Source organism: Phoca vitulina, unplaced genomic scaffold (assembly GCF_004348235.1).
Source record: "Phoca vitulina isolate PV1807 unplaced genomic scaffold, GSC_HSeal_1.0 scaffold10, whole genome shotgun sequence".
Classification (NCBI taxonomy): domain Eukaryota; kingdom Metazoa; phylum Chordata; class Mammalia; order Carnivora; family Phocidae; genus Phoca; species Phoca vitulina.
Window position 1 is genome coordinate 34,002,661 of NW_022589713.1, and position 72,089 is coordinate 34,074,749.

Sequence of the window (72,089 nt, forward strand, 5' to 3'; positions counted from 1 at the left end):
AGGCTGCATCTCCGCTCAGGAGCAACACATCTTTTTGGGGATATGACAATGGTATGTTAATACTCACTTTGCAGGACGGTTCAGTGAGATGATAAATGGAAGCTCCACTTGTTTACTGTGGCCAGGTACTGTGCTATTATCATCTGGTGTCATCAAAATCATAAATACCTTACATTTCCCACATTATTCAAAGCAATAATCTTCAAATGTCAGAAAATGGGGACATTCTTCTTCTCCATTTTCCCAATTTTTTTTTTTTTTCACACTGATATACACTAGCTAGGGCATTTCTCTGTTTCCAGGAGTGGGTGATATATAGGTTTTCTCTCCTCCCCTTTTTCAATCCCAACATTTAATCCCAACATATAATCTACAACCTCCATCCCTGCCCCACCTTCCAAGTCTCAAAAGCATGTCTGCCAGAAACCAAATTAATAAGACACCTGTCCATGGTAGTGAGTGTACATGTTCATCTTGCTATCATTCATTGGTGCCTGCTTTCTCCTAGGCACTCTACTTATATGAGGTGACACGCCTGATTTGGGTTTCATGATTACACTATTTTATCCATGTGAATTAAGCTGCCACAGACTGTCCTATATTTTTAGCTTGTTATTTTAAGCCAGAATGATATTCTAAAAAGTTGATGAAATATGCTAAGAAGAATATTAATCAGTAGTTTAGGAGAGATGATGATTAGTTAATAAAAGAAGACAAAGGAGAGGAGAGGAAATTGATTTCAATCTGAGGTAGACAAGGGATAGAAAAACACATTTTGAACCTTGTGTATGTTCATTTCTGGTTAGAATTTTTAATGTTTTTATAGTGATTATTTTGTTCAGTTTTATTTCCTAGAAGTTAATGGTAGATTGAATGATGTATACGAATCAAGGAAATGGAAAAATGAGTATTGTTTGGACAGTTGATGTGTAAGAAGCTGATTTTTGTTGTTTTAAACTTTGTCTGAAGCATATTTTTACAACTGAATAAGGTACCTGTGGGAATTGATGGAAAATATTTGCAGTGTTTTGTCCTTAGAGCAAAGCCTTTTTATTTGTATAGGAATTAGCATTTATGCTCCTTTGTGTAAGACTTTAGTTTGGACCCATTACCTTAATATTGATCTCAGAATCGGTCATGCTGGAATCTCCAGTAGCTTTCACATTAGGAATATTGGGCTTAATGAGCTTTTAACAAACCAGGCAGCATTTGGAGGTGAGGAAGTATCCCTTGGCCCTTTGAAATTTTCCTCAGAAGTCCTGGGCAGCACTGAGTTCACCCATTTCTTACCACTCAAAGCATTTCCAGCCTGCAATAACATTTTTCATGCTTTGCTTTGAGCTCTAAAGTATAGTGGCCCATGTGTGGACTTTGGAATTAACAAACTTGGCTTCAAATGCTGGTTCTGTCATTTAGTAGCTGTGTGATCCTAAGAGGTTTACTTAACCTCCTTGGGCTTTGGTTTACTCATTTAAAATAAGACGATAATAATGGCAACCTTGGAGCCTTGTTTTATTTAACATATAGTGTTGTATTCATTTCAGGTGTACAATATAGTGATTCAACAATTCCATATCTTAGTGCTCATCATGATAAGTGTACTCTTAATCTCCTTCACCTATTTCACCTATCCCCCACCCACCCACCTCCCCTCTGGTAACCATCTGTTTGTTCTCTATAGTAAAGAGTTTGCTTTTGGTTTGCCTCTTTCTTCCCCTTTGCTCATCTGTTTTGTTTCTTAAATTCCACATATGAGTGAAATTATATGGTATTTTGTCTTTGACTGACTTATTTTGCTTAGCATAATACTCTCTAGCTCCATCCATGTTGTTGCAAATGGCAAGATTTCATTCTTTTTTATGGCTGAGTAGTATATGTGTATATATGCCATGTCTTCTTTATCCATTCATCAATCAATGGATGCTTGGGCTGCTTCTGTGGTTTGGCTATTGTAAATAATGCTGCAAAAACATAGGAGTGCATATATCCCTTTGATTTAGAATTTTTGTGTTCTTTGGGTAAATACTCAGTAGTGCAGTTACTGGATCTTATGGTAGTTCTATTTTTAATTTTTTGAGGAACTTTCCACAGTGGCTGTATCGGCTTGCATTCCCACCAACAGTGCATAAAGGTTCCTATTTTTCCACATCCTCGCCAACACTTGTTTCTTGTGTTTTTGATTTTAACCATTCTGACAGGTATGAGGTGATATCTCATTGTGGTTTTGATTTGCATTTCCCTGATGATGAGTGATGTTGATCATCTATTCATGTGTTATTGGCCATCTGTATGTTTTTGGGGAAAAGTCTGTTAATGTCTTCTGTCCATTTTTAAATTGGATTATTTGGTTTTTGGGTGTTGGGTTGTGTAAGTTCTTTATATATTTTGGATACTAACCCTTTATTGGATATGTCATTTGCAAATATCTTCTCCCATTCAATAGATTGTCTTTTGGTTTTGTTGATTGTTTCCTTTGCTGTGCAGAAGCTTTTTATTTTGATGTAGTCCCAATAGTTTATTTTTGCTTTTGTTTCTCTTGCCTCAGGAAACATGTCTAGAAAGATGTTGTTATGGTTGATATCAGAGAAATTACTCCCTGTGTTCTCTTCTAGGATTTTTATGATTTCAGTTCTCATATTTGGTCCTTAATCCTTTTTGAGTTTGTTTTTGTGTATGGTGTAAGAAAGAATACATTCTTTTGTATGTGGCTGTCCAGTTTTCCCAACACCATTTGTTGAATAGACTGTTTTTTTTCCCTTGCATGTTCTTGACTCCCTTGTTGAGGATTAATTGACCATATAATTGTGGGTTTATTTCTGGGCTTTCTATTCTGTACTATTGATCTATTTTTGTGCCAGTACCATAGTATTTTAATTACTAGAGCTTTGTAGTATAACTTGAAGTCTGTAATTGTGATACTTCCAGGGTTTTTTTTTTTCAAGATTGTTTTGGCTATTTGGGGTCTGTTGTGGTTCCATACAAATTTTAGGATTGTTTATTCCAGTTCTGTGAAAACTGTTCCTTGTATTTTGATAGGGATTGCATTAAACGTGTAGATTGCTTTGGATAATATAGACATTTTAACCATATTTTTCTTCCTATCCATGGGCATGGAATTTCTTTCTATTTCTTTGTGTCATCTTAAATTTTTTTAAATCAGTGTTTTATAGTTTTCAGAGTACAGGTCTTTTACCTATTTGGTTAAGCTTGACGTCTTGTTTTAAAGATTAGAATTAATGGAAGTCAAGCTCCTTGTATGATGCCTGGAGCAGAGTTTGCACGGTAGAAGTCATTAGGATTATCTTTATTTTCTATTTCTCTACAATTTTTTTCAAAAATTTTTCTTTTATTTCAAATTTTTATTTAAATTCTAGTTAGTCAATACATAGTGTAATATTGGTTTCAGGAGTAGAATTTAGTGATTCATTGCTTACATATAACATCTAGTGCTCATCATAACAGGTGCCCTTCTTAATACCCTCCACTCATTTAGCCCATCCCCCATCCTTTTCCCTCCATCAACCCTCAGTTCTCTATCATTAAGAGTCTCTTATGGTTTGTTTTCCTCTCTCTTTTTCCCCCCTTCTCATATGTTCATCTGTTTTGTTTCTTAAATTCTATATATGAGTGAAATCATATGGTATTTGTCTTTCTTTGACTGACTTATTTCGCTTAGCATAATACCCTCTAGTTCCATCCATGTTGTTGCAAATGGCAAGATTCCATTTTTTTGATGGCTGAGTAATATTCCATTGTATATATGTGCCACATCTTCTTTATCCATTCATCAGTTGATGGGCATTTAGGCTCTTTTCATAATTTGATTATTGTTGATAATGCTGCTATAAATGTTGGGGTACATGTACCCCTTCAAATCTATATTTTTGTATCCTTTGGGTAAATACCTAGTAGTGAAATTGCTGGGTTGTAGAGTAGTTCTATTTTTAACTTTTTGTGGAAACTCCATACTGTTTTCCAGAGTGGCTGTACCAGTTTGCATTCCCACCAACAGTGTAAGAGGGTCCCCTTTTCTCTGCATTGTCACCAACATCTGTTGTTTCCTGTGTGGTTAATTTTAGCCATTCTGACAGGTGTGAGGTGGTATTTTCAAAATTTTCTCAATGTTTTTTTCAATGTGTTATGTCTCTAAAAAGAAAAGAAAAACTACTGTAGGGACCAGAATCTGGGTACACATTTGGCACAGAATGAAAATTGTTGAGTTAGGTTGGGTGAGTCCCTTCCACTCACAGGTGATTTCCAACATCCCATCTAATGTCAACTTTTAAGAGTCTGAATTACCCCTATGGTCAAATCATGCTGCTTTGGGGAGTGAAAATGGTGTGTGTATCCCTGTTTATGGATGAGGTCTGTCTGCAGGTGTCTATGTGAGAGAAGGTAGGGCAGCCATGGTCAGGTGGGGTTGTCTTTCAGAACAGTGACTCCTCCTGGACACTGTTCTCTGTTGCTTCTGATTCTGTTCCTGAACATGACCTGAGGAGGCTGTGGGGAGAGGCCAGGAAGGGGTCCTGGGGGCTCTTCTGATTAGTGAACGGGGTTCATGAAGGGAGTAGAATCTTGAACTGAGTGTCTGTTATGAGATGATGGTTTGAAATAAAAAAGAATGAAAACAGCGTTGGTGAAGATGTGGAGAAATAGACTCTTTAATACCCTGCATATAGAAATGTACTTCATGATGGCCTTTTCTGGAGCTCAGCTTTGTATTAATATGTACATCCCTTTCAGCCCAGCATTCCACCTTTAGAAATTTCTCCTAAGTAAGTTTTTAAACAAGTGCAGAAAGATACAAAGATATATGTAAGTACATATCTATGTTTATAGTAATAGAAGAATGGAAACAAACTAAATTTTTAACAAGCATAGATTACTCAATATATTATAGTTGGCTCATTATAGTAGGATACTGGACAACATTTAAATGTTATTGCACATCTGTATTTATTGACATGTAAAGAAATTAATGATATGGTTTTAGCAGTTAACAAATATTTAGCCATGTACTCAGGAAAGTGAAAATAATGCAACATTTAAAAAAATAACTCAACTTTATCTCAACTTTGAGCACCTATCTCACCAAACTTGAGATTCACCAATTTCTTTTTCCTCAAACACTGAAGTGTTTTCTTGGGCATTTCAGATGTAAAGGTGGTAAATTCAGAGCTCCTTTTCTTACCCCTTCCCAGCCCCTTTTTCCCTATGTTAGTATCTACATATTAGATGCTTGGTCAGTGGCAATTTTGTTTCCTTCTCCATCTGTGAACTTGTGAAACTAAGAAACAAGGACACATTGTTTAGGACTGCGTAAGTGGTAAAAATATGAGGAGAAACACAGAAATTCTGAATGGTAGACCCTAGCTGGTAGACCTTATTAGGGGAGGGATGGGAGGGTCATTGAATCAGGGTGGTACACACAGAGTATCATTAACATTATATATTTTTTTAGCTGGCTTTTGGGTACACAAGGGTTCATTTTATTATTAATTTTTACAGAAGCCAGGTTTCAGGGAGTTCAGCAATGGACATGGATGGAGACTGTGATCCTAAATCACTTTTTCAAGAGAAACAAATCAGTAGCCGAGGGGCCCAAGGTCAAGGGAAGGTTGTCTTGTAACAGAGGGGGAATGACTCAACACTGGAAAGAAGCCATTGGAAATAGGGCCTGAAGGTAAGAATGGGCACAAGGTAACTTGGGGAATGGAATCTGGCAGGCTGCTGGAAAAGCCAGCTTTGGAAAGCAGTAGACATTTGTTGTGTGTGGAGATGCTGTCTTTAGTGCTATGGAGGATTTGGAGGAAACCAATGCAAATCCCAAACACAGAAATTCCTAATTTTTATAGTCAAATTTATCAAATTTATCCAATATAATTAGCAGATTTTGTGTCTTATTTAAGAAATCATTCTGTATCTGAAGTTGTAAGTTTATTTTTCTATATTGTCTTTTATATGTTTTATAGTGTTGCTTTTATCACTGAAGTCTTTAATTGAACTAGAATTGATTTTTGTGTACATTGTGAGGCAGTGACCCAATTTCATTTTGTTTATTTGAATTTATTTCCAGCAACATTTATTAAAATAATTCATTCTTTACCCACTGACCTGCACATGTCTATTTGTAGTCTTCCTTCTGTTCCGTTGGTTTATTGGTCCAACCTGTTCCACCAGGGATAAAGGCCATACACATTTTATATTACACTGACTTTAGGTAATACATATTTGCTATTATAAACTCATTAATTTGAACAGTTTAGAAGTAGATGGAAGTGAAATTTTACTGGGTGATTTTGTATGCTTTTTATGCCTCTATTGAGACAAGCATATGGTTTTTCTTCTTTTGTATTATAGCATGGCAAGTTCTGTTGATTTGATTTTCTAATGTTAAACCGATTTTGCATTCTGGGATATATTCAATTTGGTCATTGTAAATTATCTTTCTTGTACACGGTTGAATTAATTATGATATTTCATGTAGGATTTTAGTATCTATTTTGACAATTTTTTCCTTTTTTGGTCCTTATCAGATTTCTGTATCAAGGATACACAAGTCTGAAAAATGGGTTGTGGAGAATTCCCTTTTTCTCCTTTCTCCAGTAGTTTACATAAGATTTCAATGATCTGTTCCTTAAAACGTAAGAATTTGTCTGATATTTTCTTCATAGGAAATTAAAAAAATAGGCTTACTGGGGACCTTCTAGGGTTCCTAGTTCTTACCAAAACTAACCCACCCTCTGTTTAGAGGTCCTATATTTTATGTCTGTTATTTTGGTGGCTCTCACTTATATTTTAACATGCCTATTTAATAAAGTCTAAAGTTTATGCATATTTTTGTCTTCCTGCCTAACAGTACATTGACCATAAAATATTATATTTCTGACCATCCTCTCTTATTTTATGTTACTGTTTTTTGGTATTTTAGTTCTATTCTGACTTTCCTCCCATTACTTATTATTGTTTTTCCCTCCCTCCCTACCTCTCTCTCTTTCTTTCTTTAATTTTTTGTATTTTTTAAAATTTAAATTCAATTAATTAACATGTATTGGTTTCAGAGGTAGAGGTCAGTGATTCACCAGTCTTATATAATACCCAGTGCTCATTACATCACATGCCCTCCTTAATGTCCAGTTACCCCATCCCTCCACCTCCACCCCTCCAGCAACCCTCAGTTTTTTTCCTATGATTAAGAGTCTCTTATGGTTTGTCTCCCTCTCTGGTTTTGTCTTGTTTGATTTTTTCCTCTCGTCCCCTATGATCCTCTGTTTTGTTTCTTAAATCCACATATGAGTGAAATCATATGATAATTGTCTTTCTCTGATTGACTTATTTCGCTTAGCATAATACCCTCTAGTTCTATACATGTCATTGCAAATGGCAAGATTTCATTTTTTTTAATGGCTGCATAATATTCCATTGTGTATATGTACCACATCTTCTTTATCCATTCATCTGTTGATGGACATCTGGGCTCTTTCCATAGTTAGGCTATTGTGGACATTGCTGCTATAAACATTGAGGTGCAGGTGGTACACAAAGATACAACTGTAGTTGTATCTTTGCGGTAAATACCCAGTAGTGCAATTGCTGGGTCATGGGGTAGCTCTATTTTCAACTTTTTGAGGAACCTCCATACCGTTTTCCAGAGTGGCTGCACCAGCTTGCATTCCCACCAACAGTATAGGAGGGTTCTCCTTTCTCTGAATCCTCGCCAACATCTGTCGTTTCCTGACTTGTTAATTTTAGCCATTCTGACTGGTGTGAGGTGGTATCTCATAGAGGTTTTGATTTGTAGTTCCCTGATCCCGAATGATGTTCAGCATTTTATGTGTCTGTTGGCCATTTGGATGTCTTCTTTGGAGAAATGTCTGTTCATGTCTTCCGCCCATTTCTTGATTGGATTATTTGTTCTTTTGGTGTTGTTTTCCATCAGTTCTTTATAGATTTTGGATACTAGCCCTTTATCTGGTAAGTCATTTGCAAATATCTTCTCTCATTCTGTCAGTTGTCTTTTGGTTTTAGTAACTGTTTCCTTTTCTGTGCAAAAGCTTTTTATCTTGATGAAGTCCCAATAGTTCATTTTTGCTTGTTTCCCTTGCCTTTGGAGATGTGTCTAGCAAGAAGTGGCTGCAGCCGAGGTCACAGAGGTTGCTGCCTATGTTCTCCTCCAGGATTTTGATGGGTTCCTGTCTCACATTTAAGTCTTTCATCCATTTTGAGTCTATTTTTGTGTACGGTGTAAGGATATGGTCCAGTTTCATTCTTCTGCATGTGGCTGTCCAATTTTCCCAACACCATTTGTTAAAGAGACTGTATTTTTTCCATTGGGTATTCTTCCCTGCTTTGTCGAAGATTAGTTGACCATAGAGTGGAGGGTCCATTTTTGGGCTCTCTTTTCTGTTCCATTGATCTATGTGTCTGTTTTTGTGCCAGTACCATACTGTCTTGATGATTACAGCTTTGTAATAGAGATTGAAGTCTGGAATTGTGATGCCACCAGTTTTAGTTTTCTTTTTCAACATTCCTTTGGCTATTGGGGGTCTTTTCTCGTTCCATACAAATTTTAGGATTCTTGTTCTAGCTCTGTGAAAAAAGTTGATGGTACTTTGATAGGGATTGCATTGAATGTGTAGATTGTTCTAGGTAACATAGACATTTTAACCATATTTGTTCTTCTAATCCATGAGCATGGAAAGTTTTTCCATTTCTTTGTGTCTTCCTCAATTTCTTTCATGAGTGTTCTATAGTTTTCTGAGTACAGATCCTTTGCCTCTTTGGTTAGGTTTTTTCCTAGGAATCTTCTGGTTCTGGGTACGTTGTAAGTGGGATCAACTTCTTAATTTCTCTTTCTTTTGTCTCATTGTTAGTGTATAGAAATGCAACTGATTTCTGTGCTTTGATTTTATATCCTGCCATGTTGCTGAATTCCTGTATGAGTTCTAGCAATTTTGGGGTAGAGTCTTTTGGATTTTCCACATAGAATATCAAGTCGTCTGCAAAGAGTGAGAGTTTGACTTCTTTGCCGATTCGGATGCCTTTTATTTCTTTTTGTTTTCTGATTGCTGAGGCTAGGACTTCTGTACTATGTTGAACAGCAGTGGTGATAGTGGACATCCCTGCCGTGTCCCTGACCTTAGGGGAAAAGCTCTCAGTTTTTCCCCATTGAGAATGATATTCACTGTGGGCTTTTTGTATATGGCTTTTATGATATTGAGGTATGTTCCCTCTATCCCTACACTGTGAAGTTTTAATCAAGAAGGGATACTGTACATATGTGGGGGCCTGCTGGAAAAGATGGTGGAGGAGTAGGGGACCCTATTCCAACCAGTCCCTGGAATTGAGCTGGATATCTACCAGACCACGCTGAACACCCACGAAATCAGCCTGAGATGTAAGAAGGTAGATCTGGATCTCCACAAACAGAGTTGTGTTCACAGGCAGTTGGTTCCGAGGTATGAAGCAGGGAGCCATGATTCTGCCGGCAGATATTGGAGGATAAACGGAAGTGGGAGGGAGCCTGGCCATGGGGATCCTACACCACTGGTGAGTGATAGCCTCCTGCGCTGTGGACTGGGCACAGACTCGCAGACTGGTAGCAGCAGGGAAAGGACTTTAGGGCAGCCCCCCCCGGACTGAAATCCTGAGTGGTGGGGCCGTGTGTGCGAACTGGGGGTGGCTGGTGGTTTTAGAAGCACAAAGGGCAGAGACGTGCCCAACCTGGAGGCGAGGACTGGGAGCGCTGCAGAGGGGTGCACAACCCAGGATGCTGCAGTTTATAGCAGCACAGAGAGAAACACAGATAGTGTGGCCTGGAGAGCTCACTGAAGAACAGACTGCAATCTCTGCTCTGAGGCAGAGGGTTGGAAACGGTTTCTTCTGCTCTCTCGGAAGAGACGCGGAAAGCCACCAGGGAAAGCCGCCAGAGAACAAAAGCCCCAAAAAACCGGTTTTCACTGAGCCCATCCCCTGCCACAGGGGGCAGGGCAACTCTGCCCAAACAGGGTTGCCTGAGTAACAGTGTGGCAGGCGCCTCCCCCAGAAGACAGGCTGGGAAAACAACAGGCCAGTAACCCCAAGGTCCCTAGAAAACAGGTGCATCTTGCTTGGGTTGTGGTCAATAATTTGGACTCTATACATTCCCACCCCTCAACAGAATGACTAGGAGGATGAACCACCAAAATAGGAAAGACTCAGAGACTATGACTTATGCCACAGATTTACAAATGGATTCAGATATAACCAAGATGTTGGAGATGGAATTCAGGCTAGCAATTGTGAAGACAATAGCTAGAATGGAGAAATCAATTAATGGCAACATAGAGTCTCTAAGGGCAGAAATGAAAGCTGAATTGGCAGAACTTAAAAATGCTATCAATGAGATCCAATCTAATCTAGATAATCTAACAGCTAGGGTAAGCAAGGCAGAAGAATGAATTAGTGACCTGGAAGGCCATTTAATAGATAAAAAGGGAAAAGAGAAGTCCAGAGTAAAACAACTCAGAATCCATGAAAATAGAATCAGAGAAATAAGTGACACCATGAAGCGTTCCAATGTCAGAATAATTGGAATCCCAGAGGGAGTGGAGAGAGAGAGAGGACTAGAAGATGTATTTGAGCAAATCGTAGCTGAGAACTTCCCTAATCTGGGGAATGAAACAAACATTTGAGTCCTAGAGGCAGAGAGGACCCCTCCTAAGATCAAGGAAAACAGGCCAACACCCCAGCATGTAATAGTAAAACTTGCAAATCTTAGAACCAAGGAAACCATCTTAAGGGCAGTTAGGGGGAAGAGATTCCTTACGTACAGAGGGAGGAACATCAGAATAACGTCAGACCTATCCACAGAGACCAGGCAAGCCAGAAGGGCCTGGCAAGACATATTCAGGGTACTAAATGAGAAGAACGTGCAGCCAAGAATACTTTATCTGGCAAGGCTTTCATTTAGAATGGATGGAGAGATGCGGAGCTTCCACGACCGGCAGAAACTGAAAGAATATGTGACCACTAAGCTGGCCGTGCAAGAAATATTAAGGGGGGGTTCTATAAAAGGAGAAAGACCCCAAGAGTGATCTACAACAGAAATTTACAGGGACAATCTATAAAAACAATGTCTTCACAGGCAACATGATGTTAATTAATTCATATCTTTCAATAATCACTCTCAACATGAATGACCTAAACGCTCCCATAAAATGGCACAGGGTTGCAGATTGGATAAAAAGACAGGACCCATCCATATGCTGCCTACAAGAGACTCATTTTGAACCTAAAGATACATCCAGACTGAAAGTGAAGGGATGGAGATCCATCTTCCATGCCAGCGGACCTCAAAAGAAAGCTGGGGTAGCAATTCTTATATCAGACAAATTAGATTTTAAACTACAGTCTGTAATAAGAGACACAGAAGGACACTATATCATTCTTAAAGGGTCTATCCAACAAGAAGATCTAACAATTGTAAGTATCTATGCCCCCAACATGGGAGCAGCCATCTACATAAGCCAACTGTTAACCAAAATAAAGAGTCATATTGATAACAATACATTAATTGTAGGAGACCTCAATACTCCATTCTCAGCAATAGACAGACCGTCTAAGCAGAAAATCAATAAAGAAACAAGAGCTTTGAATGACACACTGGACCAGATGGACCTCACAGATATCTATAGAACATTCCACCCTAAAACAAGAGAATACTCATTCTTCTCAAGGGCACATGGAACTTTCTCCAGAATACACCACATACTGGGTCACAAATCAGGTCTCAACCAAAACCAAAAGATTGAGATTATTCCCTGCATATTCTCAGACCATAATGCTTTAAAACTGGAACTCAATCACAAGAAAATTTTGGCAGAAATTCAAACACCTGGAAGCTAAAGACCACTCTGCTCAAGAATGTTTGGGTCAATCAGGAAATCAAAGAAGAACTTAAACAATTCATGGAAACCAATGAGAATGAAAACACATCAGTCCAAAACCTATGGGATACTGCAAAGGCGGTCCTAAGGGAGAAATACATAGCCATCCAAGCCTCACTCAAAAAAATAGAGAAATCCTGAATTCACCAACTAACTCTACACCTTAAAGAATGAGAGAGAAAGCAACAAATGATGCTTAAGCCATGCATTAGAAGAGAAATAATTAAGATTAGAGCAGAGATCAATGAATTAGAAACCAGAAACACAGTAGATCAGATCAACGAAACTAGAAGCTGGTTCTTTGAAAGATCATTAATAAGATCGATAAACCACTGGCCAGACTTATCCAAAAGAAAAGAGAAAGGACCCAAATTAATAAAATTATGAATGAAAGGGGAGAGATCATGACTAACACCAAGGAAATAGAAACAATTATTAGAAATTATTATCAACAACTATATGCCAATAAACTGAGCAATCTGGATGAAATGGATGCCTTCCTGGAAACCTATAAACACCCAAGACTGAAACAGGAAGAAATTGACAACCTGAATATCAGGCCAATAACCAGTAATGAAATTGAAGCAGTGATCAAAAACCTCCCAAAAAACAAGAGTCCAGGGCCTGATGGATTCCCTGGGGAATTCTACCAAACTTTCAAAGAAGAAATAATACCTATTCTCCTGAAGCTGTTTCAAAAAATAGGAACAGAAGGAAAGCTTCCAGACTCATTCTATGAGGCCAGCATTACCTTAATCCCCAAACCAGGCAAAGACCCCCTCAAAAAGGAGAATTTCAGACCGATAACCCTGATGAATATGGATTCCAAAATCCTCAACAAAATCCTAGCTAATAGGATCCAACAATACATTAAAAGGATCATCCACCACGATCAAGTGGGATTTGTCCCCGGGATGCAAGGGTGGTTCAACATTCACAAAGCAATCAGTGTGATAGAACACATTAATAGGAGAGAGAAGAACCATATGGTCCTCTCAATTGATGCAGAAAAAGCATTTGACAAAATACAGCATCCTTTCCTGATTAAAACTCTTCAGAGTATAGGGATAGAGGGAATATTCCTCAAGTTCATAAAATCCATCTATGAAAAACCCACAGCGAATATCATCCTCAACGGCGAAAGGCTGAGAGCCTTTCCCTTAAGATCAGGAATACATCAAGGATGTTCACTCTCGCCACTGTTGTTCAACATAGTACTTGAAGTCCTAGCAACAGCAATCAGACAACAAAAAGAAATGAAAGGTATTCAAATTGGCAAAGAAGAAGTCAAACTCTCTCTCTTTGCAGATGACATGATACTTTATGTGGAAAACCCAAAAGACTCCACCCCCAAATTACTAGAACTCATACAGCAATTCAATAATGTGGCAGGATACAAAATCAATGCACAGAAATCAGTTGCTTTCTTATACACTAACAATGCAACTATAGAAAGAGAAATTAGAGAAACGATTCCATTTACAATAGCACCAAAAACCATAAGATACCTCGGAATAAACCTAACCAAAGAGGTAAAGGATCTATACTCTAGGAACTACAGAACACTCATGAAAGAAATTGAAGAAGACACAAAAAGATGGAAAAACATTCCATGCTCATGGATCGGAAGAATAAACATTGTTAAAATGTCTGTGTTACCCAGAGCAATCTATACCTTCAATGCCATCCCAATCAAAATTCCAATGACATTTTTCAAAGTGCTGGAACAAACAATGCTAAAATTTGTATGGAATCAGAAAAGACCCCGAATCGCCAAGGAAATGTTGAAAAAGAAAACCAAAGCTGGGGACATCACGTTGCCTGATTTCAAGCTATATTACAAAGCAGTGATCACCAAGACAGCATGGTACTGGCACAAAAACAGACATATAGACCAATGGAACAGAATAGAGAGCCCAGATATGGACCCTCAACTCTATGGTCAAATAATCTTCGACAAAGCAGGAAAGAATATGCAATGAAAAAAAAACAGTCTCTTCAATAAATGGTGCTGGGAAAATTGGACAGCCGCATGCAGAAGAATGAAACTCGACCATTCTCTAACACCATGCCCAAAGATAAACTCAAAATGGATGAAAGACCTCAATCTGAGACAAGAATCCATCAAAATCCTAGAGGAGAACATAGGCAGTAACCTCTTCGACATCAGCCACAGCAACTTCTTTCAAGATACATCTCCAAAGGCTAGTGAAACAAAACCAAAAATGAACTTTTGGGACTTCATCAAGATCAAAACCTTCTGCACAGCAAAGGAAACAGTCAACAAAACAAAGAGGCAACCCACAGAATGGGAGAAGGTATTTGCAAATGACACTACAGATAAAGGGCTGGTATCCAAGATCTATAAAGAACTTCTCAAACTCAACACCCAAAAAACAAATAATCAAGTCAAAAAATGGGCAGAAGACATGAACAGACACTTCTCCGAAGAAGACATACAAATGGCTAACAGACACATGAAAAAATGTTCATCATCATTAGCCATCAGGGAAATTCAAATCAAAACCACATTGAGATACCACCTTACACCACTTAGAATGGCAAAAATTGACAAGGCAAGAAACAACAAATGTTGGAGAGGTTGTGGAGAAAGGGGAACCCTCTTACACTGTTGGTGGGAATGCAAGTTGGTATAGCCACTTTGGAAAACGGTGTGGAGATTCCTCAAAAAATTAAAAATAGAGCTACCCTATGACCCAGCAATTGCACTCATGGGTATTTACCCCAAAGACACAGATGTAGTGAAAAGAAGGGCCATATGCACCCCAGTGTTCATAGCAGCAATGTCTGCAATAGCCAATCTGTGGAAAGAGCTGACATGCCCTTCACAGATGAATGGATAAAGAAGATGTGGTCCATATATACAATGGAATATTACTCAGCCATCAGAAAGGATGAATACCCAACTTTTACATCAATTTGAATGGGACTGGAGGAGATTATGCTAAGTGAAATAAGTCAAGCAGAGAAAGTCAGTTATATGGTTTCACTTATTTGTGGATCATAGGGAATAGCATGGAGGACATTAGGAGAAGGAAGGGAAAAATGAAGGCGGGGGAATCGGAAGGAGAGATGAACCATGAGAGACTATGGACTCTGAGAAACAAACTGAGGGTTTTAGAGGGGAGGGGGGTGGGGGGATGGGTTAGCCCCGTGATGGATATTAAGGAGGGCATGTACTGCATGGAGCAGTGGGGGTTTTACGAAAACAATGAATCATGGATCACTGCATCGAAAACTGGTGATGTATGGTGACTAACATAACATAATAAAATAAAAAAAAATAAATAAAATGGCAATAATGACCCCAGAGAAATATACACTTAAATCAGAAGAGACCTGAAACTGGAAAAAAAAATTTAAAAAAGAAAAAAAAGAGAATATAATCAGACAGGTGAACAGAATAGAGCAATACACAGGATTCTGTGTTTTTTCTGTTTTTTAGAAAACTGGATCCCATAATTGTAAAAAAAGAAAAACTTTTATATATGTACAAAAATAAAATGAAATGCAATGAAAGGCCAGAATGTAACTGTAAAAATGAAAATTAAAAGACAAGAAAAAACAAAAGAGAAAAAGACAACAACAACAAAAAAGGAAGGCATATAAACAGACAGCTGAACAGAACAGAGCAATACACTATTTCCTGCGTGTATTTTGGTCAGTTCGTGAAACTACATCTCAAAATTGTAAAGAAAGAAAAACATATATACAAAAAACATTAAATACATTGAAAGGAAAATGTAACTGTAAAATGAAAATTAAAAAAGACTTTAACAAAAAAAAAGCAAAACAAAAAACAAAAGGAAGAAAAAAAACAAAAAAGAGAATATGATCATACAGATTAATAGAACAGAGCCATATCCTAGATTTGGGGTGTATTTTGGTCTGTTAGAAGAAACTGCATCCCAAAATTGTAAAGAAAGAAAAACATATATATATACAAAAATAAAATTAAATACAATGAAGGGATAGAATGTAACTGTAAAAATGAAAATTAAAAATGATTTTAAAAAAGTTGATTAAGTACGTTGGTTGAAATGGAAAGAAAAAAATTAAAAAAAATTAAAGTTGAAAGACTAAATCATGAGGAAAAAGCCATGAATTCTGTATACTGTATTCTGCTAGCACTGGAGTTCTGCCGTTCTCATTGATCGGTAAACTTGGTCTTGGCTGGCTGTTCTTGCTGATCTTCTGGGCGAGGGGCCTGTTGCGTTGATTCTCAAGTGTATTTGCCTCAGGCGGATTTTCACTGCCTTTGCCAGGGGCCAGGCTATGTAATTTGCTCTGGTTTGCTCTGTGTGGCTTTTGTTCCCTGAGACTTTCTGTGCAGCTTTAGAGCATGAGAATGAAAATGGCGGCCTCCCAATCTCCAGCCCAGGAGCCAAAAGCTCGCCCCACCCCACCCTGCTCCTCAGTGCGCCCTCAGGGAAAAAACAGTCCATTACTCCTGTCTCCCCAGTCTCCGGCCGCACTCCTGCTCACCCAGCCTGTGACTGAGCGTTTCTATCTCAGGCATACAAACTGTTTGGAGTCTCGAAACCCCGGAGGAGGGGGTCTCGTGGGTTCTGCCGCTTGTTGGGCTCCTGCTCAGAGAGCAGTCACCCGACTGTGCAGCAGTTCATGGTTTATGCAGCCCCGAGATGAGAGCCCACTCCTGGACTTGCTGTTTGTAGCCGGCTTCCCTGCTCGGATACCTGGGAGCTCTGCCACACTCAGGCACCCCCAGTCTTCCTGTGACCCCAGAGGTCCTGAGACCACCCCGTCCCACCTAGAGTTCTGCCTCCGCTTAGCAACCTGAGCATATTTCAGGCCAGGTGGTGCCTCACCAGAGCGGATTTCTAGAAGTTCTGATTCTGTGCTCCGCTGCTCTATCACTTAATGGTAGCCGGCTTACAGAGGCTCCCCTGCAGGTTATCTTCCCATATATTGCTTTGGATTCATTTCTCTGTACCTCCTACCTTGCAGAAGGTGGTCGCTTTTCTATTTGTAGAGTTGCAGCTATTCTTTTCTTAGATCTCCATTTGAGTTGGCAGGAGTTCAGAATGATTTGATAGCTACCTAGCTGAATTCCTGGGACCAGATGAAACAAAGGTCTCCTACTCCTCCACCATCTTGGACTCCTCAACCACTTACTGTTGTTTTAAACAGTTAATATTTGTTTAGATTTCCTCATATATTTACTAATATCTTTGACCACTACCTTTCTGGAATCTCAGATCTTTCATCTGGGTTATTTTCCTTTATTCCTGAAGTACATCCTTTAGAATTTACTTTATCAGAAGTCTATTGGTGATAAATTCATTCCATTTTTGACTTTAATTCTTTCAAGAAACTGACTTTAATTATTCCTTATTCTTGAAAAAAGTTTCTTTGGGCATACACATCTAAGATGACAGTTTATTTTCTTTATGCACATTAAAGATATTGCTTCACTGTCTTTTGACTTTCATTTTTGCTTCTGTGAATTCAGCTATAATTGTCATTTCTATGCAGATGATCCTGTTTCTCCCTTTTTATGATTTTCTCTTTTTCTTTTGTGTTCTGAAGATCACAGATTCGTTTCAGGGAGAATTTCTTAAGGAAACCACCTTGATATGAAGATGGCTATTTTCCACCAATTCCAGAAAATTCTCAGCCATGGTTTCCTTGAAGAGTACCTCTTCCCCATTTTCTCTATTGTTTCCTCCTGAATTCCAATTGGACACAACTTGGACCCTCTTACATTATTCTCTATGCCTTCAAACTTCTATTTTACATTTCTGCTTCTTTGTCTCTCTGGGATACATTCTGGCTCATATTTTCAAAGTTGTCTTTTCTCTTACACACATAGAACATTATTATTTTTCATTTTGTACTGTACAGTTCCAGTATCTGAAGTCTTTGTGGGATTGATTATATAGTCTGTTGTTTTCCTGGCTCTCACACAGAGTACATTGTTTCTCTGCATTTTGAACTTTTATACTGTGAACTGTTTGTTGTCCTTGGAACTTTATCTATGAGAATTTTCTGAGGCCTGGGATGATGATATTACTCTAATGAGGATTTTTGTTTGCTTCTGCCATTTACCTTGGCATATTTCTAACCCAGGCCTAGCTTTAAATTAAATTCTATACTTGAGGTGTGTGTGTGTGTGTGTGTGTGTGTGTGTATGTGTGTGTGTATGTATTTATCATGTAGTTATCATGAATTTGGGCCACAAACCTATGTGAGAGCTGTTCTGCGGTAGTGAATTTAAAAAATTAAAAAAAAAAAAACAACTTTTTCCTTTCTGGCAGTGCTAAGGATGGAATAGGCAAGTTTACTTTATTCTCTTTGTTTATGTTTCATTTACCCTTACTCTGAAGGGCATAGTTAGACTCTTTAGCTTGGGTGGCCCTAGGATTTTCCTCTCATATCTACGTCCCTATAGCCCTGAGTACCAAAACTTCCTTTCCATTTAGGCCATTGCTTCAGTTCAAATGTTTATCTTTTTCTGGTACTACTATAATAGTGACTTTGTTTCTTGGTCTCCAAGCCTTTCCCCCCTTTTTATTTTTATCCGACCATCAGAGTGATCTTTCTAAAAAATAAAATGGAGAATATGATTTTTAAATAGACAGAGAAGAAACATTTGACATCCAAGGAACTTCTAAATTGTTTGTAGATAGTAGGTGGGGAGTCTCATCTCATCCACAGCAAAATCTCCAGCCATTCTCCCTACCTGTGTATTCTGTACTTAAGCCACACTAGATTATTTATCATTTTCTGAATAATCTTTGGCATTTTCTTGTCTTTACACATACTGTGAACCTATCTAGGATACCTCTGAACCTCATGATTGGGATTAGAGTGAGGCAAGTGAAGTATCTGGGGTGCAGAATATAAGGAGATTCTTGGGTTTAGGTAAGTACTATAATGCTTCTGCCTAGTGAACTGCCTGATGCAATTGTCAGAGCCAAGTTCATATGTTACCTGTTTACCTTCCTAAAAAAGGAATGTAGATTATGTTCAATACCATATCCATGAAGACAGGAACTATGTCTGTTTGGCACCAGTGTTTGGAATAGTCCTTACCACATGGCAGGTGCTCAATAAATATTTGGTGAATGAATGAATGATGAATGAATGAATAGTTCTGAGTTTCTTGATGGTAGAGAATAAGTGATATTCTTCAGTTCCCTTCCATCTCATCATTTATTCATATTAGATCCTTAAAAGATGTTTGTTTGTTAATTGAATAACTGGAAGGGAGTTCTGTTAGTCCTCTCCGGGCCTGGGAAGTTTCTGGATGAAGTTTACTCCTATTGCTCACGTGTTGTCTGCTTACTTACAGCTCCTTTCTCTTGATGCTTTATGGTGGGGTGTGGATGCATTTGGGCTGAGACTATCAAAGCTGGCAGCCCATCAAATCACCAGGAAGATTATTATATACACATGAATTCTTGAGTCCCTTTTACAGAGACTCTGATTCCATTTTTCTGAGGCAAAATCCAGGAATCTGCATTGTTATAAAATCCCTTGGTTGTTCAGATGATCAGTCAAGTTTGGGGACCAAGACACTCTGGCACCAATTACATAATTTTAATTTTCTAGATATTTACATGAATTTTAAAAGAATAATGATTGCCATAATGATTCCAGAATCCTGAACGTTTTAAAAATAGTCGCACATCTGCAAATGTTTCTAAAATATGCCACAGGACATCCTGAAAGCATGGAGTAGGAGGAGAAGATGCAGCCACGAATGTAGTATTTATATGGTTCAGATCTGATCTCCACTTATTTTCCGTCTTCAGGAAGATTCTAATGCCATCCCAGATGATACCATCCTAAATAGATGGACTGGAGAGTTTACCAGTGAAGAAAGCAGAAAGGAGGAAAAAAGTCAAACTTAAAATAATTCCAGTCTCTACAGAAAATCACTTCCTCATCAGAGAATAAATTCCATAAATAATTGAGATAACCAAGACCATATTTTAAATAGCTGAAGGAAAAACACATTCAGTGTAAACCTTAAGCTGTTCCTCAATCCTTCAGTGACGTTTAGATCTGAGAGGTACATTGCAGTCATTTGGAAATAATGGATGTCATGGAGGCGTGATGTTCAAAGACATTAAAAATAATCCACTCCCTTAGAAATAAACACCTAACCTAAGCCATTAGGAATTCTCAGTGAGAGACAGAAATAGCTTCTGTAGTCCCCACTGCTCTCTAATTTCTATTTCTACCATTTCATTATTCATCATTTCTGTGTAGTTCACTTTGTCTATTTATTTAAAATGTGATTCCAGACGACAGGCAACAGTCCCAGTGTTCTCTGTCTTGCACAGCCCTTTCCGCCCTGAGAAACAGAAATTATATAACTTGTTTTCAATTGTGCAGACCGGGGAGGATTCACATGTTCGGTTTGGTGAGCTTCCAGGAAATAATTTTAAAGTGTTTATTTGAAGTTTATCCAGACTTTCTTGATCTAGAAGTTAGAAACCTAGCAGAGAATGGAAAGAAACCAGGCTCTGAAGAGAGGGAACTCTAAGTGTAGGCAGAAGGAGTCTGAGTTGTGACACCTCTTAGTATTCACACTTTGGAAGCAGGAGGCCCTGTTCTAGGGCTTATGTGTTTAAGAAGCAGCATTAATATTAATATCTGCTACCATTTACTATTGTTCATTGTTCTGGTTACTATTGCTGTGTAACAAACTACCCCAATATGTCATGGTATAAACTTTTATTTTGTTCCTGGTTTTGTGGGTCAGGAATTTGGAAAGGGCTCAGCTGGTGGCTCTAGCATAGGTTATAGTCACATGTTCTTTATCTGGAGGTTTTACTGGGCTAGATGTCTGCTGGTTCATGGTTTTTTAGCTGTCCAGGGGGACCTCAGCTGGGGCTGTTACATGGAGCATCTGCATGTGAGTCTCCATCATGGTGAGCTTAGGCTAGTCAGACTTCTTACATGGGACCTAACTTCTCCCAGAGCAAGCACCCCAAGAGAACCAGGCAGAACGTGTATGGTTTTTCCTGACTTAGCCGTGGAGATCTTGTCCACCGAACTCTATTGGTCAAAGCAGTCACAAGTCTACCCAATCTCAGTGGGAGAGGACATGTATTTATTTCAACTCTCAATGGGAGTAGTGGGAAGGACTTTGTGGCCATTAACAAACAAACAACCCATCACACTTACATAATAACAGACATTAAATAAAATATATATTGTAATCCTTACAAAAGCCTTATGAGGTAGGTACTATTATTATTCATGTTTTACAAGTAAGGAAATCTAGGGTTCAGGGAAGTTAAATAATTTGCCCTAGATCACACAGCTAGTAAGTGTTTGAGATGGGATGTGAACCTAAACCTCTGTCTGTCTCCAAATGTCTACTGTCTCTGGTAAGTTGCACAGTGTTTTAAAGTCAAACTTTGCTTCAAATCTCAACCGTTGCAGATGTTCTAGGCAACTGGATAATTCCACCCAGTATGGAATGTTAGCACATGAAGTGCCAATTTAGGTATACTGTCAGTCTCTTTAAAATAAGGAGCATTCATTTGAGGACATGGTCCTTTGCCCTTAGGCAGGGCAGTGTTCTTTGGTGAGGGTTCAGCCCCTTATCTGGAGATGGGATCTGAACTTTATTACTCAGATAGCCCAAGAAAAAATTAGAATCCTGTGTGGTACTGGGGGGAGGGTGGGAGTTATGGTGACTCCTCTGAGTCAGTGTGAGTAAATGTCATACAGATGTGATCATTTTAGGAGGAGGGCCCTACAGCAAAGATGTAAACTGGTCATTGGCCTGTTTAGTGTGAGCTGTGTCAAGTACCATGTGGACAGATGAACAGATATGCCAAGTGGACAGATAGAACCACAGAGGATATTTTTGGGGCTACATGGCTGAGAGCAGATGCTGTTCTGCAGGACCCAGAGATAGGCAGGCCCAGGCAGAGAAGAAAGGAGAGCAGAGCTGGATCCTCAGAGGAGGACAGTGAGTGGACACCAGTGGGAAGGGCCCCACAGAGCATTTGGTTGGGGGAAGAAGCATGGAGGCTGGAGGGCAGAGACCTTGGGGGAGTAACTCTCCTTTCTTCTTCAATTTCTTCTTCCACAAATAATATTTGTAGATAATGTCCTAAGAGATAAGAGATAAGAGTGATGAACTAGCTGGACATTTTTGCCCTCATGAAACTTACAGACTAGATGGGTGAAGCAGAGCCATTAAATTAATAATTAGACAAATAATTACTTAATTACCATAGTAGTAAGTTTTGGCAGAGATTTCTGATTGTCCCCTCCCTATCTACTCTCCTCTTCTTTTTAGTAATGGAGTCTCTTGGAGTAGAAGCAAACATGGGACTATAAACTACATTTCCCAGCCTCCCTTGCAGTTAGGAGTGGCCAAGCAAGAACTGGGAGTCAGTTCATGCTAATAAAAGTGATGGGTGTCACTTCCATGTCTCATCCTTAAAATGAAATTTAGTTACTCTATACCTTTCTTCCCCTCCTCTTCTTGGCCCACTGGCAGGTGAATGGTAACAATCTGAGTAGTACCTTGGACTTAGAGAAGGAAGTTATCCATAAAGGATAGCCTTGCCAGTTTTTCCCCTCTATTATTATGACAGATAAACTTTTATCCTAAGCTAATACAACAGTACTCATATGGCAAAGTATAGTGTGAAACAAAGAGATACCACTACACACTTATTAGAATGGCCCAAATCCAGAACACTGACAACACGAAATGCTGGTGAGAATTTAGTGCAACAGGAATTCTTATTCATTGCTGGTGAGAATGCAAAATGGTACAGCCACTTTGGAAGATAGTTTGGTGGTTTCTTATAAAACTAAATATACTTTTACCATATGATCTAGCAATCATATATTGGTATTTATGCAAAGGAGCTGAAAACGTATGTCCACACACAAACCTGCTTACAGATGTTTATAGCAGCTTTATTCATAATTGCCAAAACTTGGAAGCAACCAAGATGTCCTTCAGTAGGTAAATAGATAAATCATGGCACATTCAGACAATGGAATAGTGTTCGGTGCTAAAAAGAAATGAGCTATCAAACTATGAAAAGACATGGAGGAAACTTAAATGCATATTACTAAGTGAAAGAAGCCAATCTGAAAAGCCTATGATTGAATCATACCTATAGGTATGATTCCACCTATAAGACATTCTGGAAAAGGCAAAACTGTGGAGACAGCAAAAAGATCAGTGGAGGGATAAAAAGATCAGTGGAGGGATAAATAGATGGAGGATTTTTAGGGCAGTGAAATATTTTGTAGGATACTATAATGATAGATGTATATCATTATACATTTGTCCAAATCAAGAGCAGTTATAACACCAAGAATGAACCATAATGTATACTATGGACTCTGGGTGATAATGATGTGTCAATATAGGTTCATCAGTTGTAACAAAGGTACAACTTTGGTGGAGAACATTGATAGTAAAAGAGATGATATATGTGGGGCAGAAGGTATATGGGAAATCCCTCTACCTTCTGTTCAATTTTGCTGTGAACCTAAAACTGCTCTAAAAAATAAAGTTCATTAAAAAAAGTATAGTGTGCTATATAAGCATATAACAAGGAAGGCTGCCTGATTAAGGGTTAGTTAGGATGAGCAGGTTCTGTCCTCTAATAGAAACAAATAAAAAGAGTTGGCAGAATAAGCAGAGCATAGTTTGTAATTATTTCTTTTACTGCTTGCTTTATTTATTTATTTTTTAAATGTTTTATTTATTTATTCATGAGAGTCAGAGAGAGAGAGAGAGAGGCAGAGGCAGAGGGAGAAGCAGGCTCCCCGCCTAGCAGGGAGCCCGATGCGGGACTCGATCCCAGGACCCTGGGATCATGACCTGAGCCGAAGGCAGACGCTTAACCATCTGAGCCACCCAGGCGCCCTTTTACTGCTTGCTTTAAAGACGTCCTCTGGCTAAAGTCCTTTTCTTACAGGCAAAAAATAAATAAATTAATTAATTAAATAAATAAACAAACAAACAAAACAAAAAAACTGGGATTAGGGTTGCCAGATAAAATACAGGATGCCCTGTTAAATTTGAATTTCAGACAAACAGTGAATACCTTTTTAGTATGAATGTTCCATGCAATATTTGGGACCTACCTATACTAAAAATTTTTTCCTTTGTTTATCTGAGTTCAAATTTAACTGGGCATTCTGTATTTTTATTTGCTAAGCCTGGCAACCTCAGCCTAGAGTTAAATCCCTGTGGGGGCTTGAGTAGCTAAACTCTTTCTTCTTAAGATTTATTTGTGTTTATATCCACAATTCCTGGCGTATGGTAGGAGCTCAATAAGTAATTAACTTTTGCCTCTGAGATGAACAATTACAGATCACTAAAGATCATCCAAAATGTGAAATCAATATAGGATCAGATTGTGCTTTCAATGGTTTTAATTTGCCATGATCAAAGATTCTTAGAGCTTTGATTTGTCCACACTTTGAGATTATCTATCAGTTCAGATGATTTTAAAAAATGGATTAAAGTTCCAATATTGCTTATATCATCCAATATTATCCAGGGATGGAGGAAACATTTTACAGATGATGGAAGCTTAATCCTTTTAATGCCTCTAATTTAAATGCATACACTTTTAAAAAATAAAAATCTTAAAAAAATATGCTTCTTGATTTTCTGCCTTCTTAAGCAGAATGAATGAAGCATCAGGCAAATTGGTTGACTTTAGATCAAATTTCATGATTGTTGGGGGAGGTCATCAAGAGGATGTGACCACTGCGTTGACTTGTGAGTTGGATACAGACCATCAGAGGTTCCTTGCTACCCTCCCCCCCCACCATCCTTGGAATGTACATTCTGCCCACCATTCCCACAGTATGAGCTGTTTCAAGGATGCAGCCTTGAGACATTAAGGTGTTATTGAGACCATCTGGATGGTATACATGACTGAATCCAGTTAAGGCCTCAGTATAAACTTTTAAGATTCTGGCAGGTAGGTGTGGAGATTACTTGTCTTGCAGCTGCCCAAGACAAGCCTTGTATATAAGTTTCCTTGCTTGTTAAATCTGCCACCTACCAAACTAGAGTGGCTTGCCTCTTTCTTCTCTCTCCTTGCTTTCTGAACACAGGGGTCAGTTTATGAACCAACAATGATCTTTCTCCTTGCCCAATCTCCTGACATAAACTTTGGTGATTTGGGTATTCTTTTTGGTGACCCTTTTTCACCATGAAGCCTCAACTCTATGTCCTCTATCCCTACTCTCAAGGCCAATCTCATCATCACTTGAAATGGATTCACCCCTAGGATCTAAAACTTGATATTTTTTTCTTAACCATGGCTTTTCACTTCCCTCACTTCTGCTGGCTTTTGTTTGCATCCTCATTGTCACTTCTTCATCTTTGGATCTTTCCTGCTTTATTAGCCCATTATCTTTCCTACCACTGTACTAAGTCAGCCATTTCACTGATGACACAATGCCCAGGCCTGGCTCTCTCCATTGCTGGCTTTGCTGGAAAGAGATATGAGACATACAGATTGGTTGCACCATAGATGGTTACTTTCTGTGCTCAGGGGAGCTTGCTGGTCCAGCAGTCTACCATAGACATCTTCTTGATGTCATGTTGCATTATCCCCAGTGGTTTTTACTGGCTTTTTCTAATTTTTCTAGTCATCATTCAAAACTTTGTCTTGATCTTCTTCTCTCAACCTTCTCCCTCCAGTGCCTATGACTCCTCAGCATCAACTACTACTTCTAAGTAGATGACCCTTACATTTTTTGTTATTGGGCTCAGTATTGTTTCTGAGATGCCAACTCATGTTCACCATCATTTTTCTTTTTTTTACCCCTCAAACCATCTACTTCTCCTTACTTCCCAGTTTGTTAACTGATATGTTGAATGGGCAGCCCTTGTAGAGGCTTATTTTCATCACTTACTGTTCCTTTCAAACCCTTTTGAAGAGGTGGTCCATCTTCTGCCAAGAGGTAAGGGAGGTTGATAAGTCTTCTATGCATTCTTAGATAATAGAAAGCCCTAAGTTACAAAACACAGTTTGGTACAGAAATTATTGTATCTAGTTATGGACACATCAGTTTTCATTCAAGCATTTCTTCCCCAGTGAAGGCCAGCTATAGGTGGGCTATATGCCTTTGGGGTAGGGAGGGGTTATCATCAGCTTCTTCTTTTCTCAGTTATCTCCTCCTTTTCTCACTAGCTGCTGTTCTCAATCCAACAGAATTGAAGGAGACTAAAAAGGAGAAATAAGAGAACAGTTACATTGTTACTTAATAGGCACTGCCATGAGATGACCACATGCTTTCTGTGTGTGTGAGGAGGTGCTGGAAGATGTTTAAATTTGGTTCTTTTTCTTGTGGGCAATTTTGTGGCCTCTTGCAAATCCTGTTCTGGACCTATCTGTTATCTTGTGATGTAAATGGTGCCTTTCCATCAACTGGCAGCTGCTGATCTCCTTTTGTCTTCTGTCTTAATATACATTCTCCAGCCTACTGTTGCTGGGCTCCTTTGGCCTGGAAGCCATCTTCTGGGTCAAGATCCCTTTGATAATGACCCCAGGCTCATGTTCCTGCTGTGGTCCCCAGGATTCATGTGTTTTTTTTTTTTTTTTTTTTTTTTTTTTTATCTGAGTAAGTTCAGTCACTATCCAGCTACAACCCTACTCTTTAGCCACAGGATGATCGAGTTTTCTCAGGCGGAGTCCAAACCCTGTGCCTTGTGTCTTTTACCTGCCAGGAACACATGTCTAACTGAGTGATGCCCTTAAAGCCCTTTTCACTGGGCTTAGGATGAAGGGAAATCACCTCCTATTCCTTCCCTTAGATGTATGTCTGTGTTATTCATAGCTGAGTTTATTCCAAGTAAATCCTCACAAATTCTCAAATTTCCATGCTCTCAAGTCTTTTTTTTTTTTTTTTAAAGATTTTATTTATTTATTTGACAGAGAGAGACACAGCGAGAGAGGGAATACAAGCAGGGGGAATGGGAGAGGGAGAAGCAGGCTTCCCGCGGAGCAGGGAGCCCGATACGGGGCTCGATCCCAGGACCCTGGGATCATGACCCGAGCCGAAGGCAGATGCCCAACGACTGAGCCACCCAGGTGCCCCTCTCAAGTCTTTTATATTCTTGATTTGAATGAGGATCCCCAAGCTTGCAACTGATTCTGAAGTACTTTCTTTGAAAATTTGTATGTAGTCAGGGGCTCAGTTGGTTAAGTGTCCAACTTTTGATCTCAGCTCAGGTCTTGATCTCAGGGTCATGAGTTCAATCCGCCCCCCCAAAATAGGAAATTTGTATGTAGCCAGTCTATCTCACACATCTCCCTTTGGCATCTGATATCTCTTATAGTCAGGGCCTCAGTCAAAACTTGTAATTTAACATTTGGTTTCACATACTTTCCCCTGCCATGCTGGTTTGAAGTCTGAGTCATCTGTGAGTCACCCTTCTTTCTTAACTCCCATATCCTTTTTTTTTTTTTTTTAAGATTTTATTTATTTATTTGACAGAGAGAGACACAGCGAGAGAGGGAACGCAAGCAGGGGGAGTGGGAGAGGGAGAAGCAGGCTTCCCGCAGAGCAGGGAGCCCAATGTGGGGCTCGATCCCAGGACCTTGGGATCATGACCTGAGCCAAAGGCAGACGCTTAACGACTGAGCCACCCAGGCACCCCTTAACTCCCATATCCTACTAGTGAATACATTCTACTGATTTACCTCTCAAACTTTCACTGCCAACACTCCACCCCAGGCTTTCACTGTTTCCTGAACTTTGCTAATGGAGAGGGGGCAGTGTGACCTCATGGGTGTTTGTGCTCTGGATCCAGATTAATTGGGTTTGAATTCTAGTCCTAACATTGTTTGCTGAATAACCTCTGCTAAAGTTACTGAATATCTCTAAGCCTCAGTTTTCTCATCTGAAAAATGGGGATAATAATAACTATTTCATAGGGATGTGTGAGAATTACATGTGATAAAAAATGTAGAGTTCCTTGAACATAAAAAAGGCTCAATAAATGTTAGGGAATGTGATCCTTATTATAATTGTTTTTGAGTTGTTGTCTCCATGTTTAGTCTTACTCCTTTAGTTCATCTCAGACAGTACTATCTGTGGTAGAATATTCGCAAAACTGCAAGCAAAATTCCCATCCCCGTCTCTAGGCTGCCTCTGGACTTGAGTATGTGATTTGCTTTGGTCAGTGAGACAATAGCAAAATGTGCCACAAGCAGAGATTTGAAAAGTGTTTGCTTATCTTTTGCTGCTGGGACCCCTTCTGCTACCATGGGAAAAAGCTTGGCTAGAATGTTGTAGATACATAATTCAGTGGACATGCCAGCACCAACCACCAGAGCTAGACCAATCTAGACTAATTAGCAAATGTAGCTATTTGCAGCCACAGGTGTGAGCCTAAGCCAGAACAGCAGAAGAATTGCCCAACTGAATGCAGCCCAAATTGCTAGCTCACTGAATTTTGAACTAATAAATTATTGCTGTTTTAAGCCACTGTATTTTGGGATGGTTTGTTACACAGCAATAGGTAATTGATATAGTACCATGTTCATTATTTTAAAGAACAGCTCTAATTATCTTGTCTGTCTGCTCAGGTTACCTTTCTGGTTTACATGTGGATAGTCTTAGTTTATATCTGTTGTCCTTGCATTAATAATACCATCTTTAACTCTCAAAATTGCTACTTTGGGTGACAAACTAAACAGCCACCCTACTTCTGCTCAAAATTATTCCTACTGCTTGTTGTTTTATTTATTTTTACAAATTTTTAAAAAGATTTTATTTATTTATTTGTCAGAGAGAGAGACGGAGAGCAAGAGAGAGAGAGCACAAGCAGGGGGAGTGGCAGGCAGAGAGAGAAGCAGGTTCCCCGCTGAGCAAGGAGCCTGATGCAGGACTTGATCCCAGGACCCTGGTATCATGACCTGAGCCACACTTAACTGACTGAGCCACCAGGTGTCCCTTGCCTGTTGTTTTAAATGAACTTTTTCGATTAGTGTTCATGAACCTCTATGAGATGGTTTCAACCTATGTTTCAAAGTCTTCATATTTCAAGCTTTAGACAGATTGGGCTACAGTTGAATCTCCATCATAACCTGTACTTTCTATTCCTGCATCTAGTCCCTTTCTTATATTGTTTCCCATGTTTGCTGTTCTCTTCACCCACCTTAAAGTGCTAGTACATCTTTGAAACTCCTTGCCAAGCATAACTTCCATGACACCATGTTCATTTCCCTCAATGGGATGTTGGATGGCTGACCCAGTCTCCATTCCTAGTTCCCTCTCTCAACCCATCTACAGTGGTGGTGACAATGAACCTCATCTTACAATATTTTGGGCAGTTTATTCTCTCCTTGGGTAGTTTTAATCACCTTGGGTAGCACAATAGCAACTATAGACATTATGTAAATTGTCAGATCCTTGAAGGCAGGGAGTGTATCTTACTCATCTTGTAATCTTCAACAGTGCCTAGTGTAGTGCTAGGGATCTAGGTAATCAATAAATGTTTATTGAGTTGATTGCAATTTTGCTTAAAGACTGAGGCCAACATCGATTGCCATGCTTCTCTATGTAAAGTCTTAGATTGGATGCTGAGATGAGTAGCTGCATACACACTGCTTTTGGGTGATACACTGAAAAGGAAGTGAGGAAGACAGAATTGGGCAGAGGGAGAAGCTGACCTGAACATGGTTGCAGCCAGGCTTCAAGTCAATCCTATGGGAGCACTTGAGCAGAGCTGGCTTTTCAGTTATCTACCATTAAGGCAAGGGGACTTTTTTTTTTAATGTTATGTTAATCACCATACATTACATCATTAGTTTTTGATGTAGTGTTCCACGATTCATTGTTTGTGTATAACACCCAGTGCTCCATTCAGTATGTGCCCTCTTTAATACCCATCACCAGGCTAACCCATCCCCCCACCCCCCTCCCCTCTAGAACCCTCAGTTTGTTTCTCAAGACAAGGGGACTTCTTAAGCCTACTTCTTTGATGGTTTAATTTTAGGAACTCCTTTTAGAGTTCTTTGGTCTTCTTAGGAACAGGCCAATAGTGGCCACTGCCCTCTGAGGTCAGCACACCCAGCTTTAAGATATCTTCTACCCACCATCTTTTCTGCTTCCAGTCTACCGTGTGTTGAAAAATATTTCTCATCTTTTTAGAATTTGTTCTAAATTAAGGGTTGGCAAAGTTTTAATGTAGAGATCTAAGGCATTGTGGGCCATAAGTTTCCGTTGCAGCTACTCAACTCTGCTGGTATAGTGCAACAGCAGCCATAGATAATATGTGAATAAATGAGCATAGCTGTGTTTTCAATAAAACTTTATTTACAAAAACAGGTGGCAGGCTAGATTCGTCCACAGGTTCTAGTTTGCTGACTCCTGGTCTAAATTAAGACTAAGTCAATTCTAAGTGAGAACTTAAAGAGTTTTCCCATACATAAAGTGCAGTGGTTTTAGTGCATGGAGTTTGGGATTAAGTTTTTGGTTTCTCAAAGGGATGAGGGAGTTCCTTCTGGAGTTCTTTGTTAGAATAGTTAAGATTACTGATTAAGTCACTTATCTCTAAAGAAGAAACATAATTCTCTAGTGTGTTTTATATTTTGTGCCTCTATTTTTGTTTGGTGAGAATGTTACATAAAAAACTTTTTTTCTTCATTATTTTAACATTATTTTAAATTCATCTAAAGAGTAGTATTAAAATGTATTTGCAACCTGATTATGAGAAAAAATGATTGTAATTTGTATTCAAGGTTGGTTCTAAACTTCCCTATTTTTTATTTTGTGAAGACTCAAAGTCCTTTATTTGTGAAAAGCAACTTCGTAGTTGGATATTTCTTAGGGAAGGAAAGTCAATTGTTTAGTTCAATAATTCCATGTTTAAAATCCAGTTACTGAAATGAAAGTTGCATTTGCTGAAATGGGAACAAGTGTTTATTTCCCACTGGGCTTCAGTGGTGGGAATGGAAGGAGGAGCATGGAGCTTAAGCAAGCAAATAATCATGGTTGACTATAGATAAGCAGAACCATCATAGAAAAGCACATTCTTGAGTCTTTCCATTATGAGGACAATAAAACTAGTTTTAAAAAATCAATATATAAAAAAATTTTAAAAAATCAATAGCCTATACTAAGAATATGGCCACCTTGAAAGGCCACATAAGCAGAACTCTGAGAGCTTTAGAGTCACTTTCCAAGGTGACTCTGCATTTTATGGCTTTGGAAGATTCTCAGGTTTCAATGTCTACACAGTTTTGAAAAAAATTTCTAGGTCTTTTTAAGTTGTGCAACTTTTATTTGATTGTACAATACCCAACCACTCGCTCTTCCTCTATTATATTGTAAGATATACATCAATTAAAAATTTGTTAAGAAAACTCTAGTAAATCATCAGGTCAAGATTTTGTGGTTCACTTCTTAGTATGTTGAAGGAAGGCATCGAATGGGTTGGATTTCTCAAAAAGGCTGCCTAGAGTAGTGATTCTTAAGCTTTTGGGTCTTAGGAACCCTTTGTGCTCTTAAAAATCGTTAAGAATTTCAAGGAGTTCTTGTTTATGTGGGTTGTATCTGTCAATATGTTCTGTACTTAAAAGTTGAGAAAATTAAAGTATATTTCTTTATTAATCCATTTAAAAATAGCAATAAATAAATCTATTACATGTTAACATAAGTAGCATTTTTAAGGCAAAATAACTTTTTCCAAACAAAAACATTAATGATGAGAATGGCATTATTTTACATATTTTCAGATATCTTCAATATTTTAATGGAAGACAGCTAGATTCTCACTCATATCTGTTTCTGCATACAGTCTGTTGTGATATCACATGTTATGAAATCTGGAAAACTCCACTCTACATTCATGAGAGAATGAAAGTGAAAAAGGCAAGTAATGCATTAATATTATTATGAAAATAGTTGTGACCTTGAGGACCCACCTGAAAGGGTCTTGGAGGCCCTCAGGGCTCCCTGGACCACACTTTAAGATCGATTGGTCTAGAGGGAAATTACTAAAGCCAATGTTGCTTATTCTTTATTGCAGGGATCTTCTTAGGCTCCCACTAAGGAGCCATTTAACCTTATTTTATATACACAGTCTCAACATCCTTGATTATTTTGTTCCTGAATCCCTGGCAGATTAGAGGCTAGAGGATGTGGTGCTCTAGCATCCCAGGACCTGAGAAGTGGTAGAAGACAGCAAGGAAGGAGACAGAAATACTTCAAAAAGAGGCACAAAAATCTAAAAGGCATTAATATATACTCTGTATAAGAAGGAAAAACAATTATGTCAGTTTGGCAAGACTATGGAGAGAAGTAATATTTCTTCCTGAATAACCCTGCAGACTCTTAGTAGATTTCCTGGAATTAAGGTTTCTGGAACTGGGGGCTCCTTCTTCTCTCAGCAGATGGCACTGGATATAAACACAATTTCCTTAAGGCCTCCAGGTGCTGGACAGTTGGTTATTCTAGCATTCCCTCAAGGGTGATATCCAGACTCAGATTGTCCCTGTTGTAAGACTGTTCCATAGTTCCTGTGTAATAAGTAAAGTAGAGAAGGTCTGGAGACCATAGTACAGCCTCAAGCTGTGTTCGCTGTGCTTGGCCTAAGCGGCATCATGGGCTGTTGAGTGAACAGTAAATGGTGTATTTCTTGTCCTTCTGCCTGTGAATTCCAGTTGACACCAAGTGATGTTACTGGTGTTTGCTAGAGAGCTCTGCTCCATAGACTTTCATCTAAAAGGATTAAAACTTGGGGTTGGGGGTAACCAAAGCAGTATTCCATGGACTTTTAACTTAGGTGAAATCCTTCATTTTTCAAGGACCCTGGATAAATGAAACATAATAATATATTCTGTTGCTTAACTAGAGTAGAAAGTCTCAAAAGCTAATTACTTGGACATTTAAACACATTGCAAATATTTGAAGAGTTCTTTTTCCAGTGCTCTCTTCCAGTCCACCAAATAAATTGGTGGTTAGATAATAGGGGTAAAAGGAATAAGAGGTTCTAATACTTATATTTAGTAGTTAAGAAAATATTTTATGCTTTTGAAACATTTTCAAAGTAAATTTTTTTCTCTGGCTTCTAGACAGCTTTTCTGAGTACAAAGTCCCAGCATGAAGTGACTGTGCTTAATAATGTTGCTATGTACCTATTTATTTTTTACTTTTTTAAATTTTATTTTATTATGTTACATTAGTCACCATACAATACATCATTAGTTTTTGATGTAGTGATCCACGATTCATTGCTTTCATATAACACCCAGTGTTCCATGCAGTACGTGCCCTTCTTAATACCCATCACCGGGCTAACCCATCCCCCCACCCCCCTCCCCTTAGAACCCTCAGTTTGTTTCTCAGAGGCCATAGTCTCTCATGATTCATCTCCCCCTCTGATTCCTCCCCACCTTCATTTTTCCCTTCCTACTATCTTTTCTTTTCTTTTTTTTTTTTTAACATATAATGTATTATTTGTTTCAGAGGTACAGGTCTGTGATTCATCAGTCTTACACACTTCACAGCGTTCACCATAGCACATACCCTCCCTGATGTCTATCACCCAGCCACCCCATCCCTCCCACCCCCCCACCACTCCAGCAACCCTAGGTTTGTTCCTGAGATTAAGAATTCCTCATATCAGTGAGATCATATGATACATGTCTTTCTCTGATTGACTTATTTCGCTTAGTATAATACCTTCTAGTTCCATCCACATTGTTGCAAATGGCAAGATTTCATTTTTTGATGGCTGCATAATATTCCATTGTGTGTGTGTGTGTGTGTGTGTGTGTGTGTGTGTGTGTGACATCTTTATCCATTCATCTGTTGGTGGACATCTTGGCTCTTTCCATAGTTTGTTGTAACTTTTTAAAACAATAGAACAATTGCTGGGTCATAGGGTAGCTCTATTTTTAATTTTTTGAGGAACCTTCACATTGTTTTTCAAAGTGACTGTACCAACTTGTATTCCCACCAACAGTGTAAGAGGGTTCCCCTTTCTCAACAACTTCTCCAACATTTGTTGTTTCTTGCCTTGTCAATTTTTGCCATTCTAACTGGTGTAAGATGATATCTCAATGTGGTTTTGATTTGGATTTCCTGATGGCTAATGATGATGAACATTTTTTCATGTGTCTGTTAGCCATTTGTATGTCTTCTTTAGAGTAGTGTCTGTTCATGTCTTCTGCCCATTTTTTGACTTGATATTTGTTTTTTGGGTGTTGAATTTAGAAGTTCTTTATAGGTCTTAGATATTAGCCCTTTGTCTGTAGTGTCATTTGCAAACATCTTCTCCCATTCCTGGGTTGTCTCTTTGTTTTGTTGACTGTTTCCTTTGCTGTGCAGAAACTTTTAATCTTGATGAAGTCCCAAAAGTTCATTTTTGATTTTGTTTCACTAGCCTTTGGAGATGTATCTTGAAAGAAGTTGCTGTGGCTGATGTCGAAGAGGTTACTGCCTATGTTCTCCTCTAGGATTTGATGGATTGCTGTCTCACATTGAGGTCTTTCATCCATTTTGAGTTTATCTTTGTGTATGGTGTAAGAGAATGGTTGAGTTTCATTCTTCTGCATGTGGCTGTCCAATTTTCCCAGCACCATTTATTGAAGAGACTGTCTTTTTTCCATTTCATATTTTTTCCTGCTTTGTCAAAGATTATTAGACCATAGAGTTGAGGGTCCATATCTGGGCTCTCTATTCTGTTCCATTGGTCTATATGTCTGTTTTTGTGCCAGTACCATGCTGTCTTGGTGATCCTTGCTTTGTAATATATCTTGAAATCAGGCAACATGAAACCTCCATTTTGTTTTTCTTTTTCAACATTTCCTTGGCAGTTCAGGGTCTTTTTCCATACAAATTTTAGAATTGTTTGTTCCAGCACTTTGAAAAATGCCGTTGGTATTTTGATCGGGATGGCATAGCAATTGCACTACTGGGTATTTACCCCAAAGATACAGATGTAGTGAAAAGAAGGGCCATATGCACCCCAATGTTCATAGCAGCAATGTCCATAATAGCCAAACTGTAGAAAGAGCCAAGATGCCCTTCAACAGATGAATGGATAAAGAAGATGTGGTCCATATATACAGTGGAATATTACTCAGCCATCAGAAAGGATGAATACCCAACTTTTACATCAACATGGTTGGGACTGGAGGAGATTATGCTAAGTGAAATAAGTCAAGCAGAGGAAGTCAATTATCATATGGTTTCACTTATTTGTAGAACATAAGTAATAGCATGGAGGACATTAGAGAAGGAAGGGAAAAATGAAGGGGGGAAAATCAGAGGGGGAGACGAACCATGAGAGACTATGGACTCTGAGAAACAAACTGAGGGTTTTAGAGGGGAGGGTGGTGGTGGAAGATGGGTTAGTCCAGTGATGGATATTAAGGACGGCATGTATTGCAGGGAGCACTGGGTGTTATATGCAAACAATGAATCATGGAACACTACATTAAAAACTAATGATTTGAATGTCCCTGATGGCTAATGATGATGAACATTTTTTTCATGTGTCTGTTAGCCATTTGTAAATCTTTTTTAGAGAAGATAGTGTCTGTTCTTCTCTCTAGAGAAGTGTCTGTTCATGTCTTCTGCCCATTTTTTGACTTGATATTTGTTTTGTTTTTTGGGTGTTGCGTTTGAGAAGTTCTTTATAGATCTTGGATATTAGCCCTTTGTCTGTAGTGTCATTTGTAAATATCTTCTCCCATTCCTGGGTTGTCTTTGTTTTGTTGACTGTTTCCTTTGCTGTGCAGAAGCTTTTAATCTTGATGAAGTCCCCATACAGTAGTACACCATACAGTAGTATGGTGACTAACATAACATAATAAAAAAATAAAACAATAAAACAGCACTATCAGGTACAAACTTCTAATTATAAGGTAAATATGTACTAGAATGTAATTTACAACATGGTGACTGTAGCTAATACTTCTGTATGATATGTAGGAAAGTTGTTAAGAGAGTAAATCCTAGGAGTTTTCATCACGAGAAATTTTTAATTTTTTTTCTTCTTTCTTTTCCTTTTATTGTACCTATATAAGATGATGGATATTAGCCGTAATCATTTCACAATATATGTAAATAAAACCATCATTTTATATGTCTTAAACTTATATGGTGATGTACATCAATTGTTTCTCCATAACATTGAACAAAAAAGCAATTTAGTAATGCTCAGTTTAAAGAGAATAGAATTAGATATTTTAGTTCTATCTTCTCTTACAAAATCACATGAAAGCAACAGGGAGAATAAGTATAGACAAACTCCATTTTATTGAAATTAGGAGAAGGAAGTTATTTATCCTGCAGATAAGAAAAATTAAAGATGATTTCAGGAGGTCCAAAAATAGATAACAAGAATTTGGTAAGAGTTTTGATATGAAGGAATTTATCAAAAAGATAATTTAAGATAATTTCTATGAATTAAAGAACCTGAGAATCTTCCAAAGCCAAACTTAAGAACAGTCCTTACTGAGGCAAATCACTATAAAATTTCAGAATATTATGGATAGAGAGAAGATCCTGGAATTTTTTAGAGATTAAAAAAAGCAAGTCACATATAAAGAACTGGGAATAAGATTTCAGACATTTCAACCAACAATATAGATACCAGAAGACAGTGGAGGGGGGCCTTCAAAATTCTGAAGGAAATAACTTTCTAGCTAGAATTCTATGCATAGCAAAACTTAGTCAACTATGAGAAGGATAATAAGGTCATTTTCAGACATGCAGAGTATCAAGCATTTTAGTTATTTATTTCTAAAGCAAGGTATACCAAAACAAGACATGGAATCCAGGAAATGTGGGCTTCAATATAGCAGATAAAGAAAGGAATTCCTAGTTTTACAGATAAACAGGTGCCAAGATGATAGCTGTACATTAAACTTAGAGAGCAACCAGTATATTTTGGGGCAGGAGGCTATGGAAGACTTTAGGAGGGAAGTTTTTAGAGAGAAATAAATGGAACTGATAGTTAACCATATTCATCTGGCCATGCAGAAAATAGTATTGAAAGAGGTTTTATAAATTTATTTGGGAGTTTGAGGGAGAATTAATGATAGGTATGTAGAAAATATAAAATGAAAAGTAAGCCAATAAGCCCAAACTGTCTAAGTTGTACATGAAAGGAACTGTGTAGTACAATCATTGGCTCAGTAGAAATCAGTGTTCACATAATCCTCAAAGTAAACAGTGAATGTTGATTTAACTGTATATTTGTTGTTAATATATTGTATGGGAAGAAGGAAAGGAATGAGTTATGTAAGAGATTTGCAAGGTAGGAAAGTTGAAAGAGAGCTAAAAATCTTATCAATCAAAATCAATCAAGTCAATAGATAAGAGCTAAAATGGATAAATTCAGTGATTGCAACATGAGCATATCATTTGTGAAAATTGAGGTAAATAACAGAAGAAATTGCTGGAAGTGTCTAAAGTATTTCTTTAGGGCACAGGATTAAAGGGTGAATGGGGTGGTACAGATGTCTCCTGCTTTAAATTTATTTTTATTTCTTATTTAATACCAATTTCTGGTAACTCTAATATCTGGGTCATCTGTTGGTCTGTTTCTGTTGTCTGTTTTTTTTTTTTTTTTGTTCTCTTGGGTCTGTCTCTTAGCTCACATGGAAATTTTTGATTAGTTGACAGACATTGTGTATGAAAAATTATAGCTGCTTGGGTGATGTTATCTTTTAGAGGTCCAAATTAAATCTGGGGATATTTATTCAAGCTCTTCCACCTTGATAGTTGTGAATTCCAGGTTTTGTAAGATCATTGATATCTCATTTTTCCCACTCTATAAGAAACCTATAACGTTTCTCCTAGGAGAATTTCCTTAATAAGTAACTTGCACCCTAATTTTTGGCTGAGGTTCTGCTTCTGGAAAATAAGACACAAGTAAGACTTAATGTATAAATAAACCCATCTTTTAATTATACTCAGGCCAGAACAGCCCACACATTTCTGTTTTTATCCTGAGGACCATGAAAAACTAATCTTTATTTTATTTTACTTTTATGATTTATTTTATAGCTTCCCATTTATTTCTGGTTGAGCAGAAGTTGGGAAAGAAGTAAAGGAAGAAATGCAGGCTTAGATCAACTGTCAGGTACTTTGGTTTCCTCCTTAGTCTGTTATGAGAAAGCCACAGTTAGGGCTTTCCATCTAGGTGTTTTCATAAAAACATGGACTCTAAAACATTTGAACTTCTTACTCATAATTTCTCAATCTGCTATGTACATCTGGAATTTGCTTTTATATCATGTAATTTTTTCTTCCTCACTTGGGCCCAGCTCATGTGCTAGTGGGATTCCTGTAGGGTGTGGGACTGACTGAGCATGATCTTGGAGGTATACAGGGGATCCTATAAATTCCGGAATATTTTTTCATCTTACCTTTAGAGGCAAAATAATTTCAGTGATTATTTTCCATCTACTTGCATTTTGATCTCAAGAAAGGCAAAATTATTTTCCTGAAGATAGCTTATATTCAACGAAAGGATTTAGTACAGGATATCAATAAAAGAGATTTAAAATAAATTTTGCACAGAAAAATATAGACTAGTTTACTGTGCAAAAATCTTAAATGTAGGTGGGCTTTATAGAGTCAGGACTTCACAGTTTATAGTGACTTCTCATTCATAGCCCTGAGACAAATTATTTTTGTAACCATTTTGCAGATGAGGAAACTTGGTCCAGAGAGTTACCCAGGTACTTGCCTGTGGAAAAGCCGTGCCTGGAGGCAAGGGTTTACTGACATTTAATCCAGCTCTTTTTGCTACTTCATAAGCTAAATGTGGAGGTGGTGTTGTAGATGTAGTGGCTAGAATCTGGGCTTTGAAGTCAGTCTGCATGGCTTTAGATGTCACCACCACTCCATACTAATCATGGGGTCCTGGGAAAATTACTAAAACTCCCCCAGTGCTAATTTCCTAACCTTTAAATTGAGATTTATATAAAATTTATTTGAAAGAGAAAATATAAATACTAGGCAACGTATTTGAAGACTATAAAACGAATTTTTAAAAAAGATTTTATTTATTTATTTGAGAGAGAGCACATGTGCAAGGGGGAGGGGCAAAGGGAGAAGAAGAAGCAGGCTCCCTGCTGAGCAGAGAGCCCAATGTGGGGCTGATCCCAGGACACTGGAATCACGACCTGAGCCGAAGGCAGATGCTTTAACCAACTGAGCCACCCAGGTGTCCCTATAAAAGGAATTTTAAATACAATTAGGGAAATTGGATTATGGTCTGAGTTGATACCAAAGAGTTATAGATAATTTTTAGGTATGATAATCTATTTATGTAAGAAATATTCATATTTTTTAAAATTTAAATTCAATTTAGTTAACATATAGTGTATTATTAGTTTCAGGGGTAGAGTTTAGTGATTCATCAGTTCCATATAACACCCAGTGCTCATTACATCATATGCCCTCCTTAATGCCCATACCCAGTTACCCCATCCCCCTGCCCACCTCCCCTCCAGCAACCCTCAGTTTGTTTCCTAGAGTTAAGAGTCTTTTATGGTTTGTCTCCTTCTCTGATTTCATTTTATTTTTCCTTCCCTTCCCCTATGTTCATCTGTTTTGTTTCTTAAATTCCACATAAGAGTGAAATCATATGGTATTTGTCTTTCTCTGATTGACTTATTTCACTTAGCATAATACCCTTTAGTTCTATCCATGTCATTGCAAATGGCAAGATTTCATTCTTTTTGTTGGCTGAGTAGTATTCCATTGTGTGTGTGTGTGTGTATATATATATATATATATATATATATATATATATATATATATACCACATCTTTATCCATTCTTCAGCCGATGGGAAATGTTCATATTTTTAAAGAAACGTGTATTGTAGAAAATATGTAGCAGTGAAATGATATGATGTATGTGATTTACTTTAAAACACTTCAGCAAAAAAGAAATTAAGCAAATGTGGCAAAACCTTGACAATTACTGAATCTGGGTGATATATTTATGGGAATTTTCTGTATTACTCTCCCTACTTTTATAATGTTTGAACATTTTCATAATGAAAAAGAATCTATGCAAAATTTGGCCACTTTCTCACTCTTTGTACTACTATTATCCTGGTCCAAGCCCTCCTCCTCTCTCTCTTGCAGTGCTCTCCCATCATGTTTCCCTGCTTTTACCCTTAATTTCCGATAGTCTCATGTCAGTACAGCAGCCAGAGCCATCCTTCCAAATGTGATTCAAACCATGACATTCCTCTGCACTAAGGCCTCCAGAGGCTCTCATCTCAGGGTAACACACTATTGAAGTCCTACCTGCTCTTCTCTCTCAGGCCACCAGCACTCTCCCTCACTACTTCTCTGCCCTCACCCCATAGTCCTCTCCTACTCGCTCACTCTGCATTAGTCTCTGGCCTCCTTGTTATTCTTGGGACACATGTAGCACCTCTCACTTCAGGGTCTTTGCTTTTCCTGATACCTTTTGCTGGATTGCTTTTTTGCAGGATGTAGGCATAGCTTCTTTTCTCACCTCCCCTGATCTTTATTCAAGTTGTCCCTTTCTCAATGAGGTCAACCCAGGCTATCATTTTTAAAACTGTATTCTGTCCTCTACTCCTGGGCACACCCCTTCCCCTGCTTTAATTTTCTTTATGGTACTCCCATCATTTGATATACCATATATTTTACTTATTTATTCTTTTGTTGACTGTCTTCCCCCTCAGGAATGGAAAGAGAGATTTTTGTCCATTTTGCTCTTGGCATTATCCTCAGTGCTTAGAACAGTGCCTGACACCTATGAGGTGCTCAGTATTTTAAAAATCTTGTTGATTGAATTTCATTTTATTTATTTATTTAATTATTTATTTGAGAGAGAGAAAGAGAGAGAGAGAAGATAGAGTGTGAGTGAGGGGAGAGGCAGAGGGAGAGAATCTTCAAGCAGATTCCCCACTGAGCACAGAGCCCCACACGGGGCTTGATCCCATGACCCATGAGATCATGACCTGAGCCAAAACCAAGAGTTGGACACTTAATTGACTGAGCCACCGAGGCGCCCCATTATTTATTTATATCATTAATGCAAGGTAGTATTGTATAGGGCAAGAGAAGGGGTCTTTTTTTTTAAAGACTTTTTTTTTTTAAAGTAATCTCTATACCCAACATGGGGTTTGAACTCACAACCCCCAAATCAAGAGTCACATGCTCTACTGATTGAGCCAGCCAGGCACTCCAGGAGAAGGGGTCTTGATCCAGAGTGGCTTGGTTTGAATTTCAGATCTGCTGTTTCCTAGCTAGAAATGTGATCTTGGACAAACCATTTATCCTTTCTGAACCTCAATTTGTTCATCTCTAAAGTGGAGAGGACACTCATTGCTTCTGTTATCCATGATTATTATTAGGATCAAAATGAGAATTTTGGTATTTTTAAGTATTCAAGTGTTAGGAAGTATTAAGTATTCAATTTAAGTACTCAAGTGTTAGCAATCATTACTAACAATAATATAATGATCCTTATCATATATTGAACATATAATATGCTCCAGGCACTGTGCTGATAGTTTAATAGGTAGAGTGTACATATAAAATTTCATTTAATTATCACAATAACCGTGAGCTGAGCTTTTTTTTTTTTTTAATTTTACAGATAAGTAAACAGACTCATGGAATTTAAAAGTGGTTTGTTCAAGATCACTGAGGCAGGTTAGTGTCAGATCAGATATTTTTTTGTAGGGAGACACTAACTTTAAATCTGTGTTATGTGATGTAGATGGGATTATTAAATCCAGGTTGTTACGTCTCTGAAAGACAAGTGTTTCCCCTCTAATCAGCAAGCTGCTACTATTTAATTCTACTTTTACTGAAAAACAATTCAGCAGTCTTAGCATTAAAGTGACAAAGTCTTTTTCTTAGTGCCACAGAACTAGCTCTCAAATATGAATATTTGAAGAAAAGAAGAGGTCTAAAGTGGAATGGTGACAAAGCTTCTTTTTGATAATTCTTCTTAAAGTGTATTTAAACATACCCTAACAGCAAAGACAGAGGGACGTTCAGGGCCACAGCTGCTTCTCCAAAAAGAAATGTTCTCTTCTAGAAAATGTCATGACGGTAATCGTTTTGTGAGAACCAGAGTTCAGTTTTAAGTGTGCACGTGGATTTTGAAGTTTGGAAAATAGCAATGGCTTTGTTCTTGCTGTAGCTGAAGACGGTCATTTATAGAAATCTGGTTCTCACTGCATCTTCACTCTCTCCTATCACATGGATAAGAGTCAGGTTATGAAAGATAATCAGAAATATGAAAGATACTGCTGTACCCAAGGAGGTCTCATGTTTTCCCTGTCAAAATACTCTCTGTTGGAGTACATGTGTGGTTATCTTGCTCAGATAAAGAAAGCAACTCAAAGTCATTCTTCCACCAGGAACAACCTTTTGCTTCATGCCAGATGGGTGGGAAAAAAGTGGATAACAGTGAGAAGAACCAAAGATAGAAATGGCAGCAGTTTGCAGAAATTTAATACAGGTTATTGCTGCCTAACTCAAACTATTTAGGCAAAAGGAGGAATGTATTAAAAGGCAAGCGTGACCTGAGAAAGAGGCCTCAGGGTTAGGCTCAGAAACCAGAACCAGGGCCCTAAGTGCCATAAGGGAATGCATTTCTCTATCTTCCAGATTGACTTTCCCCACATGGCTGGAGACACGGCCAACTAGCCTTGGCTCACCACACCACATCTCACAGCTTCAGCTCCTGAGAGGGATACATTTCTCTTTTCCTCACAGCTTTATTGAGATATAATTGACATATAAGGTTGTATAAGTTTAAGGTGTACAACTTGATGATTTGATACACATACATATTGTGAAATGATTACAATAAATGTAATAAGTAAATAAATAATTACAGCTGTCACCTTATATAGTTACAACTTTTTTGTAGTGAGAACATTTCATTCTTTTAACAACTTTCAAGTATATGATACCGTACTGTTAACTATAGTCTCCATGGTGTACATTAGATCCTCAGAACTTGTTCATCTTATAACTGAAAGTTTGTACCCTTTGACCTATACCTCCTCATTTCTCCCTCCTCCTCACTCGTGGAAGTCACCATTTTGCTCTCTGTTTCTATGAATTTGGCTTTGTTTGTTTTTAGATTCCTCATATAAGTGAGATCATGCAGTATTTGTCTTTCTCTGATTTATTTCACTTAGCATAATGCCTTCAAAATCCATTCATATTGTTGCAAATGTCAGAATTTCCTTTTTTTATGGTTGAATAATAATATTCCATTGTGTGTGTACACACACACACACACCCCACATCTTCTTTATCCATTCAGTTGTTGATGAACCCTTAAGTTGTTTCTATGTCTTGGCTATTGTACATAATGTTGCAGTGAACAGATAGGGTGCAGAGATACCTCTTTGAGATAGTGATTTCATTTCCTTTATATATCTACCTGGAAGTGGGATTGCTGGATCATTTGGTAGTTCTATTTTTAGTTTTTTTTCTTTCCAAATTTTTATTTAAATTCTAGTTAGTTAACATGCAATGTAATATTGGTTTCAGGAGTAGAATTTAGTGATTCATCACTTACATATAACACCCATAACAAATGCTCATCATAACAGGTGCCCTCCTTAATACCCATCACCCATTTAGTCCATATCCCACCCACCTCCCTCCATCAACCTTTAGTTTGTTCTCTATTATTAAGAGTCTCTTATGGTTTGCCTCCCCCTCTTTCCTTCTCTCTTTTTTTCCATCTCTTCCCACATTCATCTGTTTTGTTTCCTAAATTCTACATATGAGTGAAATCATATGGTATTTATCTTTCTCTGGTTGACTTATTTCACTTAGCATTCTACTCTCTAGTTCCATCCACATTGCTGCAAATGGCAAGATTTCATTCTTTTTGATGGCTGAATAATATTCCATTGTATATATATACACCACATCTTCTTTATCCATTCATCTGGACACTTGGGTTCTTTCCATAGTTTGGCTATTGTTGATTATGTTGTTATAAACATTGGGGTGCATATGCCCCTTTCTATTTTTAATTTTTTGAGGAATTTCCATACTCTTGTCTGTAATGGCTACACCAATTTACATTCCCACCAATAGTGTACCAGGATTCTCTTTTTACATATCCTCACTAGCATTTGTTATCTCTTGTCTATTTGAAAATAGCCACTCTAACAGGTGTGATGTGTTATCTTATTGTGGTTTTGATTTGCATTTTTTTGATGGTGAGTGATGTTGAATATCTTACATGTACCTCTTGGCCATTTGTATGCCTTCTTTGAAAAAAAATGTCTATTCAGGTCTTCTGCCCATTTTTAATTGGATTATTTGTTCTTTTGCTATTGAGTTGTTTGAGTTCCTTATATATTTTGGTTATTAACCCCTTATAGATATACGGTTTGCTAATATTTCCTTCCATTCTATGGGTTGTCTTTTCACTTGGTTGATTCTGTTGATTGTTCATACATTGTTTTCTTGATTCTGTTTAGTTTTCCATCTGAGCTCTCTTGTATTTTATTAAGTTTCTTTAAGATGACTATTTTGAATTCTTTGGCAGGTAATTTGTAGATCTACATTTCTTTGGGCTCACTTACTGGAGCTTTATTAGTTTTCTTTGGTGGTGTCGTATTTGGTTCTTTGTGACCCATGTAGCTTTATATCAGTGTCTGTGTGTTCAAAGGAACAAATACCTCTTCCATACTCTACAGACTGGTTCCAACAGGTAGACTTTCTCCTGTCAGTTCTTTGGGCTAATGGGATTACCTCCAGAATAACAGTCTTACTGGGTGGGAGTGGATTTCTAGGCTGTTGGCTGGGTCTGCAGTGGGGTCCGCTGTTGGTGGGCTTGTAACAGGTTGCTTGGCTGGATATGGATCCTCTCTGGTCCCTGGGTGGATGGAGCTGCTTCTGATACCTTGTTTAGTAGAGTGGTGCTGGGATAAGCATCTGCTTCAGGGTCCATAGTTGGGTCCTCTGACAGGCTGCCTATTACCAGGAATATAGCAGGTGTGGCTCCTTCCCCTGGAAAGGCTGCGGCATGGTCACTGCATGGGTTCCTGGGTAGACAGGACTACCCCTGGACAGTGGCTGAGAGGGGCTGGAACTGAGCCCCAGCATTGTTGTGGTTCCACAGCCAAGTTTGAGGTCTGCAGACCTGGCTCTGAAGGCACAGGTGGGTGTCTTCTGCCAGATTCCTGGGTATGCTGGACTGGTCCCTGACCATGACTGGAGGGGCTGGAGCTTAGTAGAGGGCCTTTTCAGGATCTCTGTGGTACAGATGCGAACGCCTCCTGCCTGACCCCTGTGCCAACAGGCTAACTAGTGGACTATAGCTGGGAGGGGTGCCTAAGATAGGCCCCCTTCAGAATCTGCACTCTGACCACGTTTGGCAGGTTAACTTCCAGGAACTCCCAGATCTTGGCTGAGAGGGGCGGGAGGTGGTTTATGGACCACTTCAGAGTCCACAGCCAGAACCAAGATCCATATGTCTGTTAATCAGTGCAATGAAGGGCAAGGGGCTCTTAGATTATGGCTAAGAAGGGCTGCCACCAGTTTACAGACTTTCAGTATCTACAGCCAGGACTGAGGTCTGTATGTCTATTACCCATTGCTTGGGTGGACATGACTCCTACCCGTTCCGTTGACATATCGTAATGGTGACAGACCCAAAGCCAAATGGAGCTGTAGCCAAGGTCTTAGGGGTACAGAGTAGTTTCTGTTTCTGAAGCTGGGACCACCATAGGCGTCAGCAGCCTGATTGCAAGCGTGCCTTCTCAAAACAGCTCTCCTGAGCCTTGGATTGCACAGGTTTCATGATCTCCTACCTGAATCCCAGAGTTTCCAGGAAGGTACTTTTATCCATGGGTAGATGCCAAATTATTGTTGTGAAGGGGGATTACTAGCAAAGGACATCTTATTCAGCCATCTTGCTTATGTCATTCTGAGAGATAGTTTTCTTTCCCCTGGCCCGATTTGAAGACTCCTAGGGCAAAGCCCTTATTGGCCTGTGGAGGTCACATGTCCACCATCAGAACAACTGCTGTGTGCTCTAATTGGTGGCACTAGACCTAGAACTACATGGTTGGAGTTGGGAGAGGGGCAACTTCACCACGGAAAGGGGAGTTACACCCAAACCAGAAAAGGATACTGAGACATCAGTTAGGTGTTCCTTAAAGAGCACGCAGTGCAGCCACATGTGTGGTTTATTGATGCCATAACATATATTGCTATCTTTGGGTAATCAGTTGCTTTCATTTATATAGCCGTTCGTGGTTCCCAGAGACTTCATAATTTAATTCATTTGAACCTGTGTCATTCTCTGAATTAGGTGAGGCAGCCATGAGTCTGGAGTGATTTGTCTAAGGCCATCTGTCAAGGTCCTGGGTTTGAATCTTTCCTGCTAACTTTGATCCATTCACTCAGAGTAAGTGAGCACCAATCCCCCAATGTCATTCTAGGAATCCATTCTGAATTAATACAGAATGCAGTGTTGTTCATTATAGCAAAAAATTACAATCACTTTCAGCGCTCATTAATAGGGGGTGGCTAAGTAATATGTGCTACACCCATTTAATGAAACACCATGCATATGTACTGATATGGAAAGATCTCCAAGATATGTTTTTAAGTGAAAAAGCAAGTTTCAGAACAATGAATAAAGCATGGTCTCATTTATGTAAAAAAAGACAAACTCTCCATGTATATAGAAGTATATTGAAAAGGCCTAGAACAGTACACTTTATGCTATAATGACTTAGAATGGGGTGGGAAGTAAAAAGGGTAAGGAAATTTGGAGGTCTTTCATATTTTACTCTGTATAGTTACGTATTGTCTGAAGTTTTTACAAGGGTGTATCCATATAGAATAAACAGAGTAAAATCCAAAGTCTCCCCTAATAGACCCATTAAGCTGGGATGAAATTTCTCCAGGTCTCTATTTCATTTAAAACTTTGTGCATCTCTTATGGGTTGGATCTAATCTCATTCAGATTAGAGCAAAATTCTTGGTCTATTAAACACATAGATATCTGTAGCAAATGAGGCATAAAAGAAGTTTAAGTAGGGGGGTCTCTGTTCTCAAAGAGTATACAATTGGGAATGCAAAATATAGAATACCAAGTAAATATGAATATACTTGGAGGAGGTCTTAGCACTGGAAGTTCACCTGCCTTCTTTTCCGCTGTGTAAAATGTAGAAGTTGGACTAGATGATCTCTAAGCGGCCTTTAGTTCAGATATTTTAAAATTCTGTGATTTTGTTGTATGCTGTTCAAGATTAGAAAAGAAAAAGTCATGAGGGGCTATGGCTGTATTAGACTCCGAGCCACAGGGACCCAGGATGGAATTCAATATCCTTTTGCGTCACTTGGAGAATACTCCTGTAAATACAGAAGGCACTTGTGTTCTCTTTGAATATAAGATTAAGTAAGGTAGCCGGAAAACTGCATTTTTTTGTATAATCCTCAGTTTAAAAGCAGGAGGTACCAATGGAGAAAGAAAAGGAACAAAAGAAAAGGAACAAAAATCAGCAAACTCTGGAAAGCTCACACATAATCAAGGCAAATGGACTCTTTGCTCACAATAGGACTCTCGATCCTTGGCCAAATAGTTAAACAAACACTTGAAAGAAACTCAGAACCAGTTGCAAGAGAAATGGTAGAGAAGGCTTTTTGCCCACTCAGTTGGGCTAAAAGCTTTTGAATGAGTGCGCAAGGCTTAGAAATGAGAGAAAAGCAAGAGAGGGAGCTGTGTTGGGCAGTAGTTAAAAGCAGAGGCATGGAGTAAACATGTTTTCAACAAGACACTCTTTATTGTTGAAAAGCCACTCCAAGCAAACCCTGCTTTTCACTTCCAAATCGCGGCTGCAGGAAGCTTTACGAAATGAACAGGATCAGCGAATGAACGCACTGAATCACAGCACCCTTCACATAAGGGAATTGTCCACCTGTTCCCTTCTTGCCATGATGTTTTAAGCTGCAAGGGATATGTCAGAAAAAATGAAAATAATGTAACCCTTCCCCATTATGCAGTAGTACACCCTTGGAGAAATATCTCTGGAAGAGGCAGGATAACAAAGGAGTTAAGGTCTGAAACCTGGCAGGCCCATTGTGTACTGTTGGGCATATAACTTAATCTCTGAGCCTCAATTTTCTCATCTGTAAAATGGAGATAATAATGGTAACTGGCTTGTAGAGTTGTCATGAGGATTGAAAATAATTCACCTGAAGTGTTTAGTACCACAACTAGAACATCGTAAATAGTCAGCAGTAGATACTATTCTCATTATTATTTATTATTTTTATTTTGAAGACTGCTTTGGTGTAGAAATACAAGACAAATCTGCTTCAATAGTGGTAGAGAATAACTTTTGGCTACTTCTGTGACTTTGGGAATGTTTAGATGCAGTTAGAAAATCACCCTAGGAAGGACTAACTCAGGCTCTTCCCTGCACCTGCGTCCCCGGCAAGCCCAGCCAGCCTCCAGGCCTCCGTTCATAAAGGCACCATTTCCTTCAGGACCCCTTGGCCAGGAGAGGCTATCCCCTTTTCTTTCATAGCCCTTAGTACCATTATAATTAGGCAGTTACTGGTGTCATTCTTTGTTGAATGCATAATTTTTGAAGAAGTTAAAGACATGACTTTTGTCCAAGTGTACATTGAGTACGTGTAAAAGATCTTTTTAACACAGGAAACCAGCAGGAGGACTGGGCTGGTTCACAGAATGGGGAAAGGCATGCTGAGGCAAGTCTGCTCTATTACAGACAAAATAGGTTCATGCCCTACGGAGCAATAAAACCATAACCTTTGGGGTTATCTTTTTGTACTAGACGACCATCATTTGCATCTCCACCAGACGAAAGTCTTGAGTGTACAAGTTAACATGTAACTACACAGAGGCTCGGCCTGTATCAGTGGTAAATAATAAATTAAAAAAAGGTACATTCTATTAGAGAATAAAATAATCCCTGGAGTTGGGGTAGGGGCTATTGAATAAAACTTTGGTAGGATTGAAAAAGACATTCAGTCATCCTTGTGCTTTATTTCCAAAATTTGGATTATTTTTCTTAACAAATGTCGATCTCCTCCTTTATTTATTTATTTATTTATTTTTTAAAAGGAATCCACTCATTATTTTCAATGGAAAAGCATTTCTCATTAAAACCAAGAACGAGAAAGCCCATTGACATATCACTGTTTAGAAGTTTTGGCCAATGCAATAAGATAAAAAAAGAAAGCCTAAATCAAGCGTCTGGGTTCGGGTGAAGCCTGTCATGTCTTTGTTGCAACCTCTGATTGGCTATACGCTCTGGTGTGTGCCTTCGCCCCCTTACTGGAACCAATTCCCACTGCAGACTTGGTCCTGAACTCACATTTTATATCCTAGATTTTATTTTGGATTTTTGTATTTATGTTCAAAAGTGAGAATGAGTTATTGTTTAGTTTTTTCATGTACCTTTAGGTTGTATCACCCAAACCACATTTACCTCATAAAAAACAAATTGAGTTGCATGCTGTTTTCTATATTTTGGAATACTTTGGGTAACATAAGGGAGTAAGTTGTATTTTGGAAATTTAAGACACTACTTTAGAAACTCCATTAGTACCCTTTGTTTTTTGGGGACATAATTAAAATTTTTTTTTTGTTTATTTGAGAGACAGAGCTCCCCACTGAGCAGGGAGCCCGATGCAGGACTCTATCCCAGGACCCCAGGATCATGACCTGAGCCAAAGGCAGATGCTTAACCGACTGAGCCACCCAGGCGCCCCAGAGACATACATTTTTTAGAACTGTTTCTACTTCCTCTGTGACTAGACTATTGGTCTATTTATGTTTTTTGTTTTGTGACTTCTCACTTTGTTATTTCATACTTCAGCAATCTATAGAGTATTGATAATGATAATTACTAATGCATAGTTTAGAATATCATCCATATTTTAAAATAGTCATTTCTATTCATTGCCAATATCTTTTTTCTCACCCCACATTTTACCATTTTTAATAAATTTGCTTATTCTTCCTTTTTTGGGGGGGAGAACTACGTTTAATTTTATGGTTTTTTTCTTCCTCATTAATCTAGAAAAATAAGTGTTCTTCTATGCACTGCGTTGGGAGCACTCCATCAATGTTAGTATGGAAATATCATTTCAAAATATTCTGTTATATAGGGAATTTTTTTCTTGAGGTAGGAAGTATTGAAGCACTTAACATTTTTATAGGATGTGGAGCTTTAAAATTCTGCATGCATTTAAAAACTCTGGTTCATTGAGATATGATTTATATATAATAAAATTTATCCCTCTAAACCATAAAATGTAATGAGTATTGACAAATATATACAATTGTGTGACAATCACCACAATCAAGATATGAACCATTTCCGAAATTCTAAAAAGTTTCCCCTGCTCCTTTGTAGACAATTCTATATCCTACCCCTTGTTGCTCGGAGCCACTGTTTTCTGTTGCTATAGTTTTCCTTCTTATAGAATGTTTTATAAATGCAATCAAATGGTATTAGTCATTTGTGTCTGGCTTCTTTTGCTCAGAATATTTTTTTGATTCATCCATGTGTTGTGTGTGTCAATAGAATGCTCATTTCTGTTGTCCAGTGGTACTTCATTATGTCATGGATGCTCTACAGTTTGCTTATCTGTTCACCAGTTAGGGAATATTTAGGTTGTTTTCAGCTTTTGGCTATTGCTTCTTTTGGTCTTCATTTATAATATGCATTTTTATGAGATCTTTATATAAAAATAATTTATTCTTTTACCTTTTGCATCTCACCATTGTCCAACTGATGCTGTTGATCAGCTCTGCAATTTCTTGTATTAATTTGTTTCTTATTGATTATTCACGTTCTGACTATTTCATATTGAGAAGCAACATGATGGAGTAGTTGAGTATCAGCTCTGGAGCTAGAGAGACTCAAGTCTGAGCTGCAGCTTCCCTCTTAGTAAATAGCTGGGTTTTCTTGGCAAAGGCCCTCCACTTCGTTAAGTCCCACTTCCCTTGCCTGTAAAATAGGGAGAACTAAAATATCACCTACCTCGTGGAATTAATTCATGTGAAAATTAAATGAGGTAATGTATGTAGAGTGCTCAGCACAGTCCTAGACACTTAGAAAAACTCAATAAATGGTAGTCTTAGCTATTTTTATAGTGGAATAGTTAGCTCTCTAATTTTAATTTATTTATTATTTTTCTTAAATTTATTTTTTATTGTTATATTCAGCTGTTGTTTGGGACATATAAATCCAGTATTGTTGGATTTTTATCCTTTAATTTATCACTTACCATTTTCATTTAATAACTGGCTCCTCTCTCAGAACTTTTTACTATGATACTGGTATTAACTAAGTGCTTTTTGTGATTATGATTATGATTTTCTTTAGGGTTACCATTATGCTTTTGTAACTCTGCTCTTATGATATTCTCACAGGGTTAAGTGTCCTCCAAATCACAGGCCTACAAAGACCACACATACAGTGTAACTGTGAGACATAGACCAAGAGTAAAGCAATCAGTGCTCAGCTGCTTGCCCCGATTCCAAGCACGTCACCTGACTTGCCGCATTGCCTTTGAAAGCAGCATACCCATAGTCCACAGGCTGCATTTGTCACAACCTGCCAATCTCTGTACCTGCCTCGATCTTCCCCTGAGTTTTGTCTGTCAATTAAAAAATTTATTTTAGTTTCGTCTGTTTTTATCTAGCCAACTGTTGAATTTATTATTTCATAAAGCTCACATTTTATGGGGGAGTGTGCTTGTTTGTATTTATTGTTATAATTAACCCATTTGTAGTATAAACAGCTGTCACTAAGTTTAGCTTAACTGTTGTGTCTAGTTTTGCTTCTACTTTATGTTTTCTGCAGTGTATTTTTAAAAAATCTACGTTTTGGGGACATTTTTTAAATTGCTCAAATAATACAAGAACATATTACCATTGTAAAAGCTTCTGTACAAAAAGTTATAAGAAGCCTAGAGCATGAAACATGTGAGAATCTCCATCGTACCTTCCCTCCACCCATTTTCACTCCCTTTCCAAGAGAAAATCACTGTCAACATTTAGAGCGTATCTCTGCTCCTCTTTTCTATACATTTAAAAAATGTTTTTCTGTATTACTATGCCTACATATACAAATATCTTAAAAATAAATTATATATTTTATACTGTTTTATGATATCCTTTTAAAATATACTTGGGGGCACCTGGGTGGCCCATTCAGTTAAGCATCCGACTGTTTCAGCTCAGGTCTTGATCTCAGGGTGGTGAGATCGAGCCCCGTGTTGGGCTTCACACTCAGTTTGGCATCTGCTTCAGTTTCTCTCCCTCTGCCTCTCCCACCCAGTGCGTGATCTCTGTCTCTAAAATAAATAAATAAATCCTAAAAAAAATAAAAAATACTTAAAACTCTGTCTTATGTTGGTATACAGCTCATTATGTTTTAGAAAGTATGCAGAATTTCATAATAGGAATATTTCCAAATTCATTTTGCTTGGCTGGGAATTTCCCATTGTTTCCAGTTTTCTGGTATTACAAATGATGATGCAGTAGACAGCCTTGTGCATGCTTCTTTATGCAGAAAGAGCAGGTACCTACAAGTGGAAATGATTGGCCAAGTGGTATGCACAGTTAAACACAATGATATTGCCAAATTACTCTTCAAGAAGGCTAAACCCATTGATGCAAACACCAATATGTTCTCGAAGAGTACACAATTCCCACACACTCCTAAAATATTTATTTTTAACATTTTTATGATTTTCTAATATGATGGGTAAAAAATGGTATGCCATCATTGCTTTAGTTTGCATTCCCCTAACTATTAGTAGATATCAGTAAACTATTAGTAGATAGACCTTTTACATGTTTACTGGCTATTTGGAGGCCTACAGTATGCATTGCAATATTTTTCAAGTGTAAGCTGTGATGGGAAAGGGCATAGATCATAAGTGTCCAAGTTGATAAAATTTCAACAACTGAACACACCCCTAAAACCATCACCCAGATTAAGAAATAAAATATTACCAGCATCCGGCTTGTGTACACTCCCAGTCAACCTCCCATTCATGCATTGCTTCTTTTGTACTTTACATACATGACATCAAACAGTATGTGCCCCAAAGTGTTTGGCTTCTTTTGCTCAACACTGTTTGAGGGATTCTCACATATCATTGCATGTAGTTGCAGATCATTCTTGTTCATTATAGTCTAGTATACCACAGTATGAATATATCACAATTTACTTATCCATGTTACTGTTGATGGACATTTGTGTTATATCCAGATTTTGGCTATTATGACCAGTGCTGCAGTAAACATTGACACGCAGGTTTTAGGTGAACTTTTTCATTTCTTTTGGGTAACTACTTAGCAGTGAGATTGCTGGATCTAATGGTAGTGTATGTTTAACTTTATAAGGGACCCACAAACTTTTCCAAAGAGGCTTTACTATTTGCATTCCCATCATCAATGTATAAGCTGCATTTGCTCAGCATTTGGTATTGTATTTTTAAATTTTATCTACTCTAACAGGTATGCTGTGGGGGCGCCTGGGCAGCTCAGTCAGTTAAGTGTCTGCTGTCGGCTCAGGTCATGATCCTGGAGTCCTGGGATCAAGCCCTGCGTTGGGCTCCCGCTCAGCGGGGTGTCTGCGTCTCCCTTCCCCTGCCCGTGCTCTCTCAAATGAATAAGTAAAATCTTTAAAAAAAATAAGTATGCTGTGGTATCTTGTGATTTTAATTTGCATTTTTCTAATGCCTAATGATGTCTATTTGTCTTCTGCATATCGATACTCTTGTTAAAGTGTCTTTTAAGTGATTTGCTCATTATTTTTTTCCCACTTTTTTTAAAAAAGATTGTTTTTAAGTAGTCTTTACACCCAACAATGGGGCTCAAACTTATAACCCCAAGATCAAGAGTCACATACTCTACTGACTGAGCCAGGCAGGTGTTCCAGTGATTTGCTCAGCAAAATTGGGTTGTTTGGTTTCTTACGGTTGATTTCTGAGGGTTTTAATATATTCTGGATATAAATCATTTGTTGGACATATGATTTGCAAATATTTTCTCCCAGTGTGAAGCTTGTCTGTTCCTTGCTATTTTAACACTGTTCATGATTTGTTTGCGTATAAGAGTTTTGAATTCTTTTAGACAGATTTGTCAGTCTGTTTTTTTATAGCTCCTATTGTTAATGTATTGCTTAAGGAGGATTATTAAAGTTATACATGTCTTCCTTTCTACTATTGGAAAAGTAATATTAAAAATCCTCAATATGCCTATTAAATTCTACATTTTTCCTACCAAATATCTGCTCCTTTCTCTCAAAAACTGAAACAATTTAATATGTCTTTACTTCTTTTCCTTCTCTCCTCTCCTCACAATCTTTCATGTTCTGAGGTAACTCGACTACTATTATCCTGCATTGTCTTTTAGGTTCATTTTTTGTTCTTGCTTTTCTTTTCCTTTAGGCATGTTGTCTAGACATTTTTTTCCAGAGAGTTCATAGGTTACAAACTTTCTGAGTTCTTGAATATTACAAAATATTTTCTGCTCATTCATTTTTTTTTTAAAGATTTTATTTATTTATTTGACAGAGAGAGACACAACGAGAGAGGGAACACAAGCAGGGGGAGTGGGAGAGGGAGAAGCAGGCTTCCCGAGGAGCAGGGAGCCCGTCGCGGGGCTCGATTCCAGAACCCTGGGATCATGACCTGAGCCGAAGGCAGATGCTTAATGACTGAGCCACCCAGGCGCCCCATTTTCTGCTCATTCTTAAAAGACTAATAATTACAGGTCAAGCATAATTTCAAAATATTGTTCTATTGTTTTTCCACACCCAGGATTACAGTGAGGGATGCAATGCCATCTGATTGATACGTATTTACTTATCTATTTATTTATTTTCTTTGAAAGTTTTGGGATTTTCTTTTTATCTTTGGTTTTCTGAAATGTCACCACAATGTTCTAGGTGTTGGTCTTTAAGTTTTTGTTTTTATTTTTTTTAAATTTCCCTTCTTGACACTTTGTGTGCCCTTTCAAAAAAAACCCATATATTCTTGGAAACGTTATTCTGTTTATTTCTTGAAGTTACTTCTCTTTCTAATTCAGTCTTTTTCTATCAGCAACTTCTGTTAGATGGGTATCGATTTGTGTGTTGCTTCTGAAATCCCCAGTTGTGTAATTTTTGCATATAAAAATGGAACCTAGGTCTCTTAAGCCCATAAAACCTATAGGCAAGAAGGCTATAGGGAATTACCGTGGGTGTGTTTATAAATTAGCTGGGCTAATGGAATAAATAAAAGGAAAGTTTTGATAATTATTTTGACAACATAGACAGTATTAAGGTAGCTGTCTAATACTGGGGCTCTGACACTTGTTAATTAATATAACTACTTAGATTATCCTCCTTAGTAAATTTAATTTTTATAGAAATTGACACCAAAAGACTTTTTTGGAGGATAGGATAGAGTTGATGTGGAAGTCTGTTTAGAGTTCTTAATTTTATGTTTTTCTTTTTTCTTCTCCTCTCCTCTGCTCTCCTCTTCAGTGATTCCTCCTCTCTCTGGTTGTCAATCGTGAATGATGAGATTACAGCACCCCAACATTCTAAAACTTATGAGACTAACCCACAGTACACTCTAGAAGGTGGGTAGTGAACACTATTAAACAGGAACATAATGATTGCATGCAAAAAGGGATGTCGTGAAGGTGACAAGTGCATGGCTGATAGTGATTGGTCAGGGTTCTTCTGCTAGAAAAGCATTCTGATTTTCTTTTCCTGTCTCTTCACTTCTATAGGTTAAGTTCAGAAATGGGGGCGGGAGGCCTGGGCTGTTGTACTAACCTCCAATCTATCCTGCTGGCTTGTCTTCTCTGCTCATGGGCTCTCATCACTATGCTCATCTTGTCCACCTGGTTTACTTCTCATTTTGTGCTGCTTCCCACTTCCAAGCTCCTTGATGGTGAAGCCTGGGCGCTTGCTCTGTAACATGTGTAGGAGAAATGAATAAATAAATGAGAAGAGGAGAGGATTTTTCGGCTAATACCCTACCTCAGGGGTTCTTGGTCTGGGGGACACATTAAAGGCACAACCTGTGGATGTTTTCAATCATACCCAGGTCAGGACTCCAGCCCAGACCAACTGATTCAGGTACTGGGTTGGGCTAGGGCATCTGTAGGTTTGAAATGCTCTTCAGGTGAATCTAATGTGCACATCTGATTGGAAACAGCTGCCCTAGATTAGTGGGTCTCAAATTTGATTTTGCATTATAATCAGCTGGTAGGGGACGTCTGGGTGGCTCAGTTGGTTAAGCAGCCCACCCTTGATTTGGGCTTCAGTCATGATCTCAGGGTCCTGAGCCCCAGATCAGTTTAGGCGCTCAGCAGGGAGTTTGCTTAAGATTCTCTCCCAATGCCTGCACCTTCCCCCCCCAAAAAAATCACCTGGTAGGTTTGTTAAAACACAGATTTTTGGGCCCCATTCCCTGAGTTTCTGATTTAGTAGGCCTGAGGTAGGGCCCAGGAATTAGGTTTCTGACCAGTTCTCAGGTGATGCTGATATTGCTGGTCTGGGGCCCACACTTTGAGAACCATTGCCTAAGATTTTTTAATAGCTATGATGAAAAGTTCTGTATTAACAGTACTCCGTGGTTAGCTGCCCATAAAGTCAAAATACTGATGCCTGGGTCTTACTCTCTAATCACAACTGGAGCTCTATGGGAAGAGCGATGGCATCTTTTGTTTGTAAAATTTCTCCAGGTGATTAAGCACAGTGAGGTTTTAGAAATACTACTCTAGACCTTTGCTACTCAGAGTGTGGTCCTTGGACCAGCACCATCATCACTTGGGAGCTTGTTAGGAATGCAGAATCTCAGTCCTTCCCTTGGAACTACTAAATCTGCATTTTAAAAAGAGATGTGTAGACAGATTACAGTTTGAGAACCACTACTCTAGAGAACTACTGTTCATCTTCGATGCTCATAGAATAATTTGTTTCTTATCTCTGATGCTGGAGTGCAAATTCCCTAAGGGTTGGCTTCTTGCCTAATTCATCCTCAATCCAGAGCACCTAGCATAGTGAGTTTTTTTGTTGTTGTTGTTTTTTTCCATATGGAGCTGCTCAATAAAGACTTTTGAATAAATGAATTTGGGTTGGAATTTAACACCCATTCTCATTTACAAAGTGGATACACTCTTTGTTCTACTGGCTATGCTTTTATCCACCTCTCAGATAAGGATCCTCACACTGTCATATCACTTTAATTGCTCCCCAATTACTTAATACTCACAGTATTAAGAAAAATTTCATGGGCAGGAGTCATTTCAGACATTCCTGAAGTTTCAAGAAAAAGCAATTTGGATGCTTCCACACAGACTCTACACATTGTGACCCAGAGGTTCACTGTGTGGGCCAAGACATTCATTTCTTCTGTTGTCACATAAACTAACATTCTTCTTGGAATTCCCACACCACAGTTATACACACTGAGTGGCTGCTTCCCTTAGAATTTCAGGGGCACTTCTCTGATCACTTTTTCTGATAATGTGTAGAACTTGAAGCAAATTTAAAGATACCCTATCACTTGGCACTGTTCATTCTCCTCATCATGAGATTTTCACATTTAGAAAAATTTTAACCTTCTGGGAAATGGTCACATTGAACAACTTTAAGCATGACCAAATCTTGGGAGGTTTCTTCAAGTACAGTTGGTAGGCAGAATAATTCCCCAGCCTGAAGTCCTAATTAGTCTAGGTCCTAATCCCCACCTGTCTAATCATGTGAATATATTAGTTAACATGGTAAAAGGGTCTTTGCAGATGTGATTAAAGACCTTAAAATGGGGAGATAATCCTGGATTATCCCAGTGAACTGAATGTGATCACATGAGTCTTTAAAAGCGGAGAACCTCCTGGCTACAAAGAACCAGAGAGACATGGTGGTGTAAGGAGAACTTGACCATCCAAGAATGGGGCAAAGGGGCCATGAGCCAAGAAATGCAGGTGGTCTCTAGAAGCTAGAAAAGGCAAGGAAACACCTCCTCTCCTAGAGCCTCCAGAAAGGAATGTAGACCTGTCCACACCTTGATTTTAGCCTGTTGAGACCTGTGTTAGGCTTTTGACCCACAGAACTGTATGGTAACAAATTTGTTGTTTAAGCTACCAAATTCATGGTGACTTGTTACAGCAGGAATAGGAAACTAGTATAGAAAGCAAGACACTTTTTTGTTTCTAGGTATGTTTGGAGGTACAGACAGGTTAAAAGCATCCAATAGTCTGTTTTTTTACATTCTTCTGTATCATCTAAATCTTCCTAGTTATCAGAAAATACTTTTATCTTTTGACCTAAACTCTGTTTCTAAAATTCTTTCCTTCCCCTTCCCTGATGTGAAGTTCAGAGGATCTGGTGTTGGGATGGAAAGGTGATGAATAGGCAAGTAGTATTAGGATTTGAAGAATATAGATGTGGTCCCATGTCCCCAAACACCTACCGCCACCCCAGGTCTCAAATTCCATTATGAGAGACCCATGGCTTGCATCTTCTTCAGTTTTCACGTGTTTCCCCCTATTACAAGCACTTACATCTCCGGAGAAGTAAACCTTTCCATGAGAATATGATTACTTTACCACTACATGTGGGAGAGATACAAGATAGATTATATGGGAAAAGAGAAGAGAGATAAAGGAGCAACCTCACTATCATCACAATTATGTCAAGAGCTCTTTACCTAAAATAGTTAAATTAATTAATTAATTTTTAAAAAAAGATTATTTATTTGAGAGAGAGACAGAGTACACAAGGGGGGTGAGGGGCAGAGGGAGAAGCAGAATCCTTGCTGAGCAGGGAGCCCGATGTGGGGCTCGATCCCGGGACTCCAGGATCATGACCTGAGCCGAAGACAGATGCTTAACTGACTAAGCCATCCAGGCGCCCCAAGAAATTTAAGATACTAAAGGGAACATGTTTTTGTGTGTATTTATTTAGTGCCTACTCTGTGCCATGTGCTTTATTTCAGTGATCTCATTTAATCTTTCAACAACCCTGTGAAGTGTCAGGTGTGGGATTTTGTTTTACCCAAATTACAAGTTGGTAAATTAATCTGTTAATGCTGAAACTGGATTTTCCAGTGAGTATTTGTCTGTTATTTATTTATTTATTTTTTATAAAGATTTTATTTTATTTTATTTATTTGACAGACAGAGAGAGACAGCGAGAGAGGGAACACAAGCAGGGGGAGTGGGAGAGGGAGAAGCAGGCTTCCTGCCAAGCAGGGAGCCCGATGTGGGGCTCGATCCCAGGACCCTGGAACCATGACCTGAGCCAAGTCAGACGCTTAACGACTGAGCCACCCAGGCATCCCTTGTCTGTTATTTATGATGCTGGCAGATGAGATTCCTAAGTGAGAGACAAAGGATTTTATTACTTCTGTTGCAGCAAAGAGCATGAGTGCCAGCATTTTGTGCCAGATCCCTTTGTGGCCCAAGGTCCAACAGGGTAACCCAGTAGGAGCCCACATGGATACTATGCTCACATTTGTTTTGTGCCTAAAAATCTACCACTTTTATAGCAAGTAATGAGTAATCATGCTCTTTGTTCTGGGGGGAGACATTACTTCATCCCTCAAGGTTGCCTGCTGCAAGTACAACCCTGAGAAATTACCTGGATAAAGACCAGTTGGGGCCTTGCATTCTTGGCATACCCTACATGCCAAGTGTGAGCACAAGAGACTCATGGAGAATTGTCTCTCCCAACACAAAATATGTATTATTATTCCCATCTCACAAACAAGAAATCTGAGGTGAAAGAAAGTTGGACAACTTGTCTAAGGATACAAGAAGTAGTGAGGACAAGATTCAAAGTCATATCTATATTTGAAAGGCCATTGTCTTCCCACCATAAGCTGCTGTCCACTGGAAAGGCTATATTAGAAAAATAATTACACCATAATGATATTTTAAAATCATGAATTAATAAGATAACAAAAGCAGGGGCACCTGGGTGGTTGAGTTGGTAGAGCATCTGGCTTTTGGTTTCAGCTCAGGTCATGATCTCATGGGTCATGGGATCAAGCCCAATATATGGCTCCACACTCAGTGGGGAATCTGCTTGAAGGTTCTCTCCCTCTGCCCCCCCTCCCCCGCTTGTGTGCTCTCTCTTTCAAATAAATAAATTTTTACAAAAAGATAACAAAGGCAAACTTAATATTTAAAAAATTACCAGAAGGTAGTGGGATTTCTGCTGGACATGTAAATATATTTATTAATTCATTCTTTTACAAAAGTTACTAAAAACTTTCTATGTATCTTCTCTGTGGTAGGAATGGATGGAGAGCATGAAGAGAAAGCAGGAGATAAATGAGGAAAAAGGAATATTCTGGTAAGTGAAATGCCTCAGTACCACTTCGCACAATACTGCTGCTCCTCATTGCTGAACTCAAAACTTGAGACGGTAGAACTTTGACATCCAGAAAGGTTGCTTTTCCTGAACTCCTAATCACTTTAAATTGAAAGTCACTTCAGTCTTCTTCTGGTGGCCTCTCTGGATCTTTTGTTTCATTGAAGTGTAACCTGGGGAGCATCTGTGGAAATTTATCATTGCATTAAACAAGAAGATACATTTGATTCAGAAACAATTTTCTTTTTAAAGTCCAAATGTTAAAAGACACTTAGAATAAATTTTAATGTGATACATTGAAAGGATTTTTTCAATCTGAATTCAGTACTCATGCAGAAGGACAAACTCATTAAGTTCTCAAAAGTCTCCAAGGAAGATGATGATGTTCGAGTGCTAAATTGCGGCACTTCCATGTTTCTGATAAAAGCTGAGAATGTAAAAAATTTTTGATTCTTTGAATCACTTATCTAAACACATTATTATCATAAACAATTATGATTGTAGATCTTGGTGCAGAGAAATTCTCAGCTTTTGAAAAACCTAGGGAAAATAATAAGTGTGAGCCTCTTCTACCTGCCCCATTCCTGTCTCTTCCATTGATCTCATCTTAGGATTTTATATTCCTTTTGGAATAACTCCTAGAGATCTTTGTCTGGAAATTAAGTCTACATTGAAAGTCAAAAAAAGCAATTAATATGCTTGTGTATCTGTGCATATATAAAAATGTCCAAAAACATGTTTATCTACTCAAATGTGAGCTGTGATCCTTGGGCTGTGGGATCACAGGCCATTGTTTGTATCCTCACCTGAGGTTGGGTTGCCTGCCATGGAAAAGGACTTTTCGCCTTTGCCTCTGGCTTTCCATTTTGCAGTTTGCCTCACGCTGTGTTGTGTTCTTTGTTCTTGCAAAGAGCATGTGCATATGTCTTCCTTAGTGCTGATGGGGGAGCGCTTGGGGGTGAGAGAGGAAGGGAAAAGTGGGCATGTGGAAGTAACTGGGGGTACTAGCCTGGCCAGGAGACTTTCCCTTGTGCCTCTTAGGGTGTTTGAAGGAGTAGGGTTGTTATTCCTTTTGGCCTTTAGGCCTTTCTTTCTGTTAATTCATTTGACAGTTATTTACTGTGTAATCTTATGTGCCAAGCACTTCCTGGGTACTGGGAATCTAGCAATAAACAAAGGAAATTTCCTTCTTCCATGGAATTTACATTCTAGAAGACTATTGAAAAATTAAAAAAATAGAATATGTCCCATCATGAAAAATGATGGGAAGAAAAATAAACTGGGGTGAAGCAGATGGAGAGTGAGGGAAAATGAAGGTGAAGGAGATATTTTCTATCAGTGAAGAGGGAAATCCTCTCCAATGAGGGCTTATTTGAGTAGAGACGCAAAGGAAGCAAGGGAAGGAGCTGCTATTCCAGGCAGAGGGAAGAGCACACAAGGTCCTAAGGTGTATATCCTTTGGCTTTTCAAGAAGCAGAAGATAGGTCAATGTATCAGGGCAGAGTGAGTGTGCTGGGGAGTGTAGAAGAGGACAGAGGGGTATCTGGGCCCCAGGGTGTATGTAGTCTTGCTGGCCACATTGTGGTGACTGTAAATTTTACTTGAGTGACATAGGAAGCCACTGAGCAATTTTCAGTGGGAAAATGACCTGATACGATGTATTTTAGAAGAATCATTGCTATCATGTCTAATATAATTTATTTGAATACAGTAGACAGTGAGTTCCAACACTTAATGGCCTCTTTTTCGTTAAGTGTTGAAGAAATAAATCATTAATATGTTATTTGGTATATTTAAGAATTACAGTCAGTGTTGCAATAGATTAGGAAGTGATGCTTTCTGGAGGAGAAAATAACCAAAGAGAGATTAAGGAAGCCATTTGTCCCTATCTAGCTGATGGACACAGATTTTAGTTCCCATATGCAGGTGTGTGAGAAATGTAACTATTTTCCTGTAAGCATACTCCTAGTATCATCTCCATTATGCTGGGAGTTTCCTCTTATATCTGGGTGTCACATAAGTTAGAGGGTTAGGATACATCATAGCAGTGATGCTCCAAGCGTGGTCTGCAGAGCAGCGATATCAATATCACCTGAGAACTTGTTAGAAATGTAGATTCTTAGTCCCCGTCCCGGACTTGCTGAACCCAAATCTGTATGCTAGCAAGCTCTCTGAGGGAACTCTAATGCACGTTAAGATTTGAGAATAACCTCATCATGGTGTCACATCATGGGTGGGGCACCTGGTCTGTGTTGCCATCAGTCTGTAAGGGCATCACTGAGACCTCTAGTGTTCTGTGTAGATCATGTGGGGCCAGCTTTGTCCCTCATTTCTGACTCCAGGATCTTTCCAATCAAGTTCTTCTTTCTCAGCTAATTTCTGTCCATTCTTAGCTACCCTATCTGCAAGGATTCTACTGCGGCTGTATCACATGGGGCTATGGGAATTTTTTTGGTGTTATTGAAACTCAGGCTACTTAGGGGCCTCTCTCAGCTTCACAAAATTATCTGCCACTTCCTTGTTACTTTGTGGTTTGGGGAACTGGTCCCCATGTGTCCATTTTTGTTAGGGGATTCTGGTGCTTTCATAGCCTTAGCCTAAGAAAGGGAGCCTAAATTCTCTCTGTTCTCAGATTGCCCCAAACTTAACTGAAGTTTCTGTTCCTACAGTGGGCTCCTAGATGCTAGGACAGCTTCAGAATTTCTTCTCAGGACCCATCACCGTCTGAGCTCATTTCACTTGCCATCTCTCCTCAGTAATTGAGACAATGCTTTCTAGGCTCAGGCAGGAAAATTTGCCTTGCTTTAGAAATAACTCTCCTATAGCACAGGCCATCCATCATCAAGGTAGACAAAGACACTTTGGGGAAAGATTGCAAATGGTATCTTCTATCCCCCTCACTGACAAAACCACCATGCTGCTTTAAATAATTAATGAAAAAATATTAAGATTGTGGTGCATCTTCTTTTAAGAAACTTACCTGTGGGGGCACCTGGGTGGCTCAGTTGGTTAAGCGGCCAACTCTGGATTTCAGCTTAGGTCTCCATCTCAGGGTGGTGAGATCAAGCCCCATGTTAGGTTCTCTGCTAAGCGAGGAGTCTGCTTGAGGAGTCTCTCTCTCCCTTTCCTTCTGTCCCTTATCCCCAAAATAAATAAATAAATCTTTAAAAATAAAAAAAGAAATTTACTTATGTATGTGCCAGATGCCTGTCAGGTGGTTCTTAGATACCCCAAATTTGGGAAGCCTGGGACTGTATCCATAATTGTGATAACTCAAGTTCCCACCACTTTTCTCTCACTGACTACTCCCAAATTCTTCATGGGCCCAGTGAACCATGATGCTGACCCTTTTGTTGTGACTGCATCATTTATATAGTAAGTCTGCTTTTTTTAGTCCTCATTAGCTTGCAACAATTAAAGTATATTAGGTATTGTAAACATGAATGCAAATGAATGAATGAAATTCTGGTTTTGAGCTGATCTGGATGATCAAAAATGCTTTATGATAAGTTTAAAAATTAACTTGGGAATGAAGTCAAAAATTCAAAAAAAATTAATAAAAATTTTGTTGACTTCTGAGAAAAAATTTCAGAACCCTCAAGGGATTCTTGGGATCAAGTTAAGAATATACTTTCTTTGAGTCTCTGGGGTCAGTAGTTTTATTTTTATTTGCCACGGAGCCATACTCTTCAGTTTTGTGGTGCTTCATGGTCCTCCTCCCACCCCACTTCTCCTGTCTGTATGAAATATATTTGTGCATTTTTTCAGGGGGAGCGCATGATCTTATTTCTGGAGGGAAAGGAGCCTGTACTTGGATGTGAAATGAAAGGGTTCCTGGGGATGATGAGGCTGATTGCAGTTGAAGTGTTTTTACGACAGGCCGGGTGTCATCAATCCTTATAAATATGTGACTTGTAATCACTGTTTTGGAGGAAAAAGTTACACCAGCTCATTTTTAGTCTTGCCGTAATCTGTGGTAATTTGGAATGGTCAGAATCTAATCATGCCCACTTTTGATAGACTTTCAAAATAAGGCATCTTCTTAGCTCTCAAGCCTCACAAGACACCCACATAGAAGGAGCTTGGAGCTTACAGCAGAACCTCAAAATACAAGCCTCCCTGTTCTATTGTAAGGCACTAGACTGTCCATAGTGTTTTTTTTATTCTCCAGACGCCTTTCCACAGTGGACAATCATGGCTTTTGCTAACACTAAAGCTGAATAAAAGTGTTTTGAAATATAGGCGAGGGATTAATCCCTTGCAAAATATTTTTTAAAGTTCTGTTCTTTTCTAATCTATGAATTGTTGGAGAGGCCTCTCAGACTGTCTCCTGGCTGTGTGTGTGTGTGTGTGTGTGTGTGTGTTTGGCTACATCATTGCTGAAGCCAAGCTGATTAAGACTAATTTTGGTTAAAATAAATTCGTGCCTGGGCAGACAACCAATGTGCAGAGTCTCAACCAGAGGCAATTAAAGTGAGTTTCATGTTATGATGGAGACTTAATAACAACAGCAGTATTTGACATAATTTTGATGAACCAATGGCAACATAATGTTCCCAGTGTGTCAGACTATCCTAGAATTTATTTGCTATATTTTATCTCACTTTAGAGTTGCTCTTTGATTCTGACACATCATTCTCTCTGGTAATGGTTTCAGATCAGCCTGTCTGATTCATGGCAGCACAGAGGAGGTTTTCTCAAGAGCTAGTAGGATGATTGTTGAAAAAAACAGAGAGAGACAGATGGTAGACTTTATTTTACTGGCTCATTTGCTTTTGTGGAGAATGATTATACATTAAAAGTAAGTGGCACCAGAAGTCACATCTAACTGAGGTTCATCTCACATGTTTCCCTGTGGAGAACTTAAAATACAGCATTAGGGACAGCCTAAAAGCTGAACAAGTACGGGGAGCAGACCCCTGAGGACATGATCATGATGTAGGGTGGGGCTGGCACAGATCTGAGAGGTCATTTGCTCTGACATGTCTAGTCTTCTTACTACCTTGTTGTTAGATAAGAGTTTAGTCTTGGCTTAAACACCTTGAGTGGTAGGGAACTCTGTATTTCTACTTGTAGACAGTTTAACTGTGACATAATTCTTTCTTCTTTTGGGCTGATACTGACTTCTGAGTACTGTCATTCATTAATCCTGGCTATGCTCTTTGGAAGCAACACAAAACAAATTGATTTCTTGTTTTACCTGGCAAGTATCTTGGGTCTGAGCTAGAATTATATGTCTTCTACAGGCTAAATGTTCCCAATTCCTTGGATCATTCCCTAGATGAAATGGATTGGGTCCTAGCTCATCAGCCCTCTGAATTAGAGGAACTTGGAAGAGATGGAAATAGTTTAGTTTAAATTTGCTTAACCTACTTACATGGCACAAACATTGAATATTCAGTACCAAGCTGATAAAAATAAAAGAGTCTTGTTAATTTGGTCTTAAAGGATAAAGAAGGAGTAGTGGCAGCAGAAGCCCATCTCCCTGTGCTTGTCGCAGGCAGCACAGCCTTGGATCCTTGGCTGTTCTCACTGCAGACACTCGACAGATACTTGGGAGACTTCTGGTTCTATCCCGGACTTTTAAATAAAGTTAACCCATCCATTTATCACTCTGGACGAGGCTTATAAATGCAGGGACTTCTAGATGAGAGGTTTCCAGAACTCTGATGGAGGTTCAGCCATCTGTCGAGAGGAGGCTTTGCTGGGGACTTTGGGGTGGCTGCGTGGGCACACCAATTCAACCAGAGCCTTTTCTCTCCTTTCGTACGTGTTGGGGTTTCACATTTGATATCTGTTGGTTGGAAACATAGTTCTGCAGCTGAAGATCATTTAGCAACCAGGACGGTTTACATCTTTCTCTCTTTTCTTCCTCTCCTCATCTCTGGGCCACTTTTGATTTCATCTCCCTGATTCTGAGGTGATAGATTATGTGCCTCGCCAGAATTCTGTTACCTGATCATAGAAGGCCCATTTTCACGTAGGGGTGACTCAGGGAAGAGATAATAAAGGAATGATTAAAGCCTGGCAGGATTTATGGGGACCTCAGGTGTAGGGGCTTGAGATAATCATACTCCTCATTTCATGATGGTTAAAATTGTCAGCCTGTCATGGCCTTTCTCCTGTTTTATTTCATTTTTTTCCCCCTCATCTCTTCTACATAGGCACCCAGTCTAATGTGCTTAATATATGTCCTTGGTTATGTATGATCCCATGTAAAACATATGGTCTTTCCTTTATCTGTGTTTGTAGTTTACATACCTAGTCTGATGTTACAGGTCTTGTTTTGTTTCTTAAGTGTTTCTGTATGCAAGTCTAGTCTGGTGTTTCTGACGCTGCAGTGTTTTTCATGATGGGTAATATTTCACCCAATATTATTCTTCTCCTTCCTAGCCTGAACTCAACTCCCTGGTACTGCAAAGTCTGTGATGCTAGGATGAGCATGCTTATAGATCCTTGTGAGTTTGGGGGTGTTCCTGGGAATGGAATCCTGGTTGTGTAGAGTCATCGGCTCTAGGAGAGCTGCCAGGGACCCGGTTATACTCTCATTAGCAGGAGATGAAGTCCTCACTTGATATTTTCTGGCTGCCTAATTTTTGAGTATGAAATGGCATCAGTTTTCCTATTTCTGATTACAAGTAAGGTGGAGCATCTCTCTATATATTTGTCAGCCATTTGGGCTTCTCTTCTGTGAATATTCTATTTTTCTATTGAATTTCATGTCTTTTCCTTGTTGATTTGGAAAATCTAGCTGTATATTCCTCATACTAATCCTGTGGCTGTTTCAGACATTGCAAATATTGTAAAAAATTTCTGTCTAATATATCTGGGTTTGGTTGCTAATATTTTAAGATGTTTGCTGTCTTCCTTGAATTGCATGTGAGAGTGAAAGTTGGGTAAGAGAGGGGTGCCTGGCTGGCTCAGTCAGAAGAGTGTGTGACTCTTGATCTTGAGGTTGTGGGTTCAAGCCTCACACTGAGTGTAGAGAGTACTAAAAAAAAAAAAAAAAGAAAAAAGAAAACTTAAAAAAAAATTAAAAAAAAAGAAAGTTGGGTAAGAAAAGCTCTTATTGCTTTCCTGTGGAAAGTTCCACAAGGACCTTCAGTTTACTAATTTATCCCCATGTCTATGTGCAAATGTGTCTACCAGATGTCAGCTAGAGCCCTCTCTTCAGAGCTAGGTGAAATTGCTTTGAAAAACTCTTCTTTCAATTTTTTAGAACCAAATAAAGTAAGTTTCAGAATTCTATGAATTCTGGAATAGACATATTATCAAGATCCCCTTTGCTTTGGGGCTCTCCTGCTCATATCAACATGATATGTTGGTGTCCCTTTTCATTTGTTTCCACAAGAAATCCACCTGTACTGCACATTTGCCAGTTTTCAGTTCATTATCTGAAGCTGAGGGAGTTATAGCATGGTGTCACATCTTGAAACTTAAGTGCTTCTGTCATCTTGGTTCCTTGTCCTTTGCCCATCCTCCCTCCCCCAACCTCCATCGCTGTAAATTCTTTTCCTTCCATTATGCAGAGCAATTTGGCTTTCCTTAAACTTAACTACTCACACCCCAAAATCCTTAGCAAAACAAAAATGTCCTCTTGTTAGACTGACACATCAATAAGCCAGCTAGGTTATATATAGTCTTGCAAAGAGAAATTATTCTTTAATATTGCGACACAGACAAGTGGTTTTACAATAGATATGACCTCATGAGAGGTGAAGTGGTAGCCTTTCTTTAGAATGCACATTTTTTTGCATTAGGGCAGGTGAGCCTTTTTGGGAGGGGGATGGTAAACGTTTCCAGAGGAGAGTTGCCTTTTCTCTTTCTTCAGAGCCTAAAGCTTTGTGCTGTCTTATTAGTGCAGGTTGTAAAAAGAACATGGATCTTGGAGCCTTCTGTGCTGACACTTGTCAACTGTTTGATGTTGGAGAAGTTGCTTATTCACACTGAGCATCCATTTCCCCATTGTGAAATGAAGATACTAACACCTACTTACTTTACAGGTTTGTTTTGAGGATTAGAAATAATGTAGAGGGCCTAGTATGATTCCTGGCACAGAGTACATGTTCGCAACAAGGTGGGCCATTATTATATGCTGCAGTGTGACAGTGAGGAAGTCTGGAAGACAGCACTAACTGGTACATCCTTTGGGATGGCTGCTGGGACTATTGAGTGACAAGTAACTGAGGAGTGGTACTTTCATCAAAGTTCTGGAGAAAATAAAAGTGAATTTTCTGAAATGTTCAGTTGGATTCTCACAAAGAAGCTTACTTACCAATGAATGATCCTTGGTGGTCTTGGGTTCTGTATCTTTTGATATGATTAATTGTTACAAAGATTCTATTTGGCTTTCATTTTAGGGAGTGGAAAAGAAATTCTAAAAGCTCTGTTCAAGGCTAAACATGCTCATAGAAAAATTCATAAAATCCTTAGAATTCAGGGCACCTGGGTGGCTCAGTCGTTAAGTGTCTGAAATCGAGGGTCCTGGGATCGAGCCCCGCATCGGGCTCCCTGCTCCATGGGAAGACTGCTTCTCCCTCTCCCACTCCCCCTGCTTGTGTTCCCTCTCTCACTGTGTCTCTCTCTGTCAAATAAATAAATAAAATCTTTAAAAAAAATCCTTAGAATTCAGAGAAACTGCATATCTGCAACAAATAAGATTGCAGTATCTTTCTAGGACTCAGGGTAAAACTGACAAGTGCTTTTCAAATCTCTGTATCCATTGGGATCTGTGGGCACAAGAATTTTCAAATTCTCTAACTCTATATGCATCTGCCTCCCTCATTGCAATTTGTGCTATTTGCAAGAAAGTTAAAAGAAAATAAAGGGGATATTATCAGTCTGTCTTAAAAGAAGAAGAGTATTCATTGCAACTTCATCTGATTTCATTTTTCATAGGCATTGTTTCCACAAATGTTTGTACCAGTGTGAAGTTGTATATGAAAAGAAATTTAAAAATCCATTGGTTTCTATAAAATTTTCAACTAGGTATTTATGTAGAAGAAAATTTGCCCTTGAAATGAGCCACCTGTAGGAAAAACTGATAAGTATAATGAAAAGAACAGTCTATAATAGTTTTTCGATTACTGCAAGAAAATATAGCCAAGTGGACAATCAATTTACATGACCAGTTTGTATTAAATTAAAAGCCCCTAAATACACAAATTGATGATACAGTGAAATATAGATTTGGTTCATTGGTTGAGCTTCATGATTTTCTTTGGAACTTGAAAGACTATGTTCTTTCTCTAGATAATCTGAAGATCTTGTTGGCTGGAGGAACCCCTGTGTCAGATCATTACAGATCCTCTAAGCTCTGTTTATCTTTCCAGGGCCAGGATGAGTTGTTTCAGCCCATTTGGTCTGCCACCCTGTCTAGATGGGCTCTGCCCAGCTGTGGGAGTAGACACTGACTTTCCCCACCTGGGGGACTGCTTTTGCTCCTGAAGTGTGAGACCACAGGACCTGCTCTGTGGCCAGGCATGTATGGCGTAGATGGACAGGGGAGTCAGCCCTAGTTTTGAGAATGAGAGATAAGCACTGGTAGATAAATTCTTACTTCCCCACTCTCAGATGAACTACACTGATCTGGCCCTTTAGAAACTAGTCTTGCATGACTGAGTTCTCTGTTGCAGTTGGTGTGACCAGCACAGCAATGCGCCCCTGTATTTACTCTCTTTCCTACCCTGCCTCATGCTCTTTCTCCTCTGCTCTTGTTTCCCATGGGGCTACTTTCCCTAATAGATCTGTAGCACATAAGCTCTGTTTTCTGGGGAACCGGGCTAACACAACTTTCTTCTCCTTTTACCAATGCCATTGTACCAATATAGACTTCATTTATGATTCATCAGTATATGTGTAAATGGATTCTCTCTTTCAAGACATAGAGCATTTTTGTCAGGTAGCCCATGGATCCTCAGAGATACACATTCAAAGGGCATCCATAACACTCAGTATTTCAGTAGTTTTACTACTTTGGCTTTGGTCTGAACAAACAAATTGCATTTAATGTGTCAGATCTTATGTACATTAACCCAGTGACAATTCCATTTATTTACAAAGCTAACGTGCCCTGAGTAGCTAAATATGAAGCCAGGATGATTTGTCATCTCGCAGTGGGGAAGAAAAGCAACTCTGTTCCCTGTCTTTTCTTCATTCTAGATTATTGGAATTCTCCAGGTTTGTGACATAACACCAGCTCCATAGCCCAAATCAAACTATTAGATATCACATTAATTTTGGGTTAGCTTTTCCTGTGTAAAGGGGTTAAGAACTCTCTCTTTCTGGCAAATAAATAAATAAATCTTAAGAAAAGTGGGGGGTAAGAACTGTACCTAGCTGGAATATATATGTAAAAAAACCTCTCCAAAACAAAAGGAATAAAGTAATTTCTTGAGGAAGGAAAATGTGTTCATTAGGATGAAGTTGAAAGGTACATAATGGGGCACCTGGGGGACACAGTTGGTTAAGCCTCAGGTCATGTTCCCAGGGTCCTGGGATTGAGCCCCACGTCAGGCTCCCCACTGAGTGGGGAACCTACTTCTCCCTCTCCTTCTGACCCTCCCCCTGCTCATGCTCTCTTTCTCTCTCAAATAAATAAAATCTTTTAAGAAAAGAAAGGTACATAATGTAGAAAAGAGACAAATATAAAAGTTATATATAGTGATTTGAATAGAGAGCAAGAGGACTCAGGAAATAGTACTCTGAACTGATCTAGCCCAGGGAAATAATAAATGCTTGCTCCATCTTACCTGTACTGGCCTCCTTTGTGAGCCAAGTAGGATATAATCAGACACTTGTTTTGGAAAGTGTTTATTTGGTTCATGTCCAGGTCAAATTGTGCTGAGCTTCCTCTGTGTTAAGGAGACTCCGTTGCCTTACTAAAAATGGATGTACTCTCAGTCTTAGCTATTGGTGTGGACATTTTTGTTGCTTTTGCTTGCTCACTGTTCCTCCCCACTTTTTATAGTAGCAAGACATAGAATTTTCTTTGAGGAATCATCCCTGACCCAACTGTCAGTCCGTAGTTTAGATAGGACTTATTATCTTACCACCCCCACCAGTTCCAGGATTTCAGAGGATTAAGCTAATTAGCATATATGTCCTCCTCAGTATAGTAATTGGCTCAGGAATGGGCATGAGACTGGATTTGGACCAATGAGGATTAAGCCTGGGATTTTTACTGGAACTACTGGGGAAAAGAAGCACTCTTTCGGTTGGTTTGGAGCTTTATGACTAATCTTGGAGGTAGTGGGGGGCCACCATAAGTTAAAAGGCTATGTAAGCATGAAGTCTACATGAAAGATATTTCTACAGAGGAAAATCTACACAGAGACATGAAAAGGGCTATCTCCTGACCAATACTAATTGAGCACTCAGATCCAGCCATGCCTGAAGCCTGAAATTTTCAGATGTTACAGTAAATAAATTCCGTTTATGCATAAGCCAGTTTGATTTAGCTTTTTGTTACTCATCACAGAGAGTCCTAATTAACATGTGTTCAGGGTAATGGGGATAGAGTGATAGCCGAGATGAGTATAATTTCATTAATAATATTTTGGAACATTTTGAGAGAAGGCAAATGGTCCTTGAGCTGCGAAAATTTATATCTTATCTCCCCTACCCCATCTCTGTGGCCCCTTTTGAAAAAGTAGTCCCCCATCAGCCTTTTACTTCTCCCCCTACCTCTGTGCCTTCCTCCTAAGGAAATTTGTTTATTCTAGTAGATGCTTATGAAATAAATGCCCTTATATCCCTGTATCCCTCCCTTTGGA